The following is a 60,948-nucleotide window of genomic DNA, read 5'->3' on the forward strand; positions in this document are numbered from 1 at the left end:
CAGCACTAGATGACTGACCTGCTTTTTTTATTTTTTGCTTTGTATTTTTCAAAGTGGTGCAAACAATCACACACAACAGAGAGGAGAGGGCTGTTTAAATCTGTTCTCTACCTGGGGAACAGAAATTTGAAGGCAGCTCTCCCACTTCCCAGGAAAGCCTAAGAGGTAGAGGGCTACTCTACAAACCTTTACCCTCCAGCGAACCGTCACTGATGTCTGGAGATTGCTCACGTGTCGCTGAGGGTATTGCCTGTGGACAGCTGGACCCCACCAGCAGGATTCAGAGCCCACGCTCATCCACTTGAACTTCCGCAAGTGGTGCTGACGCACTAGAAAATTTGCCTTGACATCCATCTCCAGGAAGGAGCATCTTTTCCTCATACACAGGATAACGAGAGATGGAATCCTTCTTTCTTCATGTTTTTTAATATATACATAAAATATACATAAAGCATATAAGTATACTTTTCAGACTACAGCTATTTGGGGAATAACATTTCTTTTAAAAGAAATGTAATAAAAATCTCACTCAGATTGAATAGAGAGAGAATTAGAGGAAATAAATGTGAAATTTTACCTAAGTGGGAATTATAAATCCACGTCCAGAAGAAAAGGAGCATTCCCTCTGCACTATAAAATGGCATTGTCTTCCCTGTAGGCATTACCACAAGCAGAGAAGATTCACTGTACCAGAAATAGAGAGACAAAACCACCAACAAATCTACCACTGTGTTTCTGGGATGGTAGAAAATTCATCCCTGATTTATGCAACTGAAATTCAGCTGAAAGCAAAGTGGAGTTGCCAGGTATTTGGACATGAGTCTATTGGAGGGAGAGGGATGGCTGTGTTGCCCCAGAGAGTTGTTAGGAGCAGGATGCTGGAAATTCAGTGAAAACAGGATTTACCTACACAGCTGCCATTAATTTAAGTCAATTCCCTAATTGCCTGACACCCTCCACCTGTATTTTTAAGTGCTGGTGTGTTCCTCCTCCCTGACTTCACCCAGAGGCATAATTTTCTGCCACAATGAAACCAAGAAGCTGTCACAGAGACTAAGATTTTGTCAGGAATTGCTGACAGTTCCTAACATAAAACCCCATTAAATCCCCCTGCTAATTACTTATCACCACAACGTCTAAGAGCAGCTCAAATTTTAAACAGTTGGGTATCTAAAAAAACAAGGAGCAAAATAAGTTGTACATCTGGTTTTAGTGTTATACGCCAGTAAAGTTAAAGCTTCAATATTGTCTGGAGGTACCTTTAATAACAAACAGAAATCTTTCCTCCTTTAAGTCCTACAGAAAACACATTAAACACTGAAATGTAAATCAACAAACTTTTAATTTCTAACTCCAAAGCCCTGTCCAGCCTGAGTGTCAAATATAAGACTTACCTTACCTCACCTGGAGCAGTACATAACAGCAGCTGCTTTATTAGATGGGTTCTCTCAGCTTTTCCCCCAGTTAATGCTTTGCAAATCTCTTATTTCTATCCCAACTGAAATTTTTTTAAGAAACATGTTTGTATGTGTGTGTATATATATGTGTGTGTGTGTCTCTCCCTCTCTCTCTCTCGGGAGAGAACACTCATATATCTTATGTCAAATAAAGTGAGAAATTTTTTGCAGGAATAAAAAAACCAGTCCTCATTCCTCCTCCCAAATGTAGAAATTTGAAAATCCTATGCTCAGAAAAATAAACTGAACGGCTAAACCTCTGTGCAACAGAACCTCCCGCAAAAGGTTTACATAGCAGAGTATCACTGTTTCTCCCGTGACGCTCTCTACACAGGTTAAGAAACATCAGCAAAGAATACTTCAGCTCTGTATTCACAGGTTTTTCGGTCAGCATTCAAATATTCTCAAAACAGTTGTCTTTTACCCCCAAATCAAGGAAAGCTGAGACTCTCTTTTTGCCCTTACCTATGCTTTTGTCTCGTACAAACTGTCTTCTCAAAAGATATCCACATTCTAGACAAAAATTACAGTAGAATTACTAAAGCATGGAGAGTTACCGATTGCGGACGATTGGTATTTCAGGATTAGGTATTTCCTACTAAGTACCACTCCTTAGGGTGGTAGTACACCTTGTCCTGTGTTTGGCCAGCCGGTGGATTAGGGAGAAAATGTCTCCGGTAGATCACTGTACTCTTTAGAAAGTCAACGCATATGCTACTTAAACATTATTTACTGTGAAACACATGTGGCGATAGCTGCCTTGCTATCATGCCTTGCTATCTAACATGTATGGGTTCAGACATAAAATCCATTACCCTTTCTAACAAACGAATGAAGAAAACTACTTTTTACTCGCCCGTCTCACAGAAGCAGTAAACAGTCTCTAGAAAAGTCATTAAGCAGAAGCATAGAGGACGGGGAACGTTGAGCAACCGCGTTAGGTTATTTACCTCTTTCGGTGTCTCCTTGGGGTGCACGACAATAACAGCAGTCCATGAAGATAATATAGTTGAACACGTTGAAGAACAGACCTGCAATCCCGACAACAAGGACGAGCAGTGCTTTCTCAGTCTTCTGAGGATTGAAAAACCTCTTGATTGCCTCAACGAAGATGCTAAACATCAGAGCGGTGGCAAAAACAGAGTTGCCAAAAGCTCCCAGCACATCTGCCCGGCTGAAGCCAAAAGTGTTAGCTTTGTGCCATCTGATGCGACTGAACCTAACACCGAACAAACCGATGATCATGGAGATCAAGTGAGAGAAAACAGCAAAGGCATCTGAAGCTAAGGAAAGAGAATTGCCAATGTAGGCTACTGAGATCTCAACAGCAAAAAGCACAAGGCTCACCATGCACATGAGGATGAGCCTGCTGCTCCTGCCCGAGTAGCGACCCATTTCTCTCGCTCTCTTTCCCTTACTCTGAGGTTCTGCCAGACAGAGCTGTGCAAGGAGCAACTTGCTGCCTTGATTCTGCCCTTCACCTGTCAGTGCTGCTCACATGCAGGAGCCACTTTTATAGGAAGCAGTAAAACAATAAATCAGTTTAAAGGGCAGCTTAGCAAGGTTCGTCATGTGAAGGGCAGCCTGAAGGCTCCCGTCCTGTAAGGGTTCCACCCTCAGGAGGTTTTTGTTTTTTTACGAAAACAAAAATAAACCAAGGGAGGCTACTGGGAGCACCAGAACTTGCTACTCTACCCAACAGCACTCTCCTAAAAAACTGAGTAAGGCCCAGAGAGGGGAGTGTAAGGAGGTGGCTCAGAATTTTAAGCAGTTGGAGAAGGCATTTCTTTTGCATTAAACTTTCCTCCAGTGTCTGTTTCAGCCATTTCTGTTGCCAGTAACTTTAGTAGTGGGAAAACGCTACACTCCTGTGGAAGAAGGCATTTAAAATCCGTGTTGGGTTGACAGTATTTTTTAAGAACATGGTAAATGTGAACTGCCTGCAAGGGTAGTTGAACACGTTGTCCATAGAGCAAGTTTCAAAGGCAACTGAAGTGATCTTCCATTTTAGCAACATAGAGTTCTAAACTGCTTGTTCTTTTGGCAAGTTTTAACGTTGCCCATGGAAATGGTGCAAGGTTGAAGGCCGTTTGCTAAATATGCAGCCAGTAGACATGGAAGCTGAGCCCTAACAATAAACCCAAAGTGCATTCTTTATTTGCCATTCAGAAAATACTGCTTATCTCAAAATCCCAAAGTAATCCTCATAAGCTTGCAAGGAAGAGTCAGATTTGGGGAAAGCACAATCAGAAAAGGGGGAAAAAAGAGCTGCAGAAGTCCTAGCTTGTACTTGGTGCCATTTCTGGAACAGAGTAAGAACCTGAAGCATTAACCTTTTTTTGGTCACTCATTGTAGTACCTGTTGAGCTCTTGAGTGTACGCATAGTTTCTGCACACTCACAAGCCCCGGTGAAGGAAATCTAGCTCCTAACAGCACACTAGGCAATATGGATGATAAGACCAGGTGCCTTCCTTGAAAAGTTTATGATCCAGTTTTTGCTTAAAATGCCCATCTGTGTACATATACACACACAGTTAGTTACAAGATAAAATGGAAGGAAATTACATGCAGTACAGCCATAGAGAGATAAGATAATAATACCGATAACCTGAGCTGACCAGCTGTCCCTGCTGGCCTTAGATATCCCAATGCGAATTAACTTTAGGTTAAAAACTCAAACACACATCCCTGATTTTCATTTAGGTTTTTTTGCTTAGAGGGTTTCAACAGCCAAAATATTTATGTTTAAAGTCCAGTTTGTTAGGAGCCTTGCCTGCCGACAGATATGATTTTTAACATTTGGTCATTTGTCTACCTACACACTGCAGCTGCAGCTCTTGAGGGTTCCTCTCTCCCCCCCCATTCTAAGAACACCACTAACCCTGGTATGGTGAATCAGTAGAACTAATTACAACATTGAAACTGGTACTTGCTCTTCTTCCTCTTCATCATCTCGCACCTCTGTTACTACTTCTATTCCAGCTATTTTTATGGCGTTTTCTTCCTTCTTGTATTAATGTTCAACTACTTCATTATTTTATTATCTGAACTACAGAGCATGAAAAGTGAGAATTTTATTTCAAGAGTTATTGTCCTTTCAATGGGAACAGACCAAGGTCAAACTTCAGAGGTCTCAAAAATCCTGCCTTACATAAGGTTTTGATTACCAAAACAAGAGCTCCAGCTAAATGAAGTATTCACTTTGCAGCAGAGCTAAAATGCTCGTGTGCTCTATTTTGCCACTAAGGAGCAGCACCATGTTCAGGCAGTTCCCCTACATTCCACCTTACTATGCTATTTAACCCAAATTTATCAGTATACAACTATAAGAACTAAGGAACACCAAGAGATTTGCAGTTCTATTATAAACATAAAGCAGTATCATTTAATCAACTGTAGTGTATTATTCTGATTCATATACTTATTTTCTTCTAACAGACACAAACTACTAAGAGTCTGAAAGTCTTCATACCAGTATTTACGGATGTTTCTATAATGCTTTACAGATAGCTCAGATTGTGCTTCCAGTGAAAGGATACTCGACACGGATGTATCTCTCCCAGACAGGCGTTAGCCTCTCCTCTGTGGAAGATCACAGAGATCTGCAGGTGAGTCATCCACATTCCATACACTTCAAGTCCTACTACAATCAGGAAGAACCATTCTGGGGAAAGAATTTAAAAAACCCAAACAGAGAAAGAAAAAAGGACTGGGCTTCTGTGAAACCTCTGGCTTCAAACCAACCCATTTATAGGTTGAGAGTAACTAATTTCTAAGAACAGCGCTGTCAATATGTTTACTCATGAATTTGATCAAGTCAACTGGTTGAAGGTTGGCTGTTTGTTCAAACAGATCAGGTTGCAGCAGTGTTAGAGACTGCATTTAGTTTTGCCTTTCCTTTGTTCTGTGCTATTAACAGCTTTCACATCTCATTTTTAAAATACTGGTGTTGTAGAATGTTTTGATGCGAGCTGAAAGTGCTCATTTAGTCTAAATAATCTGTTTTGCTGTGTCAAAAAATCTTGGTGCTCTCCTGTCTCTTTACGCTTGAGGACATTAAAGCTGCTGGTTACTGCTTTTCCCCTTCCTCCAGCACGAGAGTGCTGCAGTAGGCAATACCTCTGAAGACCAGTCTTAGCTACCCATCATTTGAGGCCAGAAGAACATCACTCTGGCATCACTACTTACGCTCTTTCTCAAAGTGTAATTCCAGTCAGTGTTTGAGACAACATACCAGGATCAGAAGACCTTAGGGCCGCTCTTCCGGTATGTCAACTGAAAACAAAAGGTGAATGCATGCACTGACATATCATTCCCCAGATCCTTTGCTCATTACTACCCCCTAGATTTTGTCTATATAGTGAGAAAATACCTAGACAGATGAATGCAGGATAGATGATTTTAAGATGCAACTGCAGCGAACCCTTCAGGCCTAATCATCATCCAAGGAATATTACAGAGACTTTCCAAGTGCTCAAACATTGTGAGCAAGCCGATCTGAAATATTTAATCATTTTTGCACTTTCCTCTGAAAACTAGGGTACTATCACAAGGTGCATGATCCTAAACTGGACAGGCCACAGGTTCAATTTAATATTCAAAACTTTGACGAGGAAGGCTGACCACAGGAATCTGGGTCACACATGCTTCTGAAAAGCAGAGAAGTGTAAAGATCTGGGAATAGTACTGTAAGTCTCCTGTATGCCTAAGACTTTTGTTGCAGGAAGGGTTTGGGGAGTATCTAGTGGTCCAACTTTTTAACTGACAAGTTTTGACTCAACTCTTTTCAGGGAAAGGGGTTTATGTAGACAGCCTTCAAACATACAGGAGAAAAAAGTAACAGATTAAGCATGTATCATCCAAAAGTTATTTTGTGCCAGGACTATCTCATATTACTTTAAGTCAATCCTATGCTCAGAGTGGAAGTAATTTTTATTTTTTTTAATAATTTTATAACTCTGCAACATCCATCCTTCTCTGCTAAAGCAACACATAGTAAATGCATGAAAAGCAAAAAGGTTTCATGGAACATATAGGTATAACCAGAGCCTAAAATCTTTAGCACTGAAAATACCTCTCTTCAGATTGGCTTTGCATTACTCATTGCAGTATCACTATGAGACAGCTATAAAATCCCAGTTTATAAGATAAGAGAAACAGGGCTTTGCAAAATATCTGCAAGAAATGGCATTCACCTGCATCTGGCTAACAATGCGGCATTTAATCTAACATAGCCTTTCAAACTTGTTTTACAATGGGGTGATAATATTCCTTGAAAGACCTGGCTCCAGAGGGAATTTTCAAAAAGGGTAGCATTTACCATGCCTACAAGTTAGCAGCAAGTCTGCAATGAAAATTGAAAAATTTGATGGCAAAATTAAAAGCAGATGTTTTAGCTATGAAGTTTATGTCGGCACACTAAACTGTACTATAGAGCGTTTATATGACATTCTCTCCAACCTTTCAGGCATTTTCTCAGTGTACTAGAAAATAGTATGCACCAAACCAGAAAAAGAGACACGAGCAAAGAATACCTATCCTCCCCACTGAGCAACACAAAAAACAACCAAAGCGTATTACAGCTCACAATACATGTTTATTATTAGAGATGTTTACAGAAAAGTCTGTGAATTACTGCTAGCCTAAGACTGACAATTGGGGGGGGTGTTATAGTTTATGGCTTCATTTTTTGAATCATTTAAAAAGTCGCAAAACTGATTAAGTTTGGGGGCTATTTCAGTCTTATTAAAAAAAGTTCAATTCACAGATAAAGGAAAAGGTGCTTTCACTAGTAATTTAGTAACTACGACCGAATAGGGTGTAAAACTTTGCAGGGTTTTTGCCACAGACACATCTTGCCCCACGCTGTAGTTCACAGAGAGGCTGAAAAGGTATGCAGAGGCTTTTTGCTCCCATGGAAGGGGCGCCAGGCTCAAGATCTTGATCCCTGAAATAAAAACATATTCATAAATACATACATGTATTTAAAAATAAAGGTGCAATAAAGTGTATTATAAATAAAATCTCAAAAGCACATGAATTAGTCTGAAAGTTTCAGAACTAAGGGAGTAAATATATTGAATTATGCAGGACAGCAAGAGTCAAGGGTGAGGATTGTACATCAGTGTTATACCCATAGGCATCTTAAGTTCCTGTTTTATATTAAAAACATTTTGATTTTGATCTTGGTAGATACCTTCCAGTTTAGTTATATTTTACCTGGCAGTGGTCTTCTTGATCCAATCCTCGCACTCAATTTCTCCACAAAAAGGGATTTGTACAATCTGTGGGGGCAGGGGTAAAGAGAGGGAAAAAAATAAACAGTTATACATTTAAAACAAAACAAAAAAATCATCCTTGTCTCTGGAAGATTCCTAAACCTTCAGATCTCACACTCAAAGTGGGAAAAGTTCCAATTGCTACAATTAAATTTTAATAGCTCTTTCTCATCAGAGAAATAGATAAGCACAGTCATCCCTCCATAGTGCAGCATGGAAAAACTTACACAAACCCAAAGCAGCATATAAATCAAGTCAGGGTGCTGATTTTTTTTTTTTTTTTTAACCCAGTATATCTTCCTTCTGTAGAACGTATAAATACTGTTTTCTCCTGAAATACTCTGTTCTTCAGGAAAAGCTTAAATCTTTCAAACTGCAGAACAAATGCTTGCTCACATACTGCAAAACAGTGCTTTGCTAATGAGGTTTCCATTTTAATTCCAGTAGTACGAATTTTCGTATTTTCTGAACAAGACAAAGACATACATATTTTAAGAAAATAGAACTGCCAATAGCACATTTTTCTTGGGGGTGGGGGGGAAGTGGTGCCTATTTTCCTGCTGTTCCCTTCAGTTAGCTTAACTGAAGGAAACTGAGAAAGTAAAGTTGAAATTATAATCTCATACACTGTACTCAGTACTAGTCTTCACTATTGTAGCAAATCTCTTTTCCCAAGTTTTATACTCCATTTTACTGACTTTTTTCATTTTTAGTGGACTTGGAATGGAATTTCGGTGTACTACCAAAAAGTAGGATTACTTTTAAAAAGACACCCCCCTCAATTTGAACCGTCATGTAATGCTAATAGCTGAGGGCAATAACAGCTACTAAATTCAGCATTTCACAGTCAATTTAATTCTATCCAAGCTGTGAATTAGGTTTCTGATCTGTGGCTTTCTTTCACCAAATTTACATTGTTAGTGCAAAATTCTCAATTTGCCTTTATTAGACTTCACTTTATACAATCACTTTCTTGCAACTGAAAAAAGGAACCATTACTACTCTACTATACTGTTCATTACTCTTTTGTTAGTTAAATAACACTTTGTTTAAATACCTGTGCATTTATTCCCAGAATTTCAACTAAACTTTGCATGCAACTTGAAAGAACACACAAGCAGTCTGTATTTTTAAAGACCTAACAGTCTACACTGCAATTGTAAGGGGAAAACAGCAACAGGCATTAAGCAGTAGTTCAGCTTACAAATTTTCTTCTTAAACAGTAGTCAGTGCTAACACAGTGTAATTTCAATAAATTACAGAATACACACGTAATAAAATTTTGTCCATACAACATATACAGGTAGAGTGAAACAGTCATAAAGTGACTTATGTAATTTTTTTCAATTCAGATACACCGACTACAATAAACTTACATCACCTCAGTACCAAAATGGTGCAAGTATCCAATTTGGAATATGAAAATATTTGTTCACATTTCCAAGTTTAACTACATTATAAACTAGATTATGTTAGAGTTCTAAACATAACACAAATAGTTCAATTCTCTTGGCCCTCTCTAGAAGCTAGCTGTACACAACAGTGAGTGTTGGACATTGAAGACCAGGCATTTTACCCTCTCCATAGGCAGAGGGTATCATTTGAAACCTCTGTGGTAGGAGAAGAAAGTGGGTTCTATAGTATTTCATCAAAATTAAAGGGTAATAATTTATATGCATGTACCAATACAGAATTAGCTTCACATTCCATTCCTGCTCTTTGAATGAACTTGACTCCCCATTTCAGTTTATTTTCACATACAAGTTTACTACATCTCTTAAGATTTTTTTAAGAGTTTATGTCTTCCTTGACTGTTTCTTTGTCTTGAAGACAGTCAAGCATAGTTTCAGAGTGCTTGTTTAATTCAGACATGAAAGATGGCCTCAAGTTCCACCAGGGGAGGTTTAGATTGGACATTAGGAAAAATTTCTTCACTGAGAGAGTGGTCAGGCATTGGAACAGGCTGCCCAGGGAGGTGGTGGAGTCGCCATCTCTGGAAGTGTTCAAAAAATGTGTGGATGTGGCGCTTCAGGACATGGTTTAGGGGACATGGTGTCGCTGGATTAAGGTTGGACTTGATGATCTTGAAGGTCCTTTCCAACCTAGTGATTCTGTGATTCTGTGATACATGATGGCACCTCTTGAAATCACAATACATGAGAGCAGTAGTACTAGTTGAACATCTATGCAGAGCACGATTATTTGTTACGCAAAAACTAAAGATTTTTGGTTTTTTAAATCTACCACCGGAATCATCAGATGCTTTAGAGACACTTGTACCAGGGAAATGATACTTTGCAGTTAGATCCCAAAGCTGTTTGGAAACAGAGTACTTCACACTTGTATTTAGTTTTGTAGAGTAAAATAAGGCAGTACTACCATTCTAGCACCTACGCACAGAATGTCTAAAAACTCTGTATCCTCAACTTCATAAGCACGCTGAATCAGTCCCTCCTCTGAAGTTCATAATTATTCCTTTAGATCTTGTTATAAATTGAATTTAAGTGCAATAGAAATGCAAGAAAAGAGTGTGATGGTAGGTTAAGTCTAACCAAGAATAACTTAAAACTATTTCTGAAGTTAACAAAAGTACTATGAATTCTTGGCACTTGTGCATTTTCCATCAGAAATTTTTAAAATTTCAGAGTAGATCTAATTGGTACAGAAAAAAACCCCAATCTTAGCCTTAATGATTAATGCTGGGGATCCTACTACTTGAACACATTAATCTAAATATATAGACAACTTCACAAGCTGGGGTTTGTGACAGAATTTCAGCATTAAGAACTTCTGTCAGTGGATCTCTGAAAAAGAAGCAGGAGCTCAATTCTCTACTGAAAACTTCATCTTTCATATAAACTCCAAATACTTTGCCAGAACTTTAGATTTGTTACAGATCTCTAAATCAGTAGAGCTCAGCCATCCACATTATGGGTTACTCTTACTATCAACTCAAGGAGCTTTCTGACTTGCAGTAATTCTCAATGAACCCAATGGCTTCTACTGAGGTCATGAAGGCAAAAACTTCTTTGACGTAAATAGCATGTACTTTAAACTCTTACTTGGACCCTATTACAAGATTTGACAAGTGTTTTTCACTGTTTGCATTAGAATAATGACAGTAAGTTTATCTTAATCTGAATAAAATATTTACATTAATCTCTCTGAAAAGCGCTTTCTGATAAAAATGTAACACTTTAAATGCAAATTACCAGACTGCAGCATTATAAGTCACTTCAAGACACCCTGTCACCTCTGGCACAGGACTAAATTTTGAATGGTTGTAACCTGAAACACCATATTTAGTAAATACCATATTTTAGCAAAAGAAGAAAGCATCATGTATCACAAATTTGGGGAAAGCTAATTTATTTTTGTGCAGATCTACAGGAGAGGCTTCATCTGCTTGTGAGGGGACAGTTTCACAAAAACCACAACATTGTTCATATATAAGATTTGAAATTTCTAGCCCCTGATTATTTGTAAGGGACGGAAAATGTGTGAAGGCACTTACTGGGACAGAATGAAGTAAATTTCCTTACCTTTCCTGAATCAAGCTCTTTTTGAAAGTCCTCCATAGTATTTGCCACCACCATATGACTTTTTAGGTCCTCAGAAGCTCTAAGACAAGGAAAAGAAAACTTCAGCCAGGGCAGATTTATACACATAACCTCACTGGCCAAATGAACTACGTTTTCAGAGTCAGTCAAAACAAAAAGTTACAAGAAGAGAAGCCATATATTCATTCAAATCTTCCTAATCAAGGTTATGTCTTTCTACCACTTCTGCCCGCAAAGGGATAAAATTTTGATTAATTGCCAATGGGGTGGTCTCCAGGTTGCTATACATTTCACCACGTTAATTCATACTGTTATGCATATCAGTTCAACACTGACCAGCTGTAGATAGAAACAGGTAAGTACTATGGATGTCGATTTTTCTGTTTAATTATGTTCTAAATCTAAATGTTTTTTAACTAGGTAAAAATATTCTGCTTGTAAGCAACTTTGATCACCACAGAAGAAAGCAGGAAAACTCATCTTCCTCATTGTCCTTACAAACAACAATTTGCAATGACAGACATGCAAGGGATTTGGCATATGCAGTAAGTGCAAATAACAGTTCCAAAAGCATTTGATTGCTTATAAGTAAACAATACTATGAAAGTCAATAGGACATAGGGTCTTAAAATACACTTCTGAACACAGAACTTCAACTACTGAAGTTTCTTGGACAACTTTATATTCCGTACCAAAAGCATCTTTCAGGAATGAATCCTGTGCATTATTATCCCATGAAGTATTTATGGTGTATTTGTTTATTAATACTTTACATGAACTCACATAAGTATTTTTAAAAGTAAGTTCACAACCTTTAATTTTCTGTTTCATGAGCACAATAGAAAACTTTTATCACAGTATGTGAACAAGTTTCAGAGGCAGAAAAATGAAATGCCACAAACAGAAAGATGGTCCTAACCTGTCTTTCTGCACAGATGAACCAATAATGTGAGAAATTCTTCTGACAGGTAAAGTCCATCTGTGATTAGCACAGCTGTTTACTGTACTTCTCAATTTACCTGTTGTAAAGGTTAGCATGGATCTCCTCCAAAATCTGCTTCAGTCTATCTTCTGCTTCATGTTCAGAAAAGGTCAGCTTCTGTCCTGTGTCTCTTCTAACAGCTACAAACTGTTGGCTCTTCATGTCTCGTGGTCCCACTTCAACCCTGACTGGAACACCCTTCATTAAAAAAAGTTACAAGTTATAATGAAGAAGTCATTCTCAGAAGAGTTCATTTTCTCTCTTTTTTTTTGTTTGTTTTGTTCTAAAGGTCAGTCTTAATATGGAATCAGTCTACACATTTAAGTTTCTTTGAAAAAAATCAGTGTATATTCCACTGCTTTTATACATTTCTGTCTTTCTCATCCACAGTCTCTCACTTGCGCATTATACCTTGCTTCACTAGCTTGGAGACTGCATCTGTGCTGACAGGCAAGTAATACTAAAATAGTTAAAGCACAACTGAAACTGCACTAAGACAGTTATTCCAGATAGTGCAAATCTGATTTTTAAAGTCTGAATGATTGAGACCTCTATAGTAATTTTAATGTTCTAGTTCATCCAATAATACCTTTTAATTCTGTTTTCACAGCACACTTTCAACTGTATGAACAGCAAACAGCAAAGGTTCTGTTAATATAGCCCCAGTGTCAACATTAATTGCATAGAATATTTGACTACAAACAGAGAGTGGTTTTATTGATGTAAAGCTTCTACACTTCATAAACTTTGGTGGTAAGAACCATGTAATTTCTCATCTCCCATATACCATCAGACAAAAAAAGAGTTTCCATTTTACTAGTCAGTTAAGAGTCTATTAAGTCTAACTTATTTTCTCTACATCCTGCTAACATATGTCCCAAGCTGTTACACATACTTTCAGGGGAAATGAAGACAGTAAGTGCGAATGCATTTTGGTGGTTTGCTAAGTCCCTCCCCAACCCCAAAGGAAATCAAATCAGTAAGCTAAAAAGCTAAAAGCATTCTACAATGTTCAAAAGGTGACCAGGGGAATCAAAGACATTTACCCAAGCTTTCTACACATTTTGTGCTCTGGAATCTCTTCAAGTTCACAGCTTCCAAATGACTGTCTATACCTCTCCCCCACCTTGTTTATACTAAAAAGATGAAAAACATAGTAAAATCTGTTTGAAGGGTGAAATACCTACTCCTGCCACAAACCTACATAAAAAGCTATTCAATACTGTTATTAACAATTTAAACTGAACAGATATTCTAGTTTATGGCATACAAAAAAGCTGTCTCCATAATTAAAACTTGGCAGAAAGTATCTAGTATTTCTAATTGTAATACTACTTTCCAGTGAAAGAAGAATGCCTAATGGTCACGTAGCAAGACTTCCTAAGAAAGAGCAATGGAACTAATATCAGACATTATAAAATAAGTACCAGTGACTTGGCTGTTTTTGGAGGTATCAGAAATCTGCTAAGCTGAAAAGTACATGAGGCAAAATACTTTTCAGTTCATTCTTGTACTTCTTACTCCAGTACCCTTGTATTTTTTACCCTATGAAACTCCTTATCAGTACTCAATAAAATGAGTGCACTTTGCCTGCAATTAGCCTGAAGATGCAGTTTATGTATTATGCTGGACACTTAGATTTTATAGAAAACATTGTTTGCCCTGTGCTGTGCCTCCTTGATAAACCTAGTTTTATTTAAAAAGTCTCTCAACATGGATTCATAGTATTAAAGCTCCATTTAAAAAAAATTTAAAGTTACACAAAGGGAAGAGAACTTGGACACAATGGGATCTTTCAACAACTTGGGGAGCTTCTATCATCTCGCACTGAAGATTAACTTATTGACACTAATTTCATATTCAGAACAAAAATATGATCCCATAACACCACTCAATACATCATTCAATTTCTAATTACAATTGTTTCATTCTGTTCACTATTTTTGTTTTACAAAAGCCTTTTCTATTTGATAAAGCAGAACTGTTCCTCTTAACTACTATATGAGGGGAACATGGTAATTCTTAAACAAAAAAAACGGCGCCTTTCTTTATTGACACTGTACAGATGTATATTCTCTGTTCCACTGTGTGCAAAGAAGACACTGTTGTGACCCTGAAGATACTTAACTATTGGTACAAATTTTTAAACATGCAGGTAATTTGTACTATTAATTTCATTTTCTAGGTACATAAAGTGGAAACTTGGAAGTTCAAAAATCGCTAATGACACACAAATTTTAGTTTTGTGTGTCAAACAGAGCAAGTCTCAGAAAACACCTTTTCTTCACTTATTAATGAAAGTGATCACGGATTATCTGGCAGCAATTCTTTATTTAGAGAAAATATTTGCTTTCTGAACACAAGGCATGCGTGACATTCATACATATCTCACATACAAGCTTCAAAACACGTCCTGGAAAGAAACGTACCTTAAGTTCCCAGTGGTTGAACTTCCAACCAGGTGAATAGTTGTCTCTTAAATCAGCCCGTACACGGATATTAACACTAAGCAGCCTGTTACGATATTCATTACATTTCTTCAATAAAGCCTCTTTGTCCTCTTCAGAAAGGGAATTTGTGATACCACAGGGAATAATTACAACCTGCAATGTACCATGACATGTACTTTGCATTATAAGATTAGTTCCCAGTTATTAAAAAACTTAAAAACAATATTGTGGCCCTATATGCCAGTAATTTCTTTCAAGTTCTCAGAATTAAAGGATACTTTCCATTTTCATTCAAATGATACAGATAAAATTATTTTATATAGATGGGCTATTAAAGGGAGCTTGTCTACCACAAGTAGCTTTATGATTTGTATTAACTTTATACAAAATGCTCTGTAATCAGACAGCTCTTATCCTTTGTTAAGTGCCCAATATGAAAAACCCCAATTTTATCTTAATGGGTAGGAGAAGGGAAGGAATTGAGCTGTAGTCCATTCCACCAGGACGTATCTAGAGCAAGATTTTTTTTCTTAGTATGATACATGACATTCATCTGACCAAATATACAACCCTGATCCTATTATCTAAATTATCATTAATACGAATTCCAAGACAGGAAAGGAAACAAAATGGTAATTTAAGGCACTTTTACACACCTGAACACAGGCTACTCGAGGTGGGAGCACCAATCCCATGTTATCTCCATGAATCATTGTCATTACACCAATAGTTCGAGTTGTAATGCCCCAGGAATTCTGATAAGCAAACTGTTTTTCTCCTGGTTTCTTGGGATCTTCAAATACAATTTCAAACATCTTTGAAAAATTCTGTCCTAGATGATGTGACGTTGCTCCCTGAAATAGTTGAGCACAGAAAATTATACTCAATGGAAAGTTGAGTCTACCAAGCATCAGTTTAAGGCTTTCATCTTACTGTATCTACTGAAAAAAATATTCTTCTAATAGATAAATACCTGGATAGCTCTTCCACTGGCAGATATAAATGCCTCCACAGTGGTTGTATAATCACCCCCAGCAAATTTCTCCTTCTCTGTCTTCCTTCCTTTCACAACAGGTATTGCCAGGAGATCTTCATACACTTGAGCATACAGATCAAGTATCTGCATCACCTATAATGAACATACTGTCTTAAGAATTACTCAGTATTTTGCATTTGCTAAATCATGACATATTTTTATATGCCGCAATCTATAATCTTAAAAATTTAACTTTCTCAAGATTGATTAAAAAATAGTATTTCTTCAATTGCTTTAAACTTTGGTTGTTATTTCTATGAATCAAATAGCAACAACTATAAACCATGACAGAAAACAAGAGTCACTGCAGAAATATGCCAGTCCAATGGTTATAAAAACTTCCAGTTTCCAGCTAAAAGTTTGAGTAACTGCTAAGTAAATAAAGATATGCCACGATACTCAATGAAACATCTGTCGTTCGGGCAAAGGAAGTATTAAAATTTCTAGCAGTTAACATGTGAACACATTATTTAGACTTTTTAAGGTAAACAGATTTTTAAGGATTTTTAAGGAAAATAATTTTTAAGAAAAGTGTTCTTTATACATCACACTCTTCAAATCCCCCATATTGTTTGAAGTGACTAGCCTCAGACATGGGTTACGTCTGAGAAAAAAATGGCTTCTAGTACACTTGGTATTTTTCATGAAGGCTCCCAGAGAAAAAGAGACAGATTTCTACCAGGTCCTAGTAAAAAGATTTGTTTGTATTGCTATAGAGTAAGGTAACTTCTGAAAGCAAAAGCACCAGCGTATTTGCTTTTTACCTCCTCTGCTGCTTCTTCATATGTTGCAAATGCTGTGTGACCCTCTTGCCAAAGGAACTCACGAGTACGAAGGAAAGGTTGGGGATGTTTGAACTCCCAACGCTAGAGGGGAGGAAATAAAAAAATTGAACACCATAACTAACACTAAAGTGTCAAATTATTGTTAAAAATAATGTTTATAAATGGGTATTAGAAAATTCTGAATAAAAGCGGAAAAGTCAACTATTTGCAGATTTCTACTGAAACGATATAATCAACAATATACAATATACATTGATAAAGTATGCTTTATTGAAAATAGTGAGAAAAACAAATCACATAAACCAGATTCATACTTTTGCCATGAAATATGTACTATGATCCACATAGAACAGTTGTCCTACACTGCACTTATGATACAAGTTACTCAGAAATTGTGTACAGACATACCACAACATTGCACCACTGATTAAGCTTGATGGGAAGATCCCTGTGTGACTGCACCCACTTTGCATAGGCAGGATACATGACTGTAAAAAGAAAGCAGCTTTGAGTCTCTGCACAATACAGACAGTTTATGCCAAACCTTTCTTTTTGCTACATATACACTTAACATTCTCTGCTGTGAGAACTATGCTTTTATGTTTAATTCTCTTTAAAACACATTTTTTGTCTTAACACATAATATTTTCACTGAAAGGAGTATTTTCACTTCGTCCCGCGTTTCTGCAAAATAGCTTGCTTGCTGCTGGTCAAAGTACAATCCAAAGCTTAATATCTAATGACACTATGTTTGAATTACTGGCCTAGAGTATGTAAATACATCTAGGTTCACAAATAAAAATTCACTGACCTCAAGATTTCAGGATGTTATACCATACCTGATTCAATCAAAAACTCATCCAGCCTTAGGTCTTTAAAATGTTTTTTTAAATTACTCGGAGGAAATTTTAGAAAAGCTAGTTTCACAGCTATAGTCAAAGCACATGCAAAACTGAAGTGAATTATGAGATGAAGACATTTTCTTATAAAAAATATAAAACAAACAACTGAACGTGTCATTCAATCAAAGCAAGTCAGTCTTCAGGATATTAACAGAAAAATTCCTAGAGTGTACATTTCCTAGAAAAGTCCATTTAAGGGAACATATAGTGTTGTGACATTTGCTATGAGCAGCAGCAAATTTAGGAAATTTTGATATGGAGTTATAGAAAACATTCTAAAAAATGGGTTTCCACTTTTCAACCACTTGTCTATCAGCTACGCTATACCTGTAACTGTTTTCTTTACAGCCAAACTGCATGAAAAGAGGTCTACCTGTTTCACTTGTGGGACGTACAGCAATTGGTTCAGCCAGATCTGTTTTCCCAGATCTTGTGACCCAAGCAACCTAAAGGAACAGACAAAAAAAAACAAAGAGAGGGTGTTAAAAAAAAAAAAAAAAGAGCAAACAAAACAAGTTTGGAAAAAACCTTACTTTCATACTTAGCTGTAGACTAAGTGGTTGGGTTTCTTATACTCAGATTAAAAAAAAAGTTTTGAAGCATACCTCAGGAGCAAAGTCAGCAATATGAGTCTTCTCTTTCTCTAGGGCAGCCTGGGACACAAACATGGGGAAGTAACAATTTTCCACTCCAAGTTTCTTGATCTCTGCATCGAAGAAGTTCTTGATAGCTTCCCAAATAGCATAAGCCCAAGGACGAAGAACGTAACAGCCACTCACATCATAGTATTCAATCATCTCTGATTTTGTGATCACCTTTCAAAAGATTATTCAGATACTGAAATTCCAATTTCACATACAAAGATCATTCAGTAATTCAGCGTACAGCATGCAATTCAAGAATAGTCTCCTATCTAGAAGTCTTTGTGCTCAAAAAGTTAGCAAAGATATGCCTTCAGATTGCTTTTGTTACCTAAAATTAGAGAAAGTTAAGAAGGAACATTAAGTTTAATAATAGTTCTGAATAATGTAAACACTTAACTAAAACTGAATTTCATGGGTCCAAGTAAGAGACAGTAGCTAATACCCAGAAACCAACAAACTGCACTTTTGTAAGAAATTTCTCCAGCTTATGTCAGAAAATATTTTTATTCCTTAGGGTATATGCAAAAATTGTACTAGTGAGAGGCAATGTACACCACTGGTATCTATTTACAATCTTTCCTAAGTAGGCTAATCTAAACTAATCATCTCTACTCTGATTGTTTTGAACCTCATGAGCCAGGAAACTCATTCCCTATCAACAGGTACTAACTTTGGTTATACATCATCTTGAGATGGAATAAAACTCCCAAGCCTGTGAAATTCCCATCACTTCACTGAAGTTTTGCACTCTTAATGAAAGAGGGATGCATACATGAATTAAGGAAATCATATATATATGGGGGTGGTGGTATGTGAAATGGTTGATGCTCATCCTTTTTACAGCTTCCTAAGTATATTCAGCTCTTCAATCCAGGCACTTCTATTTGAGACCATGATAGCAATGTAAGAAATAGAAAAAGCACGTACTTTGTTTTGTATTAAAAAAACCCAAACAAACCACAAAAAAACCCAGAAATATAAGGTAAGATATAAATCCAAAACAGATTTTTATTTATAAGAGAATGAAATAATTCTTTAATTCAAACTGATATGCACTTACCTGAGAGAACCAGTCTGCAAGATTTTCTTCTTTTTTAGCTTCTAGACCCAGCCTAGGGTATTAGAAAAGAACCCAATTTGTGCTGTAGAGCATTTAGCAGTGAAATTTACCCTAACCTTTTTTTCTTTTTCTTGGGGGGGGTGGGGTGGGACACGGGGGGGAACACACAGCAGAAAAAGGGGGACGGGGAACAGAATATTTTAATTTTACTTCACAAAGCTAACTTTTCCCAATTTTTTTCTGACAGTTCAGTATGTGTTGGCTAGTAGGAATTGCTAGCATTTTCTTACCTTGGCTAACACAAGAGTATTTCATAAAACCAGCTCTGTTTCCTTTCTACTGTTTGAAACCTTCTAATTCTCACCATGGTGGCATCGAAGAACGTCATAATGACGCATTAAAAAACCCAAGCACCTCCAATAAGAACCTAAGACTAACCAGACCCATGTGTAAGCTGTCTTACTCTTCATTTTAAAAATTTCTTACCTAGCTGGTGGCCACAATTTCAGGAAATATATGCAACTTGAATTCACCATGTGAATGTCAGTCAAACTGTTCAAGACAGAAAAATGACCCTACCACCAAAATAAAGATAACTAGTAAAACTAAAAGATTCTAAAGAAGGCTAAACTCACCAGATGCAAATGACAGTAGACAAAAGTAAAGTTTTTATATCTGTACAGAGAGATTTTAAGGGTGAAAAATGCATTTTTCTGGCATAATTTCTATACAAAATAACCACATCTCTATCTCTAACGTGATTTACGTCTCTGAAACAGGAAACAAATAGTGCTGCATAATGCTTGCTGTGGAATGACTTCTAAACTTTCAGGGTGGGAGCAGGAGAGGGGATGCACAGCAACAGTGCCTTGCTCTGGGTTGGGTTACATACTTCTCATGGTACTCGCAGTGAATATTCTGGAAATCCTGGTACAATGAAATAAGCATAAGGGTTTTTTTTCTCCAGGATTTATACAGAGCAAGATACACAGTACATTTGCAGAAGCAAATAATGAAGCATAGCAAGTTCTCAATGTCAGTATCCACAGTAACAAAGTGTGCACACTGCTTTATGCTTTCTAGGTAGGTAGAATTTTCCTAAGTAGGATACTGAGGTACAACCGACACTAAATAAACTTTGGTAACTTTTGGCTCGATCCTAAATATGAAAATGAACGTAGTTATTTTTTCAAATGTCCACACTTTCAAGTGAAATGAGAAACCTGTAAAACTCTAGATCTATTAGAGGTAAACAGCTGAGGTTTCTAGCAAATAGATTAAAGATCACATCTGTACCTGGTTTGTTTCTTAGGGCCTTGACCCTCTCCTGATCCATCTGAGGAGAGTTCATTACCACTCTGTCCTTGCAATGGTTCTTTTTTTGGGCCATCGTTTTGCTTCTGTTGCTTACTCTGCTTTTCAGACTTGTTCTCTTTCTCTTTCTTCTTCTTGTCTTTGTCATCAATGCCACTAGCAGAAACTGGTTTATAGTCAACTCCTGCAACAGACTTATACTGGGCCTTCAACTGAAGAAGTTCCTTAACAGCTGCATCTATCTTTTCCTTGAAGAACAAAAAAATAAAGATAAATTCATACAGAAATCACAGGAATAAAAAGGCTATATCAAAAAAATAAATGGATCTCTGTATGGCATTATGGACATCCACACAGTGTTGGGGGAAAAATCTGCAAAAGCCAATACTTAACTTAAATACATAAACATTTTAAGGACCATATCTGACAGGAATAATTTTAAAAGTACATGTCAGGCCTCAGAATTCAAATGCTACCTATTGTAACTGTACATTTCTAATTCCCATAATCACACTAAATTGAAAATAGATTTTTATATTTAAATACATATATTGCATTTTTATATTACAGTATGTATTTACCTTTTCTGCTTTTTCTGATTTCAATTTCCTAACTTCATCTCCTTGAAGAGCTACTTTGCTAAACAGGGCTTTAGCTTCAGGTGTGTCTGGACCACTGGGTACTATGTTTGATGCTTTGGGCAAAGCACCTTGAGTTACTGGCGGATGTCCTGGCTTGTAGTCCTGCCCAGTCTTTTCCTTGAAGTCAGCTTTTAGAGAAAGAAGGAGTTTTACTGCTTCATCTATTTCATCCTATATGGAGGACAAATAGCAAGATGTACTGGTGAGAATCAACGAGAAAACTGACAAGAAGCATTGATTTTCAGGCTAAGAAAATAAAATTTCCATCTAGCAATAAACAGTGCTTCATAATTAGGAGAGGCCTCAAGTAACAGCTCTTCCCCAAGCAACAGGACTATGTTTAAGAGCTGTCACATTATATTAGAATGGTCCCCTAGCCCACCTGCCCAGCCACAACCTGTTAATAATTGCAGCAGAATCTACATTGAAAAATACAATAAACTGTTTTAGAAAAGACCTTTAAAAAAAAAAAAAGAAAACACAAAAAAACCCCCAACACACCACCAAAAGCAATTCTGCAAGGTAGAAATATAGCTGGAAAAAACCACCAGGTCCTGAAAACATATAGGTTTGTCTCGTGTTCTTTTTCACAACTATCACTGAATTTGTCAAGTTTTGAAAAGTCTTGCTATTGTCGCAGTACACTAGATACTTGTATCTTCACTTGTCCGAAATCCAGCAAAAGTAAAAAACATTAAAAACTTCTGCAGGGTTAACACCTGCCTTGCTTGTGCCTCTTTATTTAGATGTGAGAGGTTAAGTTTGACCGTCCACCCCAGTCAAATTTAGAATTTCTATCTTGGAGTAGAGATAGAAGTCGAGTATTCATCAATCAGAGTAGTCTTGTGTGGCATTATGAGACCATGCAAGTTTGACAGCTAAGCTACAACTAGGACATAAGAGAGTTTACCACACCGATCATTACTTGGTGAAAGATTTCCCCCCAGTGGTAAAATGTGGTAAGAATTGCAATTGCTTACTCTCTATTTACTGTTATACCTTGGAAGCTTTCTCTGCTTTGAGTTTGCGTACCAATTCCCCTTGTTCAGCTACGTTATCATAAAGTGCTTTGCCATCCACTAAGCTACAGGGTGCCAAGTTACTGCAGCATACAGAAGATGGAAGTGTAGTAGAAGGTATACAAGGAGGACATGAAGGTGGATTTCCAGGCTTGTACTCTTGACCTGTCTTTTGTTTATATTCTGCTTTTAGATTTAAAAGAATTTTCACAGCCTCATCTATTTGTTCCTGAAGCAAGAAAGGAAAAAAGCAGTTGCAGATAAAGGTAGAAACAACACAGATGCAACACAATAGCTAAGATAGCATAGTCTTTACTAGAATAGCACTAACATAGCTGTTGTAATAAAACTTCCAGAGCTAACTTGTTAGTGTAAGTTGTCATTATTGAGTCCTGTGGTAAAACTTTTTAGTCAGAACACCTGAGTTGCATCACAAAGGACCTAATCAGGCAGTATATGTAAAGGCCGAATTCTGTGTCATGAAAGCTTCCCATTTAGGTGGCTTAGTTCCCTCCAGTTACAGCAGTCCATGACTTCGTATGCTGGGGAATGACAGCAAATACTCAGACTCTGAATAAAGAATGGTTACCTGGCCATTATCAAATGACTATCAAATTTAGTATTGTTTTTCTAGCTTTCAAGTTACAGTCCTTTTTTCAAGTTACTGCCTGTATTCTGCTTTACTTATCTTGTATTACCAAAAGAACTTCTTTATTTTCCAGGTTCTCCAGGCACTATCACACAACTCATGAAGTCAGCCATATCAGCTTAAGAGAATTTGGGAGAGCACTTCATGGAATTTGAAAGTACTTGCTTATATTTTGTTCCTCAAGTTGCACAAAACCTGTAATTAGGTTTTAGTCTAAACTTAAAATATCGTTCCACTCAGAAGTATTCACTGCTATTACACCTTTGAAGCTTTCTCTGATTTAAGTCTGCGGACCACTTCGCCTTGTTCAGCTACTTTGTTGTATAGAGATTTGCTGTCCACTGGACGTGGGGATGGAAGAGTAGAATCAGGAAAAGACTGAGGAGGGACAAAGACCACAGGTGGGCTTCCAGGTTTGTACTCCTGGCCTGTCTGTTGTTTATATTCTGCCTTTAGGGATAAAAGGACTTCCACAGCAGCACCTATCTCATCCTGAAAGAGAAAAGGAGGGGCAGAAAGAGGAAGGAACAAAGACATAGACATAAGACTCTGAAGTGCACCTTAAATACTTTTATGATAAGACCTGCAGTTCATGCACAGGTATTCCATCTTCTTAACTACTCAGCAGAGTTGTTCAGAGAAGTTTTCTCTACTGCTTTCCTACTTTAACAAAGTAACTCCTGTTAAGGGATATACAACCCTCATAGTCCTAAGTAAAATCATAACAATAAATTAATTTAGATCTTCCTATTTATTTAGATTTTATGGTGCCACCAAGACACTATTATGAATAGTATTCAAACACCATGCAAAGGATGTTATTTCCCATCTTTGCTCTGTATTAGAAAGACTGGAAAGAACACAGCTACTAGTAGCTATGTTTTTTATGCTCGGTTCCAGACAGGAAGGTATCTCAAAAATATCTGTAGTATTTGGATCTTTACTTTCTATGTTCCCTTCTGTTTTGGGGTTGCTAAATAGCAACAAGTCAATCCTATGAAGTCACATAATTTAACAATATTCAGTTAAATAAATAAATATTGCAGGGCGCTTTAACCCCAAGGACCAGATTTGGATACTTAATCAACTCATGCTGTGGGGTGAATCCTGTCCATGTTTCAGAACAGCAATCTAAGAAATACAGGAATTTACTTGCATCTTTATGAATATTAACACAAACTTTATCACACATATCTAGTTAACAGGTAAGTATTGGAAAACACAAGTCTTGACAGAACAGACCCCAGTCCAAATGATAATCACTATGAAAACACGTAACCATAAGCACCCATTCACCTCCACAGACAGGACAATGGGCTATGCAAACCCAAACAAAAAAATATTAATCAACCACCTTCGGTGCTTTCTCAGCTTTCAGTTTTCGGACCACTTCTCCTTGCTCTGCGACTTTATCATACAAAGCTTTACTGTCCAGGGTACCAGAGGTCTCAAGCTTTGCAGACTGTTCAGTTACAGATACTGGAGGATTTCCAGGCTTATACTCCTGGCCGGTCTTCTCTTTGTATTCTGCTTTCAAGGCCAGCAACTGTTTCACAGCTTTATCAATATCTTCCTTTGCTGCCTTCTTAGCTTTCAAGTCACGAACTATATCACCCTGTGCAGACACCCTGTTGTAAATGACCAGATGACCTTCAGATATAGTGCAGGTTGGAGCAGAGTTATCACCAACAAGTGGAGCAGATTTTCCTTTTACAGCTGAACTAGCCTTAAAAATAAAAAAAAGCCAAGTATTCAGCATGATAATCTTGTACAGTAATAGATGTACAGTAACACATTTTATGGCACTTCCCTTAAACACAAGTTTACCTCTTTCTTCGCAGTTTCAGCTTTGGTCTTCTCTTTTGACCCAGACGTTGGCATTTCCTTCGTGTGTCCATCAGGGATGTAAATCAAAATGCACGGGGCATCTTTACAGCTGTAAGGACTATAAAAGTATTTATAGAAAACAGAATAACAAAGGAAATACAAGATACATATGAAATGCTTATTGAAACAAATGTTCTACTCTTTCTATAAGATACTCTGGCAGAACTGCAAATTTATCTTTGTACACAACTGTAGTTACCCAAATTTACATAACTGGGGATCTGCATTGATTCCTGTTATGTATAAATTTTCTTTCTGTTATATTATGCTGAAATACAGTGTAATTTAGATGTTTGGTTACAACTGTTACAATTAAATAGTATGTGCACACTCTAATTGGGTATATGCCTGTTTTGTTCCTAACATTGTTCCTTAATTTATATACTTAGAATCACAAGGAAACCATGATCTTTTTTACTAAGTCCAAGTAAGTTGGGGTGCACCAAAAGTGCCATATCCTTGGCTTAGACAGTTTGAAGAGGTAGAAATGTACGAGCTAAAAGCCATTCCAGTCCACAAAAATAATCCACAGAAAGGTGATGGTAAAGGGGAAAATATTTGCAAACGATGTTACTCTTGTCATTGCATGTGTGAAAACATTAAAACACAGCAAGCTAAATTCTGTGCAGTCTGCTTAGGCCATTCCCAGGTAGCTTACCTCACTGGCTCATAGGGTTCATCACAAATAAAGAATCCTCTCCTCTGAAGTTGTATGATGTCCCCTTTTTTTAACTCCCTAAGGCAAGGATCACCCAACATCAGTTCTTCTTGCTATAAGTGTTAAAAGAAATCAGTCCAAATCTAACAGAGAGCAAGAAACAGTAAGAAATACAGTAGAGCTGTAGAAGGACAGTGATGATTTTTTGATTTTGGAAGTGTTGGAATGTTAGTTAATTCCAGGGGCAGCCGAACAAGTATTCAGAAGAAGGTACTGTATCGTAAGAATATATCAAGACAAAACCTCAAACTATTGGTCTCAAGTAACGCCTGAGAAAACACAAGTCAAATTTTAATTTTGTAATTCTAAGAGGTTAAATGGAAAACATGGAAACTAAATACACCAGCACATGATTTGCGTGCTTGACAAATGAAATCTTAAGATTAAAAAAAAAAGTAATGAGAAATAGTGATGGCAGAAAAACCCCACACCCAAACATTAAGCTATGTGGAATAAAGGAGAAAAAAAGATAACTTACCTTACTATTTCGGTTGATATATTGCTTGAAATCTTCATCTTTACCTAGAACTGGCTTAGTGATGAGATGCTCATAATTAACACAGACAGTTGGGATGAGTGGTGCACATGGAGTTTCTGCTAACCAAGTGATCTTAGTCGTTTTTTTGAAGTCCTTATTCTCTAAATTCAACTTGGCATTGATGGACACAATTTTTCCACTTGAATTTCTACAGGAAAACAGAAATTATAAGAGTAAAGCCTAAATTATTTATTCTCATTTGATACTACAGACCATCAATAGATTCACTGAAAAACAAGTTTTCAGAGTTCATTTTTGAAGTGTGGGTAATGTAGGAAATGAAAGAGTGTATTCACTCCTGTTGAAATTTTCCTTTAATTTCGATTTCTTAAATATCAAGAGACAGTAAAGAACATGGGAAGAAAATCTCTACATATTTGTGTTCTCTATCCCAGCTCACCCCATTCTGCCACTGTCTCAACACAAGCATTTCAAAGATACTCTGGTGACATTAATGGTTTCCTTCCCCACTGCAACAGTTTTGCAACTGAAACGGTGATAGGTTTAGTTTTTCAGTATGCAAAAGCAGTATTCGTTACAGGGTGAAAGTTGTTAAAATTCCAGGTCATTGTTTTTGTCTGAAAAAGCTGTTTCACAGTAGAAATATTACCACGGAAACATGAAGAATGCTGCATGAGAGGGACATGCAGTATCAGGACTGACTGGTGATTTCAGACCTGAATCTACAGTAAAATATGTCCTATACTAAAATGCAGTTTTGTGGCACATTTCAAAGTAAATATCTATATATATATAATCACAGAATGGACATACATGGACAACCATTAATATTTTACTGTTACAAGCCACCTATTTAAAAAAAAAAATCAACAAAAAGCTGAAAAGCAAAAATTAATTCCATCTCCCAGTAAACAGGTTACCTGTTTAATTTGGTGATGATAATATTGCCCCAATTTATGAATGTAACCACCTCTCCCTCTGTCAGGGTCTCTGCATCTGCACCCTCGATCAGGACTCTGGAGCCATACCACACAGGTTTCAACCCAACATCAGCATTCTGTGAATAATGATTTTAATTCCAAAGGAGAGACCGTTATTATATAAGTTGACTAAAGTTAATGCAGTGCCAAAACACTGCTTTATTTATGATAGAAAATAGAAAATAACAATAACACAAAGCTACAGTATTCTTCCACAACTCTCTCAGGTTTCTCGTTCAAAACTGTTGCATGTGTTCCTCTGACAGTACACTCAAAAAAAAATACTAACTCCAACATAACTGATAGCATACCCTGTTTCCTTAAGGTCCATATGTCTTTAAGATCTTACAGATAAAAACTATGTAAGTTTTTCTCAAGTTTCCATTTTGCTATGCAAATCCCCTTAAAAAATAATTGCATTACTCTCACTTTTGTTTTTTTATAGTTAATATGGAAACAAATACAGAGCTTCTCTCAGCTGCACAGATTTTCGGACAGAAATTGGAACTACGTTGCTTGTAACACTAAAAATACTCAGCTTTAAAGCATCTCAGTAATGGAGATAAACCTTTTTTTTTTTTTTTTTTTAAAGTCAGACAGCTGGGAGTTCAGACTTTTTCAACAGATCAGGGATTTGAAATTTGTTTCTTCTGGTCAGTATTTATTAAATTGTAGACTGGAGACTGCATTTTTAATATCAATGTTCTAATACACTGGCTTGCATCTGACTGAACTTCAGACTTTTTGACCCTTAACAGAATCACTATTCTCACTTGCATCTGCTAAACACCTGTTTCCTTGTTTATTTATCACTGGGAAAAGGGCAAACTAGATGTCCACCTCTCAGTTACAAGAAATGGCTACAAGAACACTCAGAGCAGCAAAATAAAAACAAATAAATGAACCAAAACCTCAACAATATTCACTTGTTTCTCAGTACAAGCGTGATATCTAAGGGATGCTTTCAGTGAAGCTTACTACAATTTGAGATTCCATGCTCAAAGGGAAAGCATCTTTCTTAATTGTAAGGCCAAAAAAGAATTGTGTCAGTAACACACTCCCCTTCTTAAGGGATTTTATTCTGTTTACTGGATACTAAGAGTATCAAATTAGCAAATTCTTAACTTTTGATAATAACTATTTGCTATCCGAATTTAAAAGTCATATTAAAAAATCCAGAGATTGGTAGAATTAACAGGTTAATACATCACTTCTCTACATCAGTCTAATTTTATAAACTATTTTCAAAGTCTCCTGCATTCCTCACTCTTATTGACAAGCAGTATTTCCTGTATTATACCCATAAAGCTTGAATAAAATTTTGTATTTAAACTCTGTGAAAGTTAGTATCAAATAATGATATAATCTCAGCATCACTCCATACTTGTAACATCTGGCCTCTTCTGAAAATTCCCAAAGAGACCTTTCAATGCACCATCTATATGCACTCTATATATTTACAAAAGCAGTTTCCTACATCCTCTTAACAGAACAAACACATTCAGTAGTTGCCCACTTTTTGACAATTCTGGGAAAAAAGTACACCTTGGTTTTATTTCATGCTGCCTGAGCAAGTTAAAAGCAGGACTCTCCTTGCTGACTGCTCCAAGCCAAGGTACTTCCAACTTACTGATCTGCAATACAGGAATATTAAGAGAGTAAAGCAAGAACCTTTGGATGTTTAGCCACTTCTTTCATCTCCTCTTGAGCTTCAGGAATATTTACTGGGACCACTGCATCTTTCAGTAAAGCAGTGTACCGAGGTGCTACTGGGTCTATAACCTACAGAAAACAAATGAGGGGAATCATGACTATACAATACTGACAGAGAAATAAGGTGTCATATAAAACAACCACCACCAAAAAGGAATATTAACTGGTATTCTTTATGTTACTGCATTTTTTTTAATGTTACTTCAATCCAAAGCTATAGAAAAGTGAGAAAACAGTGGTAATACTTCACAATTTATCATCTTTACTGAAATACTTTGAGTAAAAAATATGGATTGGGTACTACTGACACCAGAAGTAACCAAAATTTTGAGGTAATGACTCATAGGGAAGAGAGCAAAATGTACTTTGATACAGTTTTACTATGCACATAGGCTATTACATCTGGACCACTTTGTCTCTAGGTAGCTGAATTTAAAGTGATAATTTATCAGTGCTGTTTGTTCTTTTTCCAGCAGCAAAAGACTTGATCCTACAGTCATTTTCCAGGTCAGTACTCCATCAGAATCAGGGACAGACCTGGCTATAGAGGAAGCACCAATTAAGTCTGCAATTTTAATACAGACGCATTAGATACTATAATAAGGCAACACTATTAACATTGACTTCATCAGGATTTCTACAACATGAGTTTGGCAAGAAAAAGATACCATTAAAAAGTCTTCCTGCATTTTTATTGTCCATTTTCAAACTCAGCTGACGTAGATTTCCACAGCATTTTTCAAACCTGAAATACTGGTTTGTTAAACTGTTCAGAGCCACTTAAAAATAATGATTCAAATAAAACAGCTGTCCAGGTCCAAAAGGAATGTCAAAGATCTTCCAGTGAACTGGAAACTAACACATAGGAAAACACCTGCTTTTATTAATATAAAGTGACTTTTTTCCTCCTTAGTTTATTCCTGCTAAAGTGAAAAAATATACATCAATTTTAGAAAAAAACATTTAGCATCTAATTACGTGACATTAGCAAGCAAGGTGATATGATGATATATACTTTGAAGAAGTCACATATTTGTGATTTCATAATCACTCAAGTCAGACTCCTAAGTGCTAGACACACAATTTAAAAAAGAACTTGCGTATTTATCTCAAAATATAAGTGTATTATGTGATTTAATATCATAATTTTGATAACTAAATGACTGAATTTTACAGTGTTATTCAGGCCAGGCTGTTTATTTTACTCATTAAAACTCGCAATCCTTCCTCAGATGACAAGTGTTGAAAAGTCAGTATCATAATTACAGAATGACACATAAAGTAAGAGCTCTCACACTGATGAAGCCTTTGAGCTCAGAACTACCTGCATGCAACCAATTGTTTTTGCTCATATTGCAGATTGCAAACTATCTGCACAGACTCATGTAAATAAAATTGGCTAATAAATATGGTGCTGTCCAAGGAGTTGAGTCAGAGGTCTAAGAAACTCAGTTTAAAAAACAATTCAAAACGTGAGCCCTGACAGTCCCTTGTGGATTTTTCCCCAGAAGCCAATTCTTAGTCATAAATGTTTATGCAGCAACAGAAAGAACCAATTCACAAACCTTTGTGTATGTAGCAGACCAAATGCAAAATACATGAAGAAATACAAGACACATGCCAGACAAGCAAAAACTACTTAAATGAACAGATCTGGGTACTATCTAAGCAAAACCAAGCAGGAATCCCAATGCAAAATAACAGGTGTTTCCACAATCACACAAAATATGCAATCAGCATTATAACAATTCGCCTTATTATAGTGTCCAAGCATCCACTGCCAAAAAGCGACTAACCATGTCAAGATGCAATATTCCTTATTTGACATTCAGTCAGAAACATCAGCAGTGCTGGCTTTATCTACATAGGCAGTATACCCAGCGCGTTAGTGTCCTTTTGCCACAGAAAGGAAAAGCGGCCAACATGAATCAAATTGAGCAAGATTTGTGTTTATGTTAACAAATAAGCCAAACCAGAAATGGGCAGCCTTTTAAAACTAGGAATAATGCATTTTCAGTGGGTTTGTAGAGCTCCTGTTATATAAGCAAATGTGACTGTGCTATGAAGCTGCAAAATGATATCTTATGCTATGTATGCTTACAGCACTGTAAGCTATATGCTAAGGTAAAAAGCATTAAGTAATACCTTCTTACAGATAGCTCGCAGCTTGAAAGCAGAAAAATGAAATGCAGTTTTCATATCAGATTTTACAGCAAATATCATTATCTTTCCCCATACTACTAAGTAAGGCAAGTAAGTATTGGTATAGGTGAATCAATAGGATTAGTGCTAGTTCAGGTTAGAAAGGGGGGGACATTCCATTTTCCTGAAAGTGTGCCAAATGGTGCAACATATTGCAACTGCTACTTGCTGTGATAAGCACTCCAATGAACGCTGGATTCTCTACATATCCCATAAAAAGGGTATCAGGAGTAGCATCAAATTCAAGTAAGCACATACCTTTTTGTTAAAGGACCAAATTTTATCCCACTCCATATTTACGACAGATCGAGAGGAGCCCTAGAAAAAAAAACCAACATATTAATATAAATATTCTAGCTATTAGACCCATTTAAAACAAAGTCCTTTAAAGATTACAAACCCTCTACTGTTTGCATTCATCAAAACAGTTCAGAAAGGCATCTCGAGCTTGCAAAATAAACGCTTTTTAAAGGAAGAAACCTGCTACCCTGTTTTGCCAGGACCTACTCACAGGTGTCAATATTGTTGAAGCAGTACATATGAGAGCAGCAAACCTTTCAAAGAAACCTCACAGTGAAAAGTACTTCAACTGAAACTTTACAAGAACCTGTCCTTACCAAGTGAGATTCAAAGAATCTGAAGAAGAAAACACCCACCTGAGCAGCAATAAACTGTTTTAGCCCTTCAACTGTCATGCCTCTTCTTAGGACACCACGCACAGTGGGAAATCTTGGGTCATCCCTAGTAGAAAAAGATGTTTCATCAGTATCACACACTAAGTTCCACCCATGAACTCAGACTGATCAAAAACTTTACTAATACTGCCACACATAAAAGGCCCAGCTTCAGTGTATTTCGCTTGTGTGAATTAAGAGCTAGGTAAGAAGACCTAACTGAAAAGACTAAGCTCTTACCCATATAAAATGTTTGGTGCAGATTTTCTTCTATTTCACCCCAGGGAGGGTGCCCATCTCTTGGTGAAGTGGCTCTTCTCCTATATCTACTCAATCTCAAGCCCCTCAAAAGCTGGCAAGGCACAAGTTATGTCCCTATCTCATTATTTCCTTTCTAACAGCACCTGAATAAATGGAACCTGAAACAACAGTGCTTTATTCTTTCTTGCTCAAGAGAAACCAGAAAGAGATGAGTGACAATGACAATGTTATGTCTCAATGACATAAGCGATAGAATTCTATGGCTTTATTCTCTTATGCAAGAAATGAAAAGGCCTAATCTGAAATGTAAAATATATGTTGGTGGGAATACAAATCAAACCTTGCTGAGGACCTAACAGGGAGGCTTAGGGAAGACCAGCTACACCTTTAGGAGGGAAGAAAGAAAGAAAAAAAAAAAAGATAATTTTTAAAAAAACTAAATTAAAATGCTGGATCTAGCAGAGTAGCCCTATGCATAATCTAGGAATCTAGGCTTCCAACACAATTGAAAAGTAAAACCACTGACAACAAAAAAAAGCACACTTGGCACACCTAAGTAAGACAACCAGGCAGCCTAGGAACTTGTGTAAAATGATGCTCCCATAGGCTGAGCACAGAATCGCCTGAAACCAGCCCAGGAAAAACACTACAAACAGTTGTCTGACTTTGCATTATCCGTGGATTTCTTCACACTCCTGTACTATGAGGAGAGGACTTCAGATGGTGTGCTCCCACAGTTAGCCCATTGCGGGAACAAAGAAAGAAGGAGCCTCTGTACCCTCTGAACCGCTTGCAGATCACCCCCTACGCTCTGAACTGCTTGTGGCTCACCCTTTCTAGGAAAACGTGTAGGCTGTGAGGCCACCAAGCACTGTCTGCAGAAATCCAGTTAACATGAAAAAAAGAACAGAAAGAAAGAGAGGGCAGGCAGGAGGGAACTAGGATGGATTTGACTAGATGGATAGGACCAGAAGTTCTTCAATTCAGGCTCCCTTCTGGCATTGCTCAGGAATGTATCCGATGACTCAGAGTGGAAAACGTCTAAGTAGCACCCACAGCAAGAGCCAGAGTCCAAAAATAAGCTACCTCACGTTTGTTACAGGATATGAATATGTATGTACACATAGAGTAGTAAATAGGCACATTGTGCATGCAGAAGCCACTGTAATTAATCTATGTTCTTAAATTTTGTTTAAATATTCGTTCATGCTGCTTTGATGTCTAAACACCGTCCAAAAACAGAATGTGTGCATCCATCACAAGTATCTTAAGGAACAATGCTGAAATACAACCACATAACATACCATCCATCCACAAGCCCTTCATTGACAAACCATGTAAGCTTTCTCTTAGAGAGCACAGTGTTGTTGAGGTTTAGCCGGCTATACTCCCATATATATGGTTTCCTTATGCCCAGTGCCTCAATGATCCAGTAAAATTGTTCGTCTCTGTCATGGTATTCAGTTGTTCTCAATGCATGTGTGACACCTTCAATACTGTCAACAATGGGGCAGGCAAAGTCATATGTGGGATAAACCCTGAGAATAAAGACCTCCAATTAGCAGGGCAGAAGAACAAAACATTCTTCTCACATGTAAACATTTACACTAAGCATAATTTATATTTATACATTATAAATGTTTATAATCTATGATCATAAAAACTTTCAGATCAAGACTAAAATAGCACATAGAGAACAAATTGTCCATAAAAAGATCCAGAGGGCAATACATTTTTAAAACAAAGAAAACCTTCAAGAAATTAATTGATCATAGCCTCAATATTCAAGACTAAAAAAAAAAAAATTCTACACTGCTACTGTTCTTTTAAAACACATTAAATGCTAACTTACAGGGGGTTTTTTTCCTTAAAGATTAAAAAGAATCATTAGTTGACTGAATAATGTGCAAAGCTTTCATGTTTAAAAACAAGCCCCTACCCACAGACATAGTTTTACTATTACACACATATTAAATCAATGTTTCCAAAAAGGGAGTTGTATAGCTAGAAACAGAGGTTTCAAATAAGCACTGAACCATAGCCTGGAACAACTGGGTAGGCTTCGTCAATGCACAATGTAGTAATTCTTCATTCTGCACAAAGACAGCAGTTGCTGTGAAAATGAGCATCCACTCAGGTAAGTAGCTCAAGGATGTTTTGCAGCAATATAAAATTGCAGCAATGTAAGATTGCCATGGTTCTGTTTAAGCACCAAGAGCTAAAGCAAACAGCTTTCTTGTCCAAGATACAGCCTTTAAGTCTTACTTCATCTTTTGACTCAGAGCTCTTCACTGACATACAATGTATTTATGGACCAAAACTGAAATAATATTCACTGCTGACCATAATGGCTAACTCACAGGTTTTAAAAGTAATTTGCAGAAGTTTCAGAAACTTGGGACACTCATTACATATTCTGACTGAAAATTGCTAGCAGGTTCCAAGTATTAAAAGAAGGTTACTAAGCAATGGAAAATGCCCTGAAAAGAGCAAAAAGCACAAGGCCACACAGGGAGGAAGTGAACATACTTGTAGGTACTTCCAGTACGTGGGTGAGGCTGGTTTTTACAACGATAAAGAGTTGGATCCCTCATACATCCATTGTTACTACTCATATCTATTTTTGCTCGTAGACAACAAGTTTGTCCATATTCTGTTCCCTTTTTCATTTCTTCCCACATTTGTAGATTTTTATTAACACCTAAGAATAATAAAAGCAAATCACTTTTGAAGCTATTATGAAGTCGATACAGAACCACATTTTATTACTGCAGTAACAAAAAGCAACATCACCTCCCTCTTTAGACACTGCAATTCATTAAAAAAAATCAAAATGTAAAATGTGTGAAAAAGTGGTAATGAATGGTAATGAATTCATACATACACAAGTTTACTACACCTCTCTAAATGTACACTTATTCCAGCCTTGCAGAACAAAGCACTAGACACTTCCTATAAGGACCTTAGAGATATGCAATTAGTCATCTCACCCACCTTTGTTAATAAAAAACAAGTTTTGATGCCAAATTAAAAAGACAAGAAAGCAAGACGGAAGCTTAAAATTTCTTACAGTTATTTCTGTGTTTAGATTCCATTCTTTGTTCACGCTCTGCTTTCATTTGTTCTGCAGGCGTATCATCCACATATGCTTTCCCTTCTTGAATAAGCTTCTCAGCATATTTCATTATTGTTTCAAAGTGATCTGAGGTATACGTAAATTGATCTGGTTTGATGTGCAGCATTGCAACATCCTCAAGAATAACCTGCAAAGTGTGAAATTGTAATATTCAGGAAAGCTAGTTTTCTTAAACCTCTATCCTCTTTGTGCCAGATGTGGTGTTTTTAATAGTCCATTGTCTGGGAAGGATAAGCCATAAGAATAATACAACACACATGAAAGCAAAGGCAGGTACTTAACATTAATCCACAGCCTATAATTATATGAGATCAGGCTCAGACAACTTCAAGAAAGAGGCAGGACAAGAAAAGGAGATGAAAGCTGAAACAAATTACTTGTTAGGGACTAAGTAGTATTTATACAATGAAAACAAGTGTATTACAGGAGTTGCGCATCTACATACTGCAAAATAAACATTGGAGAAATGGAAGAAATAAAATACCAGTAGAAGGGCTTTAGGCTTTTTAAGGTAAAGATGATGGAAATTTCTTCCAAGCATAAGACTTAAGCGTAATACTGATACTGTAAAAATCCAGTGCAAAAAAAAAGGATGCAAGAACAGATCTGCATGTCATTTACCTTTGAATTAGCTATACAGTGAAAGGACTTCCCTGCTCTCTTATCATACCTTTTCAAAGTCTTCTTTCTCTTTTTCTGGATTTGTGTCATCAAATCTCATTATAAGTTTTCCTTTAAAGTTAACTTGGTAGTGCTGATTTAGCAGGGCAGCTTTGGCATGACCGATGTGCAGATATCTAAAAAGGAAATAAAAATAAAACTATACACCAGCACTACTTCAGCTAGACTTTTTGTTTTGTGAGGAAAGGAGAAAGAATGGAAAGCAATATCTAAGTCCAAAAAAAAAAACCAATCCAACCCAGGATATTTACTGAAATACTGTACATTTATGAAAGTATATTATGTTTTTTTCTACCATAAATGTATCAGTTAACTTAAAAATACCTAAGTCTGTAAATCAGTGTGTCACTATGTATATAAAGATAGGACTGCAACTATCTCCAGTTTTACAGACTAACTTAAACCAACTGTTGATGATACTCAGTAGTAGCTACCACATAATCTGAACCTTCCACATTCAGAAGAGTGGAATTTTCTGAAATGGTGGTTACTGTATATTTTTAACATAAGCTAAAAGGCTACTGTCAATTTAAACTAAATATAAAAAACCCAAATCCACAAAATGAAAATCACTTTAAAAAAACTTTGAAAATATGTCTCCCTAAAGAAGAGTGTTTTAAGTAAAACACCAGAATTAAGACACTAAAAGGTACTAAAGTAATGTGAAAACAATCTATGTTATACACATACATGCACATAATACATAACATGATATTTGAGCAACAGCTTATACTGGACTAATAAGAGTACGAAACACTACTACGGAAGTCACATGATGCTGAACAGCCAGTTTAATGAAGAAATGCAATCATAGAAATTTTACAGCTTATCAGGCAATTCTAAAAGGAAACAGAAAATTAAAAGGTGTCTGAAAATTGTATTTATCACACTGGCTTATCACATCTCCACTGTATGGTCTTTAAGGAGTTTGTGTTTTGGGACTACATAGAATGTGAACCCCTGGGCAGAAGGCCTCCATTATACATCTGGTGTCAAGCTCCCCAAAGGGAGGCTATCCCATACATCTTTCCCATCTCAAATCTAAGCTTCCTTGAGAAGCACTGTGAGTCATTTCAGCCAACTCATAGAGACTGTATTTACACGTCATAGCTCCTGTCAGTGCACACATCTCCTTTATCCATGCAAATGCCATCCTTTTGCTTCTCCTCATCCTACTGCTGAGCAGCACCATGTCACACCTGATGGCAACTAACTTCCCTCTTCCAAGTTCAGGCAACACCGCAATGAGGTATAGAGAAGAAGTAAACATACAGCTCTAACATAGATAGGAACAAAGCTTTAAATTCTCTTTTGGCTTAAAAGTTTTGTCTGTTAAACTGATTAACACCCTCACCAAAGTACACTTTTTTTCTTTTTACTTCTTTTTTTTTTTGAAGAAAAAACACAAATAGAACTTTCTCAAAATATTTATGTTTCTTACCCACTTGCTTCAGGAGGAAACCTCACAATGACCTTTCCCACCTCTGCACCAGGAAGTTCAACAAACTTCCCAACATCTGCTTTCTTTTCTGTTGCCTTAAAAATTAACAGAGACATAATTACAGATCGCATTAGTTGTGTAATCAGATATAAAACTCTAGATATAGCTTCTGCTCCAAGGTCTCCTTTCAAATCAGACACAAAGAGCAGCCATATCGGACAGCAAATTCACTTCTTCACAACTTGCACATTATTCATAGTACATCAAAACAAGATTAATTCTGGAGTTTTAAGTTATTTAGAAAACACTTGCTAGCCAAGTTTTTACATCTCAGTGTTCTTAACCTGCATGTGATTAACAAGTTCAATCAACCAAAGACTGCAATCTTTGTAGGTCTATCAGGATTATCAAAATCCTCTTTAGAAAAAGCAAACAATGTATCTAAAGAGCAGTGCTGATTAAGAGGTGTCATTTTTATATGCTTCCCTTTAAGTCCTGGACTATACCACTCATGCCTAAAGTGACAGCTTTATTTTTAAACAAGGGTTTACAAAAATTTAATGTACTGTACAATTGATTCCTTTTAACTTTTAATTACCTAACTTAAAAAAATAAATAAATTTGTCTTACGGTGTATTCACAAAAAAAAACGTACTCGCTCCAGAGGATCTGAGTAAATCTTACCATTTTAATCTTTGGTGTATCAGAAGCCCACTTGGCTCCTACTGACTGAAAAGCATGCTGTGCCTCAAGAAAGCCATACCATCGCTTTGCATGGACAGGAGCTTTGTTTTGCTGTAATTGCTCTTGCCACAGGTTATTATCTGTTAGAAAACAAATCATTTTTCAAGCTATTATAAAAACTGAATTATTAACAAGAGCAATTTTAAAGACAAAAAATTATTATGATTTTTAAAAATCTACTTATGGGCTCTTCTGAAAAGACATTTAGCCATGGGGACACAAGTAATTCTAAAGGAAATTAAATAAACAAACTCCCTCCAAACCCAAAGCATACTGAATTCTTTCTTGGATTCATCAAAGCAGAAGTGGGGAAGGGGGAAAGTACTGGGGAACATATATTTTCTGCATACATCTATCACCCACCTCAAAATTAATAACAACATTTTTCTCAAGATTGAAATATAGGATATCCCTTTGGTGTGTACACTATCAGAAGTGAAGCATGTATCAATACTACCCTTAATTTTTGAGGGACTGTATTCCCACAATCTACTTTTCAAGGAACACATCTTCACTAGAAAGATTCTGATGGGGAAAAGAGAAATAAAAAATGAAAGAAGTACACTCCTTTCAGATTTCTCTCAAAAGCAGAAACTTTGAAAAAATACTGAAAGATGTTAGCCTTTAATCTTGAATATGTATTTTACTTGCAAGACTAATTTGGTCATACCGAATGGTAGATCGACACTTATCAACTTTAGACATATATCTAAGAGAATATAAAAACCAAACCCATAAAAACAGTTCATCAAATCTTCTTCTAACCTGTGAAGGGTATTCCATAGGGTAACATATAGCTTTTTTAATAATTCAAACTAAAGACCAAAGAAATTTCCTTTACTAAGATAATGTCATTGAAAAGTCTGTGTATAAAATTTTACTCTGTATTACAAAATAATTTAAATATTTAATCCAAAATTTTGGGCCACAGCAAATTTTCATATTTAGGAAACAGATGATAAAAAGACACTCTTACACTTTACACAAAAGTAGTTTAAAAAATTCCTATCTTTAATTACATCCTACAATTTTCCACATATAACAACAATTTTAAAAAATTCTAGGGTTTCCTAAGCTACACTATTCCCATCACTAGCAATGCACAGGCTAAAGCAGTATGCAGAATAGTATACAGTCTGGCATACAGCTAAGAGTCACTACAAGCATCCACAAAAAAAAGGAAATTGGAGGACTCCTGGTATGCACTGTTTGCAAGCCAATGAAAGCAAGAACATATACTGATACCTTTAAGTACAGCCCAGACACACAAGTCTGCGAGACTCAGAGAGTTTCCAACCAAGTACGTTCTCAGAGACAGACAGTGGTTGAGCTCTTGGACTGCTGAAATAAACTGGCTGGCAGCAGATAACTTTGTAGCACTAAACTCCAGCCAATGGTCAATCTAGTTTTAAGGGATAAAAAGGTAGTCAAAGTTACTAAAAGAATGAGAAAGAAGCTTGTTAAAAATCTGGAGTAATAAATATCCACTTAAAAGCTGAACAGAAAATATTAACTGGAATAATAGCATTAAATATATTAGACAATAAATCACAATATATGCTCAAAGAACATTTAAAATAAAATATACTGAAATTTTCACCCAGAACTATACTAAATTATTAAATTTAATTTCTTCCTTCAGGATGTATTCAACCTGCTGAAAATACCGACTTTACTGAAGATATTCCCATTGGTAAAAATAATAAGCAATTCTTAGGTATTTACTTATCACACACAGTATATAATTGTCATTATCGTTCAACTATTTAGATATCACATTTGTGACCTATTTAATCTTTCTGGTACTGCTACTGGACAAGTATACCATTTTCCCCTCTGTCCCTATCTTCTCTGCCTCATCTCCTTTTAGATTGGAAGAAATCAAATCCCTCCCCCAGCTCATTTCCCTCCCCCCTCTCCTGCAAAACCGTCTCCTCCTATAAAAGGAAATATATCTTGGTACATAAATTAAAAAAAAAATAAAGAATCAGAGTCTTGGTTAATAATGTAGCCCTGTCCACAAATTGAATCTCTCAACCCTGTAGGAGACTAAGTCTCTCTTCTAGTCCTCTGTCCCTACTTCATGTGCAAGTGTTCTGTAAGCTGCATTAGGAATCCTTCCAATATTTCAGCCAACGTGGCAGGCGCAGATGTAATTACACTACCACAGAATTCTGTTCAGTCATTTGCAGTTATGCTCCAAAATATTTGCACGACAGATGTAGCTGTCACTGTACTTCTCCAAATACAACTTTATTTTTGAAAGATGCAGAAGTGAAAAGAAGTGTTTTATCAGAAATACCAATCATGAAAGTGTGTTTGCAGAGGTTTCTGGGCTTAACTTAAAAACAAGGTCTTTGGCCAGAAAGCTTAAACAGTCACAAGATAACCTACAACTTTTTTAATGCCTTACAAGCAATATACTAAGACAATACTTCCCTTGAGACCTGCAATAAGGGCTGAAAATGATTATTACTAGCTTCAAATACTTGTAGAAGAGAGTTGAATCAAGTCCTTCAGTTCCCTCAAATTTCAGCAGAAGTAAATTTCAATTTGGCTATTAGTTTCAGCCACCAACTTAAAATTCAGCATGATTATACTGAGCTAGACTCAGGAAGAATTACTTCTCATTTCATATCATATCCACAGTTCCTAATAACTTTTTGTAATCTGTGTAAGCAAGGAAGACCAAAAAAGTTCCCTCTGACACAAAAATTCTGGTGTCCTTATGGCACCACTAAGGAAAGCATTATGGAATACAGGACTTTGCACGAGGGAACAGTCCATCTATGCTGCAATGTCTCGCCACATTTCTCTGAATGAAATCGGGGTCAGGGTTTTGTCCACCATATACAACAAAAACTAATTCAGTATTTCAATGTCATACAGTGTTCCTTGATGTTACACTACAGTGTTACAAGGTAGCAATTGATTGCAATGGAGCTGAGGATAGTGAAGAGGGAAAATTCCAGGTATCACCTTCCAACCTGAATTATCTTGTATTAGGGAGCTGTCAGGTTAGGACTTGCTGTTGCAGGGGTGGGAAAGGGAAACCCTTTCAAAGCTCAGATTTGAAACAAAAACCAAAAAAGATAAAAAACCTTTGTCCGCAGGCCAAAAGAGAGGAGAGAAAGAAAAGAGAAAGGAAAAAAAAGAGGCAAAATTCCTTCTCACCTCAGTGTGTTCCAACAGATTTGAACCATACAACCCAGCAGAACCAGCAACTCTAGCCAGATAACGAGCTATTGAATTCACATCGGTAAATGAAACATGCCTAAAAAAAGAAAGAGGCACGATAAAGGTATATTAAATATCTACCTCCAGTTCAATTTTAATTGTACACACATACTTGAAACATGTAAAGCAAACGTAAAATAATTTCTGGGTGAACCAACAGATACCAGGTCACCAGACTAAAAAAGAAGTTATCAGTCCTTGCTTTTCTACCACCAGATGGAACAATAAGCTTCTAAACATGAAACAACTTTGTTTAGATAGACAGAAATCAAGAAAATAAAACTCTGATTATTCTTTCAAAGAATAAAACTCTCTCTCCACATCTGACAGAACACACAAGTATAACTTAAGCTATATATTTTCCAGAATATAAGGAGTTAAATCAACCTTTGTTTCCTTTTCATACAACAAGGATGACTTTGAAGAGGATTTCTAGAGAATCTGCAGGGCAATCAAGCAGTCTCCACCATGGTTTTAAGGGCTAGCATCAGAGGAAAAAAAATTGTTCATTTGTTACTCACTTTACTCAGTTCACATTTCACAGAGACTATGCCCTGTTGAACAAACTTGGCTGCCTGTATTTCTGGTTTTTACCCAGTCTTCTCCAGATGAAAGACTAATTTGGATTTTCCCATTCTGCTGTTGAAAATTCTCAATAGATCTGGAGGTGAAAAGCTCTCCAAAGAGCATACTTCTGTGTTTAATCTCTCTTTTCCACCTTACATACAGTATTACAAAATCATAGAATCATAGAACAGCAGGTTAGAAGGGACCTCAAGCTGCATACTGTCAGAAATTTAGCTTCAAATTAATCTAAGATAAATGTGAACATTAATATTAAAGAGCTTTGGAAGAAAGATGCATCACAACCATCAATTCTCGAGGTAATAGTCATCTCCACAGTTCCACATAGGTGTAGATTACAAAATTAGAGTTCCAATTGCTTCTAAACAATCATTGACATCCACAAAAAGAGTTCCTGTAAATGTTCTCTTGCATTCAGTTTAATGGACAGAATGCTACACTTCAATTTGTCCAAACAAGATTTCATTTCGTTCTGCCATTGTTATGTACCTCCTGTTACACCCACTGTGTCCTTTATAAAATTAAAAGAATTTTTAATAGCCCTCAAAAAGCCTTGCAAAAATCAAAGAATGTTCTGAAAATTATATAGAAGCCTTCTTGATATATTAACAATTATAATGGGGTCCCATTTTTAGTACAAATGGATCAGCCAGTCTCATTAGGTTAACTGCACTAAAACCTAAGGAACATAGTCCATTTGTAGTTTTTTTGCTTCTAGCTTTTCAAGCTCCTAGGATCCAGTATACAGAATATCCATAAAATATAACTAAAAACAAAAGCCACAGGGGCAGAGGGGACCTTAACATATACAAAGTATGTCCTATTATAATTTCACACTGCTATCGGATTTTAATGAAGCTTTTTCAAACTGAGAAAAGCAAAATATTTTTAATACATTTGCATCTACAGAAAGTCTGTGAAACCTGTTTTTATTGTTCTCATTAGTACGTGCCAAAACAAATACCCCTCATTACTCAAGCAAAACTGAATATATAAAATGTGACAATGTTACTCTGAGTAAAATCTAACTTGTGCTTAAAAAGTTGTTTATTTTCTTTGGGGAAAAAAATCTACTTCCACCCAAACATAGTGCTAATTGGCCTCCTTTCTTTGAAAAAGTTACAACACACTAAGGCTGCTCTTTGCAGCTAGTGCCTACTAATTACAGGGGTAAGTAAGGAAGAATAACCAGGGACAATGTAACATTACAGGCAAAGAGTAAGTCTCTCTCAAAACTGACATGAAATGCCACATAATTAAATAGCAGGGCAAATATTCAAGAAGCAGAAGACAAGATGGGAGAAGGAAAAAAAACAAACACAAGACACAGAAAATCTCCAATTGTAATAAATCATTATCTGAATTAATTTGTAAAAAGCATTGCAGAATGGTTCTGTGCAGAGGTTAGATTCATCTGCCTAAGAGTAATACTACTCTGAAGCATGCATGTGGCTCACAACACAAAACAGAAAAGCTATATTGCAGTTTGTTACCTGATAAGATGCAGGTATACTAAACCACTCCATAAAGCCATCAGCATTTAGTAGAGTAGTTTGTTTAGGAGCTATTAACACATTAAGTTTTGAAGCTAAGGCTTCAAAAATAACCTTTACAATAAAACTCATCATCTTAAATTAGTGATAAACTTTTCAGCTAACTAGCTGACAGCTAAGTTTCAGCTAGTTAGCTGAAAAGTTTGTCACCAGATTTTAATTGCAATTCAAAATATAGAGCAGAAAAATAGCAAATAAGATGTTCTCTCTTGTTCAAGTCAAGTCATTAGAATTAATGGTTTCCTGAAAAAAAGGAAAATCAAAGTCTGAAATATCCCAAGTGAATTTCAAGTCATGCCAAAATGAGATAGCTTCATCAGAATTGATGCCATGAAATCCATTTACCAAAAGCATTAGTTGAGATATGAGTTCAGCTGATGCTTCTGAAGTTACAGATACACTTTTAACAGACTTTAAAATAGAGAATCAATTTTTTAAATCATTGTACAACCGAGCAAGAGAAAATTAATGCAATATTGAGGTTTAGAATAACTTCTTAAGCATAATGCAATGCCAGGGATGAAAGGACACTAATACAAAAAAAATTCCATCTGATGGAACCATGATTATAGATATTATCCACCCATGGCCAAAGTGCAGAAGAAGAATTTTTGCTTTACATTTCTGACAATTTCCATTGCAGCTAAAATGAGTTTTTTTGCATGGTAAATGGAAGAAGGCATGGTAACATACAATTATTTAATAAAATAAAATATTATTTAATAAAATAAAATATTATTTCAAAGCCAAGTATATAAATTTATATTATTCCAAGATCATCCCCATGTGTCACAGCAGTCTATATGTGCATGTATATCTTTTGATATATACACACTGTCTAAACTGAGAAAGGAAAATGAAACCAAAATCCGACTAAAACTACATAAAGGAAAGACTCTCTCATGCAAGTAAAAACTCATGCAAGTAAAAAAAATCAAATTAACTCTCTGTTAGGTAAGCTGTATCCCACATGTGCATAACACACACTGAAAATTATTAATGCTATACCAACTAAGTCCCAATACAACCTCCCACATTGAATTGCTTCAATTCAAAATCACAAATTCAATGCCATCACTAGCCACAGCAAAAGACAACATGTAAAATCAGAGATTACAGTAAGAAAAGAAATCAGATATGCCCAAGTTCAATTCTAATATTTTAAACAGAAAGCAATGGTTGAATATTGTGAATCATCCTGTGCTTTTATTTTTTGCAGAAATACATATATAGTGACAAGCTCTTTCCCTAAGGAAAGAAAGAGGACAGTGGAAAAACTCAGTCAGTGTTAATTTATGAGGATCAAATCGGGATCTCCGCAACACAACATAAAAAGACTACATTGTTTTTATAACAATTCTACAGACATGTAGGAATACCGATTTATGATGCATTGGTGGCTTCAACAGCACCTTCTACTGAAATAGCTCACAAAATGCAAGTTTGTCAGCAGGTCCATGAACAATAGAATTTTTCCCTGTTCTTTCAAAAAACAATCAGTATTCAAAAACTACACTAATCACTAATCACTAATACCAAATCACTATAATAATATAATCACTAATACCAAACTCATCAGAGTGTTAATATGCTTTAAGTTAGGGCTGCAGTGTTTATGGGTCAAAACATGTAGACACTAGACATCAGATATTTACAGAGGTATGTCAGTGGTACTTAAGATATCAGGATATCTCCTCTTGATATATCCAGGTATCTTACCTGATATGGAATTTAAGATGATAATAAGCTTCCCAAAAATAACAGCATTAGTCCTGCATTTCTGATATGTGTATGATCCTACTCAGATCATAAAAACCACCTTCATGCCCCAAACTTGAAAATATTTATTCCAATGGCAGAGTATTTTTAGAAGGATAGACAATAGATTTCTACAAAAATTTCCAAGATTCTTTCTGTAGGATGCAGACAGATACCCTGGATAGCATGGCATAGTTAATTAGCGCTTCTCTGAGATAACATCATGCCTTCACTTATATGCAGCAGTTAGCCCAAAATAATGCCATATAGACCTTTAAATTTCATTCCACCAAACGTTTATAAGTCAAAGGAATCTTCTACACCCATCTTGCTTAATATAAAATGTCTTTGCTTTTGATAATCCATGGCACCTCAAAACGGAAAATACCTAAACAATAGTGACTGGTACAGCATAAACAATTAGACCTAAGTGCATGCAAATAAGAATACCAGAGCTCTTTCCATAAAGATCAAGTTTAGAATATATTGTAAATGTTTTGTGTGTCCTACAAAGAGACATCAGTAATGCAGTAATTAATAAAACTGTATTCTTCTCCTCCTCCTACCTGAAAAGGTTACTGTCAATGTTACAACCACGTCATTTTTAAAACTGCTGACCAAAAGCCAGAACGAGAGATGCAAAGTCACTTACTCGGACACACGGAGGACGGTTTCTTTGCCTTCTTCCACTGAAATTTCAACATTATTCTTCACATGCTCTACCGTCAGCAGAGCTCCTGTAAAAAACAAGAGAAAAAGATACTGAATTTTCTTCCAGGAAAGGTATCTTTCATAGTAGCAACAAAACATTTCTTACCAAATAGGACCAGGTATCTTAACTGGCTCCTTGAAGTAAGATTGCCCAGGGAAGAAACCAATATTCAATCTCACATGCAAGAGGCTTCTTATTCTTGGCAATCCTCAGAGCTTCAAATTGATAATGCCTAGCGTACAGTAACCTGCAGTGAGCTCAGCAAGTGTCAACCGCAATATATTTTATTTCCTAAGCGTACTGTAAAAATTCGTCCTGTCCCCCAACATATACAGAGAACATAATCAAATTGCTTTTGATTATTGAACAGTATAGTAACGTACTCCATCCCAGCCCTGATATGCATCAAAGGAGATCAATTACTGAATATACCTGTACTTTACTTCATGGATGAGAAAGACTATTTTTAACCTGATTTAATGTTTATGAGAAGATTAGCCATTCAAAAACAAGGAAGTCTATCCATGAAAAAGTGCAGGATTTTCAGAGTAAGTAGTTCACCAGTGACAGTAAAGGATGGCCTCCAGAAATAAAAGAATTATTGAAGTTTTTAGGCCACATCATCAACTAGAAGACAGCTCTGTCCATATTCAAAGAGGCTTGATGCAAACCTGCTCTGATCTCAGTGCTCTATAGCACGACACAGCAGCTCAAACAAAGCACCAAGCTAACTTGGCTGTGTGTCTGGATTGGCTCTGGTCCAGAATCAGCCTGCTGAGCACAAGTAGAGGAGCTTGTGTTCTTTTACTTTGCTCAGAAGCACGTACAAAGACGGCAAGCTTTTGCATAAGCAAATATTACTTAAATGAAACTAGCCAAAGGACTATACTCGAGGTGTTGAAAGGCATCTAACCTGTTACAGTCTTCATAGTGTGCTGTGCACTTTTTCTTCCCTAGAACAATGCACAGACTATCCAAGGCAGATGATGTTGTAAGCTATTAATACACTGGCCTAAATACAAAGCACTGGCGCTAGGAATTCCCTAGCTCTCACCTCTGCTCAGCTGTAAACCCTTCTTGTGGCATTAAGCTTTTATCAACAGTCAGGGTTCTTATTCCCATCCCTCAGTTATCCATCTGTGAAAGTCAGCATGACATCGCTTATGCAATATGTTTGTAAGACATGTAAGTATTTTAATAACATGCACGGAAATGCTTTGGAAATTACAAGTACTATAAACACCAAGCTATGTAATTAATACTAATGACATTAAAAGCTACTACACTTTTCCCAGTGTACAGCCATGATGAACAGTACAAAGCAGGAATGAGTAGGATGAGTGTGCTTGTCTTCTTGATACAAATGTTTATGAAAGTGTTTCATCGGTAATATGTAATATTTCTGATATAATTACATGATCTCCTGAATTAAATCTCTAGCTACCAGTTCCAGCTATCAAAAGGAAAAAATCCTCCAAAGCCCCTGTTAATCATTGCTCATACTGTATCATACTTTTTCTAGCAAATCAGTATAAACAAGTATCAAGAAAAATGTTACTTAAAACTTGTATGTTATTATACCTTAAATCAGTAGTCATGCAAGTTGTATTCAACTCTGAAGTGCATTTGGGAATAACAGCATGAAAAAGAATTCAATAAACTAAGATGAAGAATGGGAAGAAAATGTATTTTGAATAGTTGTAACAAAATGCAGAAATGGTATGGAATACATATAAAAGGCTGTTTCCATACGGCAGAAAGGATAATGAAGGAGGTTCTCACATTTTTAAAGGCAAAATGACATCGAAGGACAGCCAGCAACTGAAAAAGCAAGATCTTGCAGTGCAACTTTGAACCAGCTCGCCAGACGAGCCGAATTCTAGCAGCAGATTAGAACTGACAACGCAAGATATCAGCAATTAGGCAGAGCTCACAAACAAGCAAACCTGAATTAGGGCTGCCTTGAAAATTTAGCCTGAACGTGCAAAGTCACTCGAGGGGGTCTACCTATGACTCAGTTTCTTTAGCGCCAAGTTACGTTAACTGCCGGCAGTTGTCACCACTGCCCGAACAGCTACCCGAAAAGCAACATGCTGGAGAACAGCCCACCCAGGGCGGCAGGACCAGCCCTGCCCGATGCCTGACGACCGCGACCGGGCAGGCGCAGCGGAGCCGTCACTGCAGAAACCGATATACGGCCGGACTCCTGGGCCGGCCCCTCCTCAGCACCTCAAGTGCCAGCGGGACCCCACGGGGTCCAATCCCCGGCGGCGGCGTGACCCCCTCAGCGCCGGCCTGCCCGCCAGAGACCGGCCCCGCCGGTCCCCTCAGCGAGAGGGGCTTCGCTCCGAGCCCGGGGAACCCGCCGGCCGCCTCCGCTTCACCCGCCCGTGCCAAGGCCGCAGCGGGCACGCGGCCCCGGCCTACAGCAGGGCCGGGCCGCAGAGGGAAGGACGGAGACGGGCCTCCCCTCGCGCCTCGCCCGTCCCCGCACGCGAGGACAACCGGCGCGCGGCGCCGCAATGATGCAACGCGGCGGCCACGCGCCCCGCGCACGGGCGGCCGGTGGAGGGACAGCGCCCCGCTGGGCCCCCCCCGGAGGAGCGGGGCGGGGAGGAAGGGAAGCAAGGGCCGGCCGGCACTTACCAAGCGGGGGGCACCCCGCGTTGACGGTGAGGCTCAGCGCCGCCATCCCCGCCGTCACCGCCGGCGCCACGCCGGAACCAAAGGAGAAGGCGGGCCGGGGCGCGCGACGGCGCCAGCTCGGCAAGGGCCAGCTCGGCAGACCCCGCCTCTGGTCCCGCCCGCCGCCGCGAGGCGGGTCCGCGCTCCGCCACTTCCGGCGGGAGCAGCTATAGGGGTGGTGCGCGAGGCTGATGAGGGTTTGCTCGTCCGTGTCGCCGCTGGTCTGTCTCTGTGGGGGCTATCGCGGACTGGAGCCCGCTGGGAGGAGGCGGTGAGGTTGGAGCCGGACGGGAGGTGACTGGCAGGTGGTGGACAGGGCTCTCCCGGCCCGCGCTAGGTGAAGCCCCGGGGGTAACCCTCGTTGGAGGGGTGCCGTGTGGAGGCTGCCCTGCCTCCCAGCGTGCCGCTGGCCTCGGCGGGGCCGGGTGATCACCGGCGGGAGCGGTGCCTGATGCGGGCGCTTCTCTTCTCACAGCTGCTCCGACGATGAGGCAGAGCCTTCCCGAGAGCTTTGTGGGAGTTAACCATAAAGACTCTAGAGCTAGGCGTCTGGCAGCAGATGTAGAGATAGCTTCAGTGCCTTTTCTGTATATAATGATACAAACAAATCGAACGGTGCAAGACAATTCCGACACATTTGAGTACAGTGGTTTAACCCAGCTCTTTTCACCGGATGTTACTTGTTACATTCCTCACAAACACGCAGATTTTGCAGTGGGCCACGTTAGTCTTGGAATGAATTACAAAAATACTGCGTCAGCAGTTTTTTGCAGGAGATAGACTCAAGTTCACGTTGTTGCAAGGACAATGCAGTGTCACTGTGCTTCTCCCCCCCTCCGCCCCCCCGCCTATTTTCTAGGTGGTACTGTAGCATCTAATGTGCTAGCAGAGAAATTCTCAAATACTTGATTTGAGAGTGTTTGATGCTGGTTTGTGCAGTGGGTGTAGTGGTACAGCCAAAGCATGACTGCACCTTATGTGCTGGCTGTTATCATTGGTTCCTGCTGCTGCGGTTTATTTCGAATTTCTTTAATGTCATCTTGTGTTTGCAGTTTTTCAGTTTCTTTAAGCATGGAAAGTGGTTCCATACATAAGCATCTTTACACACCAGGTAGAAGCTGGTGCATGCCATGTGTGTTCTACTCTCATTGAGGTAACTGTAAATGAGTAGAGATAAATTACAGCAGAATTAGAAAGGGGCTTATGCTGAGGGAACTTTCAAACATATAGCATGCTTCAGATGAAAATAAGGATATAGAGACGTACATGAAGACTACTAACAGTGGGTTCTGTACTTTGTATTTTAATGATTACATGCAAAGACTTATTAAGGCAGGCTTTGTGTTGTTTAAGCTGTTCTACATTTTATCTTAATGTGTCCACATGCATGTGAATACTAAAGCATGCACATCCAAGAATCCTGCACAAGATAAAGGTGAGAATTATGTGTAACTGAGGCAGTGAAATTAGATTAATCTTGTACCAGCTATGTGGTTCAAACTTCAGTTACAAGCAGTATGTGGAATGGTTAAACTTATAATGGGTCAAAATATGAAGAAGGCTCTAATTGAAGCAGACTGAATCTGTCTAGCATGCTCTTACTACTCATGCACCTGATGAAGAAGAAAGGTAGGCTATAGATGAAAGGATTAGAAGCATGTGTTGTTCCTATATATGCAGCTTTAATCCAGTGTCATGATAGTATTATGGACTGGCTGATGATGAAAGAATGAGGTAAATTATAATCTTGCTAATTTATCTGTAAACGTTATAATAAGCTGACCTTACTAAGGAAGGAGCTTCCTTAGATCCTTTTCCATGTGTGCACATGGAGAGACTGGGAACACTACAGCAGAAGTTGCCTTGTTCCTATCTTTTTGGTGTCAAGATGTTCCTGCTTGCTGGAAACAGAGACAGCTTTAAGCCAGTGAAGTCATACTGGTGTTAGCCTACTGTGAGGCAAGGATCTAATCTAAGGACTCTTAAGTAAATCTGAGTTGTTAAATAGCTTGTGTGATGAAACGATAAAGAAATTAGTATAATTTGAACACACCGTTGAAAACTGAATTTTGAAATTTTCTTCTGTATGGAAAACAGCTTTTTGTATCTTGAAGTTCAGTGCTAGCTTGAAGATGGTTTGAGTGGACCAAGAGTATAGTTACTGAGAGGACTTAATCTTGTGGGCAAGGGGGGAAGTGAGAATGGATGCAGTGCAACTTGCAGGCTACTTTGCCATTCAGTGTCATCAATGTTGGCCACCCCAAAACTGAGTGCAATTCAACACACTCGCTTCTAAGAATCAAAACCGTCAACTTTATTATAAATGGGCTAGTCCATCCAGGCATATTGTTAGTCCATTTGTATTTAACACAATAAACCCTTGTTGACTATATACAACAAAAAACATTGAGCAAGATCAGGTAAATGACTTGATGTGATTTTGTGCCCTGAATATTAAGATGATCTTTGGATTGTAATGTTATGATTAGCAGCATATTAAGCACAGTCATATCACATGAAGAATGAGTACTCCCACAGAATATGGAAAACTACTGCTGAAGAAATGTGACTTTTTATGTTGTCTGCTAAACACAGCAAAACAATCTGATCCAACATATACCTAAAGATTCTGTATGTAACTTTGAAATTATTGAACCCTTTAATGTAAGAATTCAGTTCAGATTCTATAAAACAATTTCGAGCTCAGTTATCTTCTTTCTTTCTTCTTCTCCAAGCTCACTTTCTCAGCCTTCCAGGCCCAGTCAAGATGCTTTACTGCTTTAAGGCACAAGAGATTGTTTAACAGTGTTAGGAATACGACTGGCATAATATTCATAATTTCTCAAAGTGGCAAGGACCCCAGCTGAATTCATGTGCTTCACTTCTTTGTTATACTGAAAGGAATTTCCATGGATATCAGTTATCTTGCCTGAAAAAAAAAAGAAAAAAAAAAATCCAGCAAACAGGAGTTGTAGAGAGATAATATATTAGTACAAATGATGTAACTAAAAAAATAGTCTTTGGTGTACACATGCCTGTCTTCAGATGTGAAATATCTTTGCTCCCAGTTTAAGTGCAACAGGTTTTTTTATTGACTGAAATCAAATAACTAATGGTTTTATTTTCTTTCAGCAATACTTAAATTCCTTGTGTTTCAGGAAAAGGAAAACAACATCTCTCTCTTATGGATTAATTAAAATGTTTCCTGAGTAGTTTTTGCATTGGCTGTTGACAAGGAAAGAAAAATCCTCAGTTCAAGTAAAAGCCAGGGTAAGTCTATACAACAGCCTCTAACATAGTATAGAAATATCCCAGCTGGTTTTAAATGAGTTTCTAGAAATCATTTAGCAAGAGCAACACAGATCTTTATGCAAGCTAATTTAGCTGTGAGATACCTACATAACAAGAAGGCTAAATACAGCACTGCTGCCCCAGATTGGCGGTGTTTTTCTGCCTGAGCTAACCTGTTTAAAGCTATCCCAGTTATCAACACTAGAGACTGTAGAGGAGTTAAATAATGTCATTATGAAGCCTGTTATCCTTGCTTGACAGAATTTAAGAGATCAAAACCCATGATTTTACCATATAGTGGTAAAAGGTCTATCAATGTAAACAGCAGAAGTAGTATAATACTACTTATATTCAAGTTCTTGTCAGTGGGACTTTTCATAACTTCTCCAACCCGTTATACCCTAGAAAGGTGAAGCGGCTTATGTTGGCTGGAGACCACTAATTTTACTGAATTACATGAATGACACAATTCTGAAGTTTGTACATCTGAGGAATAATTGCATGATTTGGCCTATTTTTGTTGTTTTAAAGAATTCAATGTCCACATATTACATAATATGTTACTATTAATAAACTACCATATCCAGTTAGTAGGATAGTGTGATTTTACTGTGAAATAGTAGCCAACAGAAAAAAAAGCCATTTGTTTTGAAAATATTAAAATTAATATACCCCAAATTTTGGATTTTGGCTTTTTCAATTACTTGACAGCTACTGACTGTATTAGTCCAGGGCCTAAAAGATCACATCATGCCTTCCAGGGCATAATTTGCTGCCCCTTTGGGGAGTTACTGTTGATTTCAAAGGGCTCAAACCTCCTAGTGAATCGTGACTATTTAAAAATACATATGTACTGTCATTTTTCTTTCCAAAGACATGTTTGGGATTTTTTTTTTCTATGATAAGTATAAATAACTGTAAATTGATGCAGTTTCACTTATCTTGGAATTTTGAATGCTGTTAACTTACCTCCCACAGCATGTAGAATGGCTTCAGGTGCACATGTATCCCATTTCTTGCACCCAGGGCTGGCAAATACATAAGCGGATGCCTTGCCTTCTATAAGTTGAATGATCTGTTATGGAGAGTGGCAATTATTGCAAAGGATCTGGGCGTTTAGAAACGGGTAAACATAACGCCAGGAAACAGGCATTAGATAGGTTTATTCTATGTACTTACGGTCAGAAAAGGAACACCAGCCATTTCCTTGCCAATATTAAAATAAATTATTTTAAGATTTAGAAAGCTATACTGTATTACCATTCTGCATGATCTATTGTTGACTGTTATAACTACAGTCTATAGGATGAAGATCTGGTTTTAGTCTCAGAAACAAGAATTCCCATCTTGTCCAAATGCTAGGAAAATAAAGTGGAAACTATCTCCCGTCTTACCTGGTGCTATTTTGGGCCTTGCACATGTGGCAGAAAAGAGATTGGAGGGTGTTTTTTTGACAACCATGACAAAACTAAGCTTTCAAAATTGTAGCAAATTAGTATTCCCTGTATGCAGAGAAGGTTTGCAAAGGAAATATTGTGTGCTTCTCCTATTTTTATCCCTTGGTATGTGCTGCTAGATAGTTGGAACAAAAACTGTATTAACATGAGCAGGAGGAAATGTCTAATAATTATGATTAAATTGTATTCCCATTTAGTCATTCTGGTCTTACAACTTTTAATTTTTTCCCATAGAAAGAGAAGATGGTCTCATTTTTCCCACGGGGGAAAATGGTCCTCAGCCATGACCAGCATGGCCCTTGTTACAAATATACGTGTACCAAATTCTGACACTCTGCTTCATAGCAGTCTGAATGAAGGAAGAGATCTTGTGCTGGGGGGAAGGAGGAGGAAGTCTCCTGTACATTCATGCAAGTAAGCAAATGATTTCTTTAAAAATTCTTTTTCTTTTTCCAAAGGTAATAAGGTTTCTTTGTCCCGATAAAAACACGTATTTGGAGTTTTCGTACCTTGTTTCCTGCCCCTCCAACTCTGATGACACTGTCTGGGTTCAAGGCACTGATGCAGTCATTTACCAGGGTACTGCTGTGAGAACGGGTGGTAACGATGATGTGTTTCCCAGCAGGTGCTTCTGTGAGCTGAAATCCAAAGGCACCTATGCCCAGGACTCCCCAGATTGTCCTGCCTAACACAGCATCAGCTCCTGCCTACAGAAAAGGTCCACAGGTCCAGGTAATGGTTAATCACAGTGATCAGCATTTAAAGCACAGAGAGCATTACCTAGAGAAATCTTTGCTTATAGAGAGTATAATATTAATGCTAGGATATACATTTGAACAACGCTATTTAGAAAGAACTACTCTAGACCCCCGAGTGAGAAACACTAGGATATGCATTTGAACAATGGCACTGAAAAAGAACTACTCTAGACCCCCGAGTGAGAAACTGGTTCTCTTTCCCTCTAAGGCAATGACATAATTTCCTATTTTCTCTTCTGTGACATTGTGGTGATGCATTATGTTCTGCCTCTAGTGACTGGTAAATTAATATTTGTGTATTTTTCTACTTCAGGCACAATCTGTAACTGAAAATATCTTCATTGTAAGTGTATATGTTTTGTTATACATATCGCATAGAACATACAGAATCAGCTGATGATATGCATTATATCAGCTCAAGAGCTTTTTCTTTAAATTCTAGTAAGTTTATTTAACCGGACTGCATCCTGAGCTTTTTTTCTTGCCCCTCTCACAGATAATACTGAAATTATCTCCAAACAGGCACAAATGCCTGTAGGTTGGCCATCCTGGACTTACACCTGAAACCTGGCCTGATACACTCTAACCCAGCTGTCAGTAACAGCAATGCTTGTTTTATTTAGGACCGCAGAATTATGGGAATTACCACACATCACAAATGGACCTATTGCATGGATTTACTAAAGAATTTCTCACAAAGACTGTAAAAACACCAATCTGTACTTGTTTTACAGTATGTACTTTATATGTACTGTAGTAATATGTGCAGTATGTGTGTAATATACTGTATTAGTGTATTATGCCAGCCTCAGGATTCAGTATGGCTTAGCAGGTCCCTGAAATTCAGTTCTTAGAAACCAACATTCAAAATTGTATACATTTAATAAAAACAATACCACCTTATATTACAACATTAATGCCACTACACACTGCTTTTCAGTTGAAAGGGTGCTAACTAGAAATGGCTTAGAACTGACAGTTAGAAATCACCTAATGCTTGTGAACAAATCAATGCATTTAATACCTCATAGTTGTAATATGGCTGGTTAATAACTCCTGCTATTGCTTTGCCCCCATAAGCAATTCCAATAAGAACCGTTACATGGTCAAGGAGACCTGTACAGAAATAATATGAATGTAGTTATGCTTGAAAAAGAAGTATATATATTTAAAAAATAAACCTTCAATAAAAGTCCACAAATTGATATTCAGGGTGTTACCTTAAAAATGCAAATACTAATCAGGATTTTCAGGTGTAATAGATTGGTTGATATAATTTTTTAGTCATTTAGCCTTGAGGTCTGCAAAAAAATGCCCCAAATAGAATTCTCTTAATAGAACTACATTATAATTAACACCTAATGAGAAAGAAGTTTAAAGATACAACTAAATAGCAGTATATGATGACATTCTTCTATAATTGAGGTAGGAATTCTTTAATGGTATTAAAAACTAGCAATTTGTTGACAGTTGTACATCTCTTTCCCTGAAAAGGGGGGGGGGGAAATCTGCATAAAAGATTTCACAGTAATCAACTAAAAGATGCAACAAGGGGCTAAAATGAGATTTCAGCATATTGTTTTTTGAGTTTTTTCTTTTTTTTTTTTCCCCCCTTCATCTTAGGGTCTATTTTGATAGACACAAATTACACTTTGCTGAAAACTGTTTCTTCCCATAACCAAAGAATAATGATTTGCGGGAAGATGTTTTATTTTGAAAGGTCTACAAATACAGCTGTGGTATTTGGATTGTTTGAAGAGGAGGACGTTAATATAATTAAGCATATTCCTGTGTGAATGGGAGATTTAGTCCCTCAATTCGAAGTAGATGCAAAATTGTAAATTTGACTAAAAACTTAAGACAACCTGCCAGCAATTAAAGGCAGCCCTTTGCTCCCTGAAATAAAACTGGCTGGCACTCAGTAGCCCATCAGGAATACTCAATACTGGTTAGAACTGAATGGAATAAATAAAAAATTCCATAGAACTCAAATTATGGAAACAACATCAGCCTTATGAAACAGTATTGTATGTAACTTCTATCATAAAACTATCTACAAGTACATGCTACATTATTACATTGCTATAATTTTTTTTGAATCGGCAGAATTAAAACAGGAGCCAACCTTCAGTGTACTCCTTGGTTCCATCCAAGGGATCAACCCATACTACAAGCTTTAAAAAAAAAAAAAGAAATAAAATTAACAAATATAAATCATGTGAAGTACCATGCAAAGTATATATTTTACTTTAGTGCTTTTATTTCCTTACAATAGTAAGGAAATAAAGAGATTAAATATTTAACATTATGGTATGACTGAAGCCTACAACAGTATTTTACACAAAAAAAGCTTAAAAACTGACTGGAACCTCTCAAAGTATCTTAATAGAGGTATGAAGGCTTAAAGTGAACATAGAAATGACATTACTTTATGTCCGAAGTAGATTCCTTCCAAGTTAATTCGAATCACAAGTTGTAAAAAGCAAATTTCCATTTACCCATTATTGCATACAGGGATATGCAGCATTTCCAGATCTGGATATGTGATTCTCATAACTACATTTCAGTTTTCAAACCAAAAAGAAAAACTGGCAGCACTGAAATTACCTTTTTTCCTAATACATTCTTAGCTAAAATCAGTAAGTAATATAGATAGTATAAAATATGAAGACATATTTACAACATTACTATATTACCTCCTCCTCTTTAATTCCTGTGTACTGAGCAGGACAAGTTTTCTTCAGTATTTCTTCACAGTGACCATCTTCAATTAATTCCTCAGTTACCTCATCAGTGGACAGTTCCTAAAAAAAGGTTTTGCAAAATTATTAGAAAAATGTGTAGGATTCACCTCAATTTGCCTTAGAACTGTGGATTTGTTTGCAGCTTACTTGACAAAGCTAGCAAAATGGAAAGATGTAATGGGATGGAACTACTTTTTTTTATTTAAAAAAAAAAAACACAACATATGATTTCCTAAAACCTGCCAAAGCAAATTCCACTGCAAGTTACAGCAAGTTAGGTTGTTAGTATGAAATAAACTAGGTACTTACTTCTTCTCCTATGATTGTCACCTTGGGAAACTTCCGTGCCAGGGAAGCACAAATGCTCATTTGTACCAGTCGGTCAGCTTTGGTCTGCAAGTCATTGGCTCCGGTCTGTCAAAGGATGGATAGGAGTTTGTGTATTTCAAAACAACAACAAAAAAGCCCCAATACAATGGCCTATATGTCACTCTGAATATCTACCTTGTAATGAAAAAGTCTAATTTGAGAAATCATCAACCTAGTAAGTGATCTTGAGAGAGAAAGGCTAAAAAGTGAAAGAAGTAGAGCTTCCCTGTACACCCCAGACCTAAGATAGACTGGTATGGTATTAGAACAATCTTTACATTGTGGCGAGGTGGATGTTGGTCTTTTCTCCCAAGTAACTAGTGATAGAACAAGAGGAAATGGCCTCATGTTGTGCCAAGGGAGGTTTAGACTAGATATTAGGAAAAATTTCTTTATGGAGAAAGTGGCCAAACATTGGAACAGGCTGCCCAGAGAGGTGGTGGAGTCACCATCACTGGAGGTGTTCAAAAAACGTGTAGACGTGGCACTTCGGGACATGGTTTAGGGGGCTTGGTGGTGTTGGGTTGATGGTTGGACTTGATGATCTTGAAGTTTTTTCCCAACCTTAATGATTCTGTGAATTGTACTGAATATGTATTTGTGTAAATACTACACTATGTACAGAATAAACTAATACAAGTATGAACCCAGGTGTAATACAAGAAGAAGGAAAAGCAAAAATTAAGATATTAACAGGATAAAAATAAATATTTTAAGGCTCACTGGAGAGACATGGCAAAATAGGAAAGAGAAGACATATAGGGATGATGCTAGTAAAAGGTGATTTAAAGGTCCAATTAATCTAGCTTGTTTTTGAAAAGAAAGGGAACAATTATGATGTATAAACTTCTGAATAGTGAATGGTCCCTTAGTCTAGCAGAGAGAGGCCACGGAGAGCCAGAAGCTAACCAGTGAAATTGTACTGGACAGTAACACCTATACATTTTTTCTCGCAAAAATACTAGAGAAGAAACACTGGATTTGGTGTCTCAAGATGACAAGAAACAATGCCTGAAAGCCTTCCCAAATGATGTGGTGTAGCCAACCATATGTTGCCAGATGGGTTATAGTAACTTCTTAAACATTAATAACCTGCTATATCGTGCAAGTGGGTAATTTATTAATACTTTCTTGCCTTAATATTCATGTATCTATGAATAGAGGAGCCCTTAATGTCCAGAGGCAGAATCCCAGTAGGAAATACTTCTGTTAGCACTGGAATTAAGAAAGCCGGTTCATCCAAAGATTTGCATCTTAGTTGAATCAAACAAAAATTTTGTTTAATCTGCTTGTATCTTATTTAGTGACAATACGAAAATTTTTATCCAGGTACAGAAATTAGCCTTAGGAGTGGAATATTTCATTTAAAATCATGTTATGGGTTAATTTTTGCATGCTGAAAACCTAGTCTGTCCCTTATCCAATTGCTTATTTTCAGGAAACTTGGTATTTTTCTTTGAAACTTCCCTCTCATCCCCTAATAAATTTGGCACTAAGTTTAGATTTGGAAAGATCAAGTTATTGCAGAGAATGTTCTTTGTTCCAGGATATCAATCTAATAAAACAGTATGAAGTAATTTTTCAAACCAGTGATAAATAATGTTAAGAATGGCTAGACAAAAGGTCTACCTGCCAGTTGGAGGGGGAAAAAAAACCCCAAACATAAAAATGCTACAAGGAGAAGCAATATAAATGGAGAGCTTAGAGTTGACTGGGGAAAGAAAACTCTGGACATCAGGACAGGAGCTAGCTAAAAATTCAACTCTACTTCAGCTATTTTTCCTCATCTAGATAAATGAATGGGAGGTCAAGGTGTTGAGGGAAAAGGTGTAATGTTGTCTTCCTAGCTTTTCTAAAGCTTTCAGTAAGGCCAGTTGGAATTGGTCTTGATGTTTGCTGACTGCAGAAAGACGATGAATGATGAGAAGCAGCACTTTCTGGTTTTGTGCATCTCTTTCCCCCCCAGACCGTAGAGCAGAGGCACATACAGGTTTTTGGTCTTGCATTCTTCCTCTTTCTTCACCAGCCACTTTTGACAAGAAGCTTTCAGGAATTCTGAGATTGCTAGTCCCTCAAACAGGATACTCTTCTGTTGGTCATTGTTCTGAATCTAATTTTGTATGTTTTAAAAAAAGTATGTGTAACTAGGCTTGCTTAGAACCAATATCACTTGTTACCTTTGATCATTTTTTGTTACACTGACTGTATTTACAATTATTTACTTAATTGGTTACAAAGGTTAAAATATGTTAATTTGCTGATTTAATTACATTTTAGAAAATGATTGAGCAATGCATTTCTGATTTACTGGGAAATAATATTAACACATGCATTTTTTTAAAGTGAAACTGTATTAAACCGGCTAAAAGCCAGCATTTAGTTTTAGTTAAAATTACCTTAACCTTGCTGGACTCTTAAAAAAATAAGCTTAATGAAACTTGTTTATGCAATTAAAATTAACTGGTTAATCAAACAAAGTACAGACAGTGCTTCCTTTGTATCTCTGGGTGCAAGTATTGTAAGGCTTTCTTGTAGTGAAACTGCACTAATTTTTCCAAGCACCTAAAAGCAGGTTATGTGGGGGAGTATATTCTACTTACATGTATCTGAGAATCCTGCTATGCAGGCCATTACTTTCCAGATTTTTTAATTCTCTCCCCCATACACATGATTTTAATTGCTTAGAAAAAAGGAAATAAGAAAAACTTGCAAATGTTTTTGTAGTAGTGAATATAACTGACCAAATGGGGAAAAAGTCTTTTTACATCTACTGTCTGAACTGACAGTAAAAGTCATAAAGGATCAGGCTTTTTTTCATAACTGGCTGAAAGTGCTTACTATCAGAAAAATGTAAATACCAGCAATTACTTCAATGGTCTTTACATCAAAAATAATATAGATATTTAATGCAGTCCGTAATATTGTGACATACCTGTAAAGCTAGAAGTCACTTTAAAAGTTAATTCCACCTATTCTAGTACTGTAGTCAAAACAAAACAGCCTGGCTCATCAGTGCAGTTTACTAACTTAAAGCAAATTAAGAACTTCATGCACATGATTATCATTTCATTTCTGTTTTCTATTTAGAATTAAACTTGAAGCTCCGAATTTAGTTTGCAAACTGTGACTTACAATAAAATCTAAGATTCTTTTTTGTCTTAAACTAAACGCTGATTTATCCTAATTCAAAATTCATGAAGGGCACAGTACTTTAAGCTGTACTACAGATGTTAGAACACAGGTATGGAAATTAATGGGAAAGATATGTTGTTATGAATTCTGACATGCTATTCAAAGCTTGTGTTTTGTGAGGGGAATCAGGACAAAATTATGGTGTGTTTCTTTTAACTGTCTGAACATTCTTTAGAATTACTGGTCAAAAGACACTTCTCCAGTGCTCTTTTAATCCTCTGATCAGCAATATTTCTTGTATCAGGGGCAAGGATTATATTTCCTTCCCCAGTTGCTGGTCTTCAAAAATACTACTTTGACCTGTATCTAACTCAGCATTACTAACAAATTAAATTGGAACAAAGTAAAAGTAATACCTTCTCCACTATTCCCAGATCTCCTGCAGCCATTACATTTCTAACAATTGTTGCTGCTTTTTCCGCAACAGAATATGCAGAGGCGACCACACGCATGAGTAGAGCTGGAGAACCCATGCTGAATGCTGAAAAGAAACAAAAAGCAAACTTGTATATTTCTCTTTTCAAGAGAAGACAAGAAGGAAATTATTTTACATAACATTCCAAACAGATACAGTTTAAGCTCAGTAGGAATGGGAAAGTGGGTTACTGCCAGCAAGTAGTAATAAAGTGAGCTTTCACTTTTTTAAAAATGCAATTAACAAACACAGGGTTATAAAGCTATTTTAGACAAGATTTTTCAAATATCCATGCTCTGTCTGATAGTGAACCTACTTCTCCCCACTAAAATAAAATCTGGCATTAAAGAACAGCAGCAGAAACTCTTTATCATGAACTTTAAGAAAAAGTGTAGTCTACACACAGTACTAATTTTTTGTACATTTTAAACATAAGTTCATTTTTTCAGAACTGAACCTACAGAGTTGGCTTGTACCC

The 60,948-nt window shown here is 37.1% G+C and overlaps 2 protein-coding genes across 5 annotated transcripts; both read right to left on the bottom strand.

Moving 5' to 3' along the window:
- Window positions 1–7,171: 7,171 nt before the first annotated feature.
- Window positions 7,172–48,251, bottom strand: EPRS1 (glutamyl-prolyl-tRNA synthetase 1; the record flags this gene model as incomplete). Of its 3 annotated transcripts, XM_081998210.1 has the most annotated exons (34): window positions 7,172–7,405; window positions 7,678–7,742; window positions 11,279–11,357; window positions 12,316–12,476; window positions 14,708–14,881; window positions 15,385–15,582; window positions 15,702–15,857; window positions 16,529–16,630; window positions 16,958–17,037; window positions 17,825–17,897; window positions 18,057–18,266; window positions 19,156–19,207; window positions 20,452–20,717; window positions 21,051–21,281; window positions 22,110–22,358; window positions 23,040–23,270; window positions 24,133–24,504; window positions 24,606–24,723; window positions 25,324–25,436; window positions 25,862–26,069; window positions 26,803–26,939; window positions 28,534–28,644; window positions 31,036–31,095; window positions 31,434–31,518; window positions 33,017–33,250; window positions 34,242–34,413; window positions 34,783–34,975; window positions 35,519–35,645; window positions 36,971–37,065; window positions 37,655–37,794; window positions 38,960–39,116; window positions 40,889–40,988; window positions 45,500–45,584; window positions 48,206–48,251. In XM_081998210.1, 34 exons carry the CDS (start codon window positions 48,249–48,251, stop codon window positions 7,255–7,257), a joined length of 5,031 nt encoding a protein of 1,676 aa, XP_081854336.1. In that variant the 3' UTR covers window positions 7,172–7,254. The 3 variants fall into 3 exon arrangements, with proteins under 3 accessions (XP_081854336.1, XP_081854337.1, XP_081854338.1); XM_081998211.1 differs by lacking the exon at window positions 23,040–23,270; XM_081998212.1 differs by lacking the exons at window positions 22,110–22,358; window positions 23,040–23,270.
- Window positions 48,252–50,698: 2,447 nt separating this feature from the next.
- On the bottom strand, window positions 50,699–60,528 carry BPNT1 (3'(2'), 5'-bisphosphate nucleotidase 1; the record flags this gene model as incomplete). Of its 2 annotated transcripts, XM_081997911.1 has the most annotated exons (8): window positions 50,699–51,173; window positions 52,505–52,610; window positions 53,502–53,699; window positions 54,775–54,866; window positions 55,876–55,924; window positions 56,447–56,554; window positions 56,804–56,908; window positions 60,412–60,528. In XM_081997911.1, 8 exons carry the CDS (start codon window positions 60,526–60,528, stop codon window positions 51,025–51,027), a joined length of 924 nt encoding a protein of 307 aa, XP_081854037.1. In that variant the 3' UTR covers window positions 50,699–51,024. The 2 variants fall into 2 exon arrangements, with proteins under 2 accessions (XP_081854037.1, XP_081854038.1); XM_081997912.1 differs by lacking the exons at window positions 56,447–56,554; window positions 60,412–60,528 and having other exon boundaries at window positions 56,804–56,878.
- Window positions 60,529–60,948: the final 420 nt, after the last annotated feature.

This window comes from Phaethon aethereus (assembly GCF_964289735.1).
Source record: "Phaethon aethereus genome assembly, chromosome: 3".
In the NCBI taxonomy this organism is placed as follows: domain Eukaryota; kingdom Metazoa; phylum Chordata; class Aves; order Phaethontiformes; family Phaethontidae; genus Phaethon; species Phaethon aethereus.